The following is a 72,089-nucleotide window of genomic DNA, read 5'->3' as shown; positions in this document are numbered from 1 at the left end:
CTCCAGAGGAACAGAGTTTTGAAATAAATCAAGAGGCAAAACTTCTGGGACTTCCCTGGCAGTCCAGTGGTTAAGAATCCGTGCTTCCGGGCTTCCCCAGTGGCGCAGTGGTTAAGAATCCACCTGCCAAGGCAGGGGTCATGGCCTTGAGCCCTGGTCCAGGAAGATTCCACATGCTGTGGAGCAACTAAGCCCGTGCATCACAACTACTGAGCCTGCACTCTAGAGCCCCGCGAGCCACTACTACTGAGCCCGCGTGCTGCAACTACTGAATCCCGTGCACCTACAGCCCGTGCTCTGCAACGAGAAGCCACCGCAATGAGAAGCCCATGCACTGCAATGAAGAGTAGCCACCGCTCACTACAACTAGAGAAAGCCCGCGCACAGCAACAAAGACCCAACACAGCCGAAAATAAAATAAATTAAAAAAAAAACCAAAAACCACCATTCACTTTATAGCAGTACACCATATATACTCAATAAATATTTGTTAATCAATAAATATTAAAAAAAAAAAAAGAATCCGTGCTTCCACTGCAAGGGTTGCGGGTTTGATCCCTGGTTGGGGAATTGAGATCCTGCAAGCCGTGCAGCCTGGCTAAAAAAATTTTTTTTTAATTAAAAAAAAAAGAGGCAAAACTTCTGTCCAACCTGGTAGAGTCAGATGGCGCCTAGAAGCTGGAAATCAGTGGTGTCCAACACCACACCCACCCCTTCCTCAGCCAGTACATGAAAGGTCAAGAAACTTTCCATTTTCAACCAAATTTCCTACTTTTCTTACTTGAAAACTCACTTTCTCCATGAAGCCCTGAGGAAAAACAGGTACAGGTTGTCATTCAATCCCTGACATACCTTTTGTAACTTTCGAAAGAGAGGATAAGGACTTAAAATAAAGGAGGGGGCTTCCCTGGTGGCACAGTGGTTGAGAGTCCACCTGCCGATGCAGGGGACACAGGTTTTTGTGCCCCGGTCCGGGAAGATCCCACATGCCGTGGAGCGGCTGGGCCCGTGAGCCATGGCCGCTGAGCCTGCGCGTCCAGAGCCTGTGCTCCGCAACGGGAGAGGCCACAACAGTGAGAGGCCGCGTACCGCAAAAAAAAAAAATAACGCAATAAATAAATAAATAAATAAAGGAGGGACTTCCCTGGCGGTCCAGTGGTTAAGACTCTGCGCTACCAATGCAGGAGGCATGGGTTCGATCCCTGGCCAGGGAGCTAAGATCCTGCATGCCGCACCTCGTGGCCAAAAATAAATTAAAAAGTTTTTTTTTTTTTTTTTTAAATGTGAAAGTAGAGTAATTTGGTAATTTTTCCACCCTTTTCAGAAAAGAACCTAGACTACTGGCAAGTGCACATTATTTATAAATGCTTGAGAAATATTATTTGTGCCCTTCTCTATTCCAAAAAAGGATATGAAGTGGCTGCTTATAATACAAATTGATGGGACTGCTGGTACATGGGGCAGACAGAGAAAAAAATTAGGAAATCTATTAACAGCAACAACTGTACTATCCTCCCCAAATTTCTACCAGGACTGCCCTACCTGTCAGGCATACAGGCAGCCAACTACTAAGATAAGAAACGCAAGGTACTTACCCACAGTTGTTGACAGCCATAAGATTAGAGACAAGCACAAAGGGATACGTCAGCATACTGGCAAAAAACTGTAAAAGAGTAAAAAGACAGCTAAGTTACTAAGTCATTCCTAGTCTCCTTTATTCTTCTCCCTTAGTCTTAGTGCCACTGTGGTCAAACACTCCAACATTGGTCTTGCTTTCTCAGTATCCCAGGAGAGACTAAATTACATGCTTTTGAGCCTGCAGATGTCTCCTCCTCTTACCATACCACTACGTGCAACCTTTTAACCAAAGACCAGAAGGCTTCGCTTATTCTGTGATTGAGCCCACATTCAAACAAAACTGAACTTCATCATTTAAAAGTAAATACAACTAAATACAATAAGCATTTCAAAACAGCCCTGAAGAAAACAAGACAACATGAATATCCTTCCACAGACAATGGAAACTACTTCCAAAGTCAACTACTGGAAGACTCCACATGATTCAAGAGGGTGCAGTTTCCAATATAGGTTCAGCACGACACAGTGAGAAGCAGGGGCAGATCTGTGATGAGAAGCGCCCACTTACCCCCTCTGAAAGCTGAACAGCACCAAACTATGTAGGCTTATTATTACTGCTACTATGATGCAGGGATTCTTGGTTATTCTTACCTCTGAAAAATGTTAATAAATTTGAAAGACTTTCCTGTGAGACAGCTGGTTGCTTTAAAGCAGTGACGACAAAGAAATTGAAAAGAAAAGAAAAGAGAAGGGAAGAGAAGAAAAGAAAACTACTCCTAAAAACGGACTTCCCTGGTGGTCCAGTGGCTAAGACTCCACGCTCCCAACACAAGGGGCCTGGATTTGATCCCTGGTTAGGGAACTAGATCCCACATGCCACAACTAAAGATCCTGCATGCCGCAACAAAGATCCCACGTGCCACAAATAAGACTCGGCACAGCCAAATAAATAAATATTAAACAAACAAACAAACCAACCTACTCCTAAAAGGCTAAAAGGATTTTTAAAAACTTACTCCTGTGACAGCTTGGGAATAACTCTTCATTTCATTCATGGTGGAAACCTAGAACAGGAAGAAAGCCTTTATTAGAACGAGTAAGAAAATTAAGCTGATATAACAGCTAATTGTCCCCAACCATATCAATATATTCTATCTCTGCATTATTAGTTTCTTTGACAGCTTGAAAATTAATTTAGAGGATGAGAACATAAAACATTATGAGCATAAAAAGGCAGTGATCAAAATGATCAACTTGATTCAACATTAACAGACAAGTTCATATCAGGCTAGGATGGCTCGGAACAAATATAATAGCCTCAGGATTTCAAAAACAACAGAAATGAGATTGGTAACCTTTTCCGACGTCCTAGAAATATTGATACAATCCCTGGAAACAACACTGACGGTATACTGAGGGACAAGTCACTCCCTCCGTATACACCTAGCTGTGTACCAGATGCTGTAGGGAAGATCAGTCTCAGTACTCAAGAAACCAAGCACATGGATTTTTAGTCCTACCCCTGGCCTGGGTGTGTCCTAGCTCCCACCATGCTTTGGGGCTAACTGTGTTCAAAGAGGTACACAACTGCTGAGACTGGAGAAACACTGCTTTTAGGGAAGGCTGATTCTCACCCCCCACCCTGCCCCCAGGCTAAGGTTTCTAGAAAGCCCAATATAGGAGTCCCCTTAACACTTCAGATTAGATGAAACACCTGCATACACTATAAAACTATCCTGCTTCATGGTGTCCTCTAACATTAGGCTTCAATAAAGAAGTGATCTCCTTGCAGCATGGAGAAAGGTAGACTCTTAGGCTCACTCTGCCACACCTTAGGGACTTTCTAGGTGCCTCTCTCTATAGTAAACACTATAGGGCACTACATTAGCCTTTAAAATTTTGACTATTAATATATAGCTATATAATGATGAGTCTGGCACACCAACTGCCATCTTACTTTAAAGCTAACCTAGCTGCCAGGTGGATACAATGAAGTCCGCACCAGCACATCTCAAGGGCACAACCTACCCCACTGTCCAGTGCGTAAGTATTGACGAGGTAGGCCAGTGAGTTACAGAGCCACAAAGAAATGATGTCACCTAGGAGGCGAGGAATAAGACCCCTACATGAAGAAAAAATAAAAGTAAGCACCAAGAAATGTGATCAGCAAAAAGACAATTCACTCAATATAAACACTTCTCAAAGAATTAATTTCAAAACATTCTAGAGAACTGAAAAGACACTGAACACAAGAACTTAACCAATTCATTCTAGTTAATATAACTGTTCTTGAGGCTAATCTCTAATGACTTTTATTCTCATTTAAAAAATGCAGGTCAGCTGTACCCCTCTAAGATATGGCCAATGGTTCAGCTTACTATTAATAACTATAAGCAAGGAGGCAAAAAATGTGCCTATTTCGGAGAAGAGACTTAAATATGATTATTGCTAAACTACTTGATATTCAAATTTGGCAGGGCAAAAGATGAGAAAAATTACAAAATGAGAATGGCCCAAACACAGATACAGGTGAAGGGCATCAAAAAACATGTTTCCAGGGCTTCCCTGGTGGCACAGTGGTTGAGAGTCCACCTGCCGATGCAGGGGACACGGGTTCGTGCCCCGGTCTGAGAAGATCCCACATGCTGCGGAGTGGCCAGGCCCGTGAGCCATGGCCGCTGAGCCTGTGCGTCCGGAGCCTGTGCTCCGCAACGGGAGAGGCCACAACAGTGAGAGGCCCGCGTACCGCAAAACAAAAAAAAACACACAAAAAAAATATGTTTCCAGGGCCTAGTTAACCAAGGTGAGGCAGTGTGGAAGAGTGGGACAAACATTACCTCACAGACTGAAGACCAGCGTTTAAATGCCACTTCTACCACTTATCAGCTATGTGATGGGCAGCAAATGAACTTCCCAGAGCATCACTTTTTTTTAAATCTCTAAAATGAGAATAATAATAGCTGTCTTGCCTATTTCCCAGAGTATTTATGATACTCAAACATAAAATCAAGTATGTGGAAACACTGAAAATTAAAAAGGACCATTTAGTTAATAATGCGGTTTTTGTTGTTAACAGAAGAACAAGGGTAGTAGCCTAAGTTCTTCCAAAGTAAATTCAAGGGAATGAATATAGTGCAAAAACGTATTCCCTCAGGATAAAGAAGATACATGTTAGATAATTTTCCATTTTTCAAAAACTAACTTTCCTCATTTTATCAACTATATAGTAATTGAGAACTCACTGTAAGGGTAGAAAGAAACTTCAATGAATTTATTTAAAAAAAAAAACAACCCTCATTTCACACATTTTAGATGTGCAGAGCAAAAGTTTGGGATCTCTACAAGAGAATTTAAGTCAGATGGGCCTACATGGAGTTTAACCTGAATTAAACCCAGAGAGTACATTTTCTCTGAGGTTCAAACAAGGAGTTATGTCCTCGTTCTCATCAAAGCTTTCTACTCACACAAAAATCACATGCACAAATCGGTAATTTACTCACGCAAAAAATCCTAGGATGCCCTCTTCCCGATAGATAGTTGCTATGGAGTCACAAAGTCCACTAGGTTCAGAAGAAAGAAACATAAAATACATTAAGATTATTTTGGAGCTATTAAAAAAAATATTCAATTACCACTTCTGACAAGGTGAAACTTATACCTCCACCCCTGCTCCCTTTTCTACCACCCTCACTCTGCAAAGACGGTTGCATTTAGAGATAGAAGTGGAGATATTAATACCTAAGGGTGTGGTCACAGGCAGTCAGGGTGAATTCTGGCTTCAGTGGTCCTGCAATTTACCCTGAGGTCCTGGGAGGCTCCTAAACCTGTCTGGGCCTTTTTCTTCGATTTTACTGTTTTTTTTGTGTGTAGATCAAATGATATAAGATACATGAATTTGTTTTATAAGCTCTAAGGCATCATAAAAATGTAAAGTATTATTATTCTAATACTTTGGCTTCAACAGATCTCCCTGAATACTTGAAAACAGAAACACTTACCAGTACTTCGATTCTCTGCCAATGAACTGTACCATAGATCTCAGAGTGATCACTATAGAACACAGAGAAAAGATTTTTAAGCTACATCGAGATAAATTTTAATAGCCCTGGGGAAAAAAAAAAAAAAAAGGTTTTCCCACCTAAAGACACTTTGCTGTCTGGATAAATTGGATAAAAGCCAAAACAAGCAAACAGAAAACACACAGGCAAGGTACTTTAGTGAACTCTCATGTCAACCTATCTAAGTAGTCAGGAGAGACGGTGATATAAAAGATAAAAATTCAGATTTCAGTCATCAACTGCAAACATACCATGGAAGGGATGTGTGATGAGAGTAGCAGCAGAACGAGCCATCATCTCTCGAGTTGTCTAGAAAGAACCAACATACACTTGTGAAATCTAAATAGACGACACTCAAATTCCTGAGAGAAGTCATGTGGTGGACACTGTAGAGTAAGAGAGTGAGTGCCAGAGCACGCCTGCCCTTGCCGGAGTCAGGAAGAGCAGGCTGAATGGGATGCAATGTGAAACACTATCATTCTAGCACAGCTCTCACTCATGGATTTCAATACTGTTATAGTTACTTCTCAAAATTTCTCTGCAAAGCAGGTTTCTGTTATCTTCTCAGATTTACAGATGAGAAAAACAAAAGCAAAGAAACAGGGAAAAGGACTTCCCTGGAGGTCCAGTGGTTAAGACTCCGCGCTTCCAATGCATGGGGTGCAGGTTCGATCCCTGGTCGGGAACTAAGATCCCACATGCTGCATGGTGTGGCCAAAAAAAAAAAAAGAAACAGGGAAAGTCACCAGCAAACAGTAACCTAGCTGGAATAAAACTAAGAGGCTTGGGGTTTCCCTGGTGGCGCAGTGGTTAAGAATCCACCTGCCAATGCAGGGGACACGGGTTCGAGCCCTGGTCTGTGAAGATCCCACATGCTGTGGAGCAACTAAACCCGCACACCACAACTACTGAGCCTGCGCTCTACAGCCTGCAAGCCACAACTACAGAGCCCATATGCCACAACTACTGAAGCCTGAGCGCCTAGAGCCCGTGCTCCACAACAAGGGAAGCCACGGCAATGAGAAGCCTGTGCACAACGAAGAGTAGCCCCTGCTCGCTGCAACTAGAAAGCCCACGCACAGCAACGAAGACCCAATGCAGCCAAAAATAAATAAATAAATATATAAATTCAAACAGACAAACAAACAAACAACTATGAGGCCGGTATTTAGACTATTAAGTTGCTCTCTCATTGTGAGTGATTTTAGAGACTCTGATACTCTGATATCTACACTAGACAAATGTCAGGCTCTATTTAATCTATACCAACGTCTCAAGGAGAACACAATGACATTCATCTGTTTTTCGACCACAGCCCCGTAACTCTGCAGTATCTTAGAGCTCTATATTTACCCTAGCTTATCTTTCTTGTCCAGAACTCTGTAAAGAGGTTAGTAAAAAATTCAATCACAATACTTGGAGGTAGGCTGTAAATATAGCAGGTCCGTCGTTCGTTTTTGCATTTAAACATTACCTTCATTTAGTTAAGAGATCTCACCCCTACTCTAATGGTAGTTCTAAGAGCCTTACGATGAACTAAATAAAAGTTAAGAAAATATAAAACACATATTAATACATGCATCTCTACTTTTAAATAAAATCACTTCATGAAAATTTACAAAAAACAAAGTTGACTCATCTGACATCTTGGCCTATAGTGATGTTTGTTCAGTGATATATACTTTAGAAGGCAGCTTTCAATGAAAAATTGTGACGTCTCTATAGACAATTAGATAATGTAAAGACTAGAAATAAAAGAGTATTATTAAGTCAGGCATGCAACAAACTCCAATGGCAGAAGACAGGAGTGGGAAATGGACGATAAGGACATCTCAAAGTCCGAATAATGTTGTAAAAGCATTTCTGGATATATAATATCCAACACACGAAGGCCCTGGCCACTATTTTAATACTTTTGGGCCAGAGATTTCCAACTCTATTATAAGAGGTTTCAGTACCTCTTCAGTTTTAAAGATGAGTGGGCAAATTATGTTGCCTTGAAATTCCAAACAGCAAGCAATGCTTTTTTCTCCCTTTATGTTCTACATGCAGTAAAGCCCATATTAAATTGAAAGTTTAACTTTGTTTGGAAGAGACACTGAACATACAGGCCTGATGATCCTGATTCCACAACTGCCAGCTTGCTCTGATTTAGAGAAATCATAATCACCTTACCTCCTTGATAACTCGGTCAAAGGAAGATGAAACTTCTTTCAGTACATTTCCAGATCCTGGCTCCTGGAAATTGAAATGAAAGTAGATAGATATGTTGATGGTTTTAAATAGAACTGTTCAAACTGGTGGCCATCCTGTACACCAACACTCTCTATGATGAAAGGAAAGCTGACTGCTTGTCCCTTTTCCTAAAGAGGACCAGAGAGCAACAGTAGCTCGCAGGGAAAATGGACTCACGCATAGAAATTGGTTCCAACATACCTCAGCCTTGTCACACTCCTGGTAATGCTACAAAGGAAGAGAAAAGAAAAGAAAGGATGATTAAGGCTATCATAGTGTTATTGAGACAGAACATAAAATGAAAACTCTACCGATTGGCAGAAATTAAAAGAGTTGATTTTTTTGGCTGTATATCTCCAATTAATTTCTACTTCTAATTAACACTTGGAAATAAGTGTCTCTAAGATGATTTTGTTGCTAAATTTAACATACTGATTGGTCAGCTCATAAAAGTGCTTATCTAAAAGAAAAAGGAAAACAAAGCAAAGCAAAAATCCAAGAACATTATTTTTATTTATTTATTTGAATTTCATTTATTTATTTTTATACAGCAGCTTCTTTAGTTATCCATTTTATACATACTAGTATATATATATGTCAATCCCAATCTCCCAATTCATCACACCACCACACCCCCGGTCCCACTTCATGCCCTCCTTGGTGTCCATACGTTTGTTCTCTACATCTGTGTCTCAAATTCTGCCCTGCAAACCGGTTCATCTATACCGTTTTTCTAGGTTCCACATTTACGCGTTAATATATGATATTTGTTTTCCTCTTTCTGGCTTCACTCTATATGACAGTTTCTAGATTCGTCCATGTCTCTAAAAATGACCCAATTTCGTTCCTTTTTATGGCTGAGTAATATTCCATTGTATATATGTACCACATCATCTTTATCCATTCGTCTATCGATGGGCATTTAGGTTTCTTCCATGACCTGGCTATTGTAAATAGTGCTGCAATGAACATTGGGGTGCATGTGTCTTTTTGAATTATGGTTTTCTCTGGGTATATGCCCAGTACTGGGATTGCTGGGTCATATGGTAATTCTATTTTTAGTTTTTTTAAAGGAAGCTCCATACTGTTCTCCCTAGTGGCTGTATCACTTTACATTCCCACCAACAGTGCAAGAGAGTTCCCTTTTCTCCACACCCTCTCCAGCATTTGTTCTTTGTAGATTTTTCTCATGATGCCCATTCTAACCGGTGTGAGGTGATACCTCATTGTAGTTTTGATTTGCATTTCTCTAATAATTAGTGATGTTGAGTTTTTCCTGTGCTTCTTGGCCATCTGTATGTCTTCTTTGGAGAAATGGCTATTTAGGTCTTCTGCCAATTTTTGGATTGGGTTGTTTTTTTAAAATTGAGCTGCATGAGCTGTTTATATATTTTGGAGATTAATCCTTTGTACGTTGCTTCGTTTGCAAATATTTTCTCCCATTCTGAGGGATGTCTTTTCTTTGTTTGTAGTTTCCTTTGCTTTGCAAAAGATTTTAAGTTTCATTAGGTCCCATTTGTTTATTTCTGTTTTTATTTCCATTACTCCAGGAGGTGGATCAAGAAAGATCTTGCTGTGATTTATGTCAAAGAGTGTTCTGCCTATGTTTTCCTTTAAGAGTTCTATAGTGTCCTGTCTTACATTTAGGTCTCGAATCCATTTTATTTATTTTTGTGTATGGTGTTAGGGAGTATTCTAATTTCATTATTTTACATGTATCTGTCCAGTTTTCCCAGCATCACTTATTGAAGAGACAGTCTTTTCTCCATTGTATATCCTTGCCTCCTTTGTCATAGATTAGTTGACCATAAGTGCGTGGGTTTATCTCTGGGCTTTCTATCTTGTTTCATTGATCTATTTCTGTTTTTGTGCCAATAGAGACAAGGAAGGACACTACATAATGATCAAGGGATCAATCTAAGAAGAAGATATAACAATTACAAATATATATGCACCCAACACAGGAGCAACTCAATACATAAGGCAACTGCTAACACCTATAAAAGAGGAAACCGACAGTTAACACAATAATAGTGGGGGACTTCAACACCTCACTTACACCAATGGACAAATCATCCAAATAGAAAATTAATAAGGAAACAGAAGCTTTAAATGACACAACAGACCAGATAGATTTAATTGATATTTATAGGACATTCCATCCAAAAACAGCAGATTACACTTTCTTCTCAAGTGCGCACAGAACATTCTCCAGGATAGATCACATCTTGGGTCACAAATTAAGCCTCAGTAAATTTAATTGAAATCATATCAAGTATCTTTTCTGACCACAACGCTATGAGGTTAGAAATCAATTACAGGGAAAAAAATCGTAAAAAACACAAACACATGGAGGCTAAACAATACATTACTAAATAACCAAGAGATCACTGAAGAAATCAAAAAATACCTAGAGACAAATGACAATGAAAACACGATGATCCAAATCCAAGAACATTATTTACTAAACACACACATATAACAGAAAATAAATTGATAAAAACATAGCTTAGGGGCTTCCCTGGTGGCGCAATGGTTAAGAATCTGCCTGCCAATGCAGGGGACACACGTTCAAGCCCCAGTGCAGGAAGATCCCACACGCTGCGGAGCAACTAAGCCCATGCACCACAACTACTGAGCCTGTGCTCTACGGCCCCCGAGCCACAACTACTGAGCCCATGCGCCACAACTACTGAGCCCGCATATCACAACTACTGAAGCCTGCACACCTCAGCTACTGAAGCCTGCGCACCTAGAGCTGGTGCTCTGCAACAAGAGAAGCCACCACGATGAGAAGCCTGCGCACCACAACGAAGAGTAGCCCCTGCTCGCCGCAACGAGAGAAAGCCCGCGTGCAGCCAAAAGACCCAACGCAGACAAAAGTAAAATAAATAAATTTTAAAAAACCAAAAAAACACAAAACATAGCTTAGGACTAAGGCTCTGGAAAAAGCCTCAGGGCTTTTTCACGGAAAAAGCAGGTCTAATACCAAATTAGGGCAAGATGCTTTTCTTCACTGTACAAAGAACAGAGAATTGGTGCTAAGTCTGATAGCTGAAACCACCTCACTTTTCCTTTTGTATCTGACTGTTTCCAAACCAAGCAAGAGAGAAGATGCTTTATTCTTTTGGAGAAGAGAACATGAAACTGCCAGAGCTCAGACTGCACTGGAAGAGGAAACATTATTTGTGGGATATTTCAGAAATAGAAGATGGGCTAGGTGAAATACAAGAACCAGACAACTGACCTCCTAGTCCTAACCAGATTTAAAAAAGAGAGAACACTGTCTTTTACGAAAAGAATTACATTTTTAAAATAAAATCAGAGGAAAGAGAACAAACAACATGATTAAGCGAAATGATGGTTTTTGGTCAAATTCCAGGTCTTTGGCCAGAATTAATTCTAACAGTTTCAGGAGTTTTTAAAAATCCTCACTCATTTCTAGACTTTGGTTTTCACTCCATTAATAAAATTTTCAACCTGTCTCTCCTACATTATTCTAAACAGATTTCAATTTAATTCTTGTTCAGATATACAGAACTCTTTCTTGTTCAGAAAGACCTGAATTGGTCTTTCTTCTTGATTGTATTAGTTGCTTTTGATACTAACTATAGTACCAATACCCTGTTCTATTTCATCGGGCTACATGTGAAACACATATTCCAGGTACTTGGTTACCTCAAGTTTGTCTTACTTTTCCTTAACTTGATCTCAAGCAGTAATTTCACTCTTGGTCTATACATAAACCTCTTTGAACTAGATGACAACTACTTTCCCACATGAAAATCTAAACCTCATTTAGGTAACAGGAACGCTTCCACTGAGCCAAAGTACAGTGTGGCTGGAAAAGAGCAGTAATCAATCCACCAAAAACACCGGCCCATTAAAGCTCCATCACTCTGACCCACGGGCCACCCAAAACGCTGCTTCTAACATTCAGTCCACAGGCATGACGACAAGAGCAAGTACAATGAATAACAAAACTGCTTCCACGTGAGGAACTAACTGGAAAACCTCTCCAACTCAATTCAACAAAGTCTGAAAAGAATTTAAAACCTAAGCCAATCAGATCATGAAACTGATTAACACCACCACGATTTGCTCATCAAATGATAAAAAAGCAGAATTGGGCCAACATTAAAGCCTTAAAATATACATGGAGGATTGTACCAATTACTATTGGCAGTGGTCTTTTTTTTTTTTTTTTTGGCCGAGCCTTGCAGACTGTGGGATCTCAGTACCCTGACCAGGGATCGAACCCATGCCCTCTGCAGTGGAAGTGTGGAATCCTAACCACTGCACCGCCAGGGAATTCCCCGTACTGAGTACTACTGAAATAAACAGTCACAAATAAACACTATCCTACTTTAACGTTTATCTTGTTAAGTTAAAAAAAAAATAAATTTGTAACAGAAAACATTTACTAGGAGTAACACTAGGAATAAGAGGAAAATAACATGAGAAAGAAATGTATGTTTTAACCAGCTTCCTTCCTCCTTCAAAGAAATAATATGAGCTACACAGGAGCTCAAATGAGTGTACTTAATTTCTGCTCAGAACAACTGGTCCAGAGGAAGAAGCTTGTGTAGATCAAAATCAATTACTTCATTTTATACAAATTCTCCTTGCTTTCCAGGAAAGAATTAAGAATGGGTATTTCAAGTAAATGTTTTTCAAGAGGAAGAAAGGCCATGGATGTAAAGACGTATATCTTTGAAACTGCTCTTGATCAAATTGTACGTAAAAGGTTATCTAGGGCTTCTCTGGTGGCGCAGTGGTTGAGAATCCCCCTGCCAACGCAGGGGACACGGGTTCGAGCCCTGGTCCGGGAAGGTCCCACGTGCCGTGGATCAACTAAGTCCATGCGCCACAACTACTGAGCCTGCACTCTAGAGCCTGCAAGCCACAACTACTGAAACCCGTGCGCCTAGAGCCCGTGCTCCACAAGAGAAGCCATGGCAATGAGAAGCCCGCGCACCACAATGAAGACTAGTCCCCACTCGCCGCAGCTAGAGAAAAGCCCACGCGCAGCAACTAAGACCCAATGCAGCCAAAAATAAATAAATAAAAAAAATTTTTAAAAAAAGGTTATCTAGCTCAATGCTTTGTGACCACCTAGAGGGGTGGGACAGGGAGGATGGAAGGGAGACCCAAGAGGGAGGAGATATGGGAACATATGTATATGTATAGCTGATTCACTCTGTTATAAAGCAGAAACTAACACACCATTGTAAAGCAATTATACTCCAATAAAGATGTTAAAAGAAAAAGAAAAGGTTATCTAAATCTATGGGAAGATGGATTGATTTTCTTCTTACCTGTAAAACTTTACCATGGACCACAGTTCCAAGGACCCCTGAACACAGTCTTGGAGTTAAGCCTGTGAACAACCCACGCTTCCCATCGATGCTCGCAATGTGCTGAGCTAAGAACACAAGTAGGAGATTTACATTCTAGTTGAAAGTAATGGTTACGTAGAAATTTCAAGGAAACATGCTTACTATATATTCTTTCAGTAACTCCTATCACACCCTTCAAAGTCCTCCAATTCCAAATAAATCAAAGACACTTACCATAACAAAAAAGACCTGGAAGCTGACAAACTTGCCGCCCAAAAATATTTCGTCCTATTGTTGGAGGAAGAGGCTCATATCCCACCTTTAAAAACAAGAGACTAAATCAATACTAAGCAACATTCCCGGGAATGCCTGAGTTGCAAGGTCTTGAATAAAGAACAAATTTAGAGTTATATATATATACATATTTTTTAGAGTTATAATTTTTAACACAAGTTAAAATGCAGTGTATATTTTCCAAGACAGTGATGAAGTATCATCCTTGTCAGTTCTGGTGTGTTCTTTTGTTTTGTTTTTAATTTTGTCACTTGTTTAAGACTGGTTACAGGCTCCCCTGGTAGCGCAGTGGTTGAGAGTCCGCCTGCTGATGTGGGGGATGAAAAAAAAAAAAAGAAAAGAAAAAAAAAAAAAAGACTGCTTTCAATAAACTCCAAGTTTTCTTTTGGTTCAAATTCTACAAAGTAAACCATGTAGCTGAGATAGACTGGCATCAATCTAAAAATAGAATAAGGGAATTTTTGTGTTAACAAAGCTACAGTTTACTGAGGACGCTCAAAAATATTTTCTAAAGAAAATCAAGCACATTTTTAATATCCGGACAAAGTGAGAAGACTAAGCCAGCAACAACTTCATATTTGGCTAGCAAAACAAACCACTCAAAAGGCAAATGCAGATACAGCTGGGGATAATTCATTTGGGAAATAATTACAAGCTAAGTCCATGTTAAAGGAGCAGACTGTCATGAACAATCTAACGAGTCATTTTAGAATTAATGTCATCATTTTATTTCTACAATATATTCAGACTCTTTAGTGCCAAAGGGATACTTGAGAGAATGAACGTTGTCGGACATGGTTTTGACTCTCCTGCTGTGATTCTCAACCTGTTCAATTAAAGAACTCCTGAAAGTGTCACTGTGCAACTATTTTTAAAACTGAGTATTTGGGAATTTCACCAAAACCCCTGAGACACTTGGCAACACAAGAATGTTGTGCAATAAGGATTAAGGAGTTTTTGAGGCAAGAGCTCTCTGAATGTCATTAGAAAATCTTGTCTCCTGGATAAGGACTGAGTAATGGGCTTATATCAGATTTACTGAAAAATGCTTTTACCTCAGATATTATCTAGCTACAAATGTGCCAATTCTGTTTTAGATGTCACAATACATTTCAAAGATTTTGTTCTTTCTTTCTTTTATTTTTTGGCCGCCTCTAGTGGCTTGCGGGGATCTTAGTTCCCAGATGAGGGATTAAACCTGGGCCTTCAGCAGTGAAAGCGTGGAGTCCTACCTAACCACTGAACCTCAAGGGAATTCCCTTCGTTCTTACTTTAAACAACTTATTTTACAATAGTTTTTTACATATACGTTCTGAATCCACAAGGGTCAACTCAGCAACACATAATATGGATTAGTATCATTAACTCAAAAATAAGAAATGAGGCCTTCCCTAGTGTCTTGCATATTTCTGACAGAAAGGCAGATGGTGAGGACAGGGGTTCTGTCCTTGGTACTATGCATGATGTAATTACGTCAACTCTCAACAAAAGTTAAAAAAATGAATGACCTGCCCGTGACAGGGAAATTCAGAAAGGCAACTGAACAATACTACCTAATGGTCTACAGTCAGCTAAAACCGGGCAAACTTGCCTGTGAATATAAAATGCCATTTAAGAATTATTTCACAGTATATTAGAAACTAACATATATACTTAAACTCGATAAAACTTTCAACTGAACTGATTTCACATCACTCTGACATGTGATTTCTCACTGTCATGAGCCACATGGGCTGCTGCTGAAGAGGGTTCAGTGGATCCTTCCGAAATTTGACTCATCAACCGCTTGATGATCACTTCTGAATGAACTCCTTGTGTTTCTCTGGGTATCTGGTGCTAAATCTCAGAACAGAAGCGCAGTAGTAACAGCAACCAAAAAAGAGAAAACAAAAGCTAATAAAGTGTTGGCTCCCCTCGAATTTCAAATTTGTCTTCAACAGATTTCACGTCTTGCGTTTGGGGCCGGGGCGGAGAGAAGGATGCTCATTTCAGAGCAGCGGAGAAAGAAAGGTTGGTAAGCCCTTGGCGGCGCCCAGCCAGGATCAACCTCAGGGAAGAGAAAACAAAGTTCAGGGGAGCCATCAGGCAGGGCAGGGCAGGGCAGGGCGGCAGCCGGATACCAGGAAAGGAGCGGGCCTCACGGCTTGGCTGGGAGGCGAGACCTCGGGAAGGCCCACGGGCAGTGGGAGCTCAGCGGACGGTGGAAGTCGTCCCTGCCGGGAAGGAAGGGGCGGGCAGCAAAGAAGGAGCAGCATCTCAGGAGACTGAAGGCCCTGAAGGTTGGAGCCGGTTCTCAGGCGCCTTGGGCAGCGGCGACCGAACAGGGCGCCGGGCGAGGAAGGGAAAGGCGACGACTCATACCTGGATGAGCACCTTCACGTACATGAGCGGCTGGGACAGGATGGTGAGACCGGAGCCCAGGAGCACCTGACTGGCCGCGTCCGCCATGATGGCACCCGCGGACGGACAGACAGACGGAGCCACCAAGCTACCACGCCGATCCGGGATCACGTGCCAGGGCCGCCAGCTTCACTGGCCCGCCCGCGGCCCGGGAGCACGCACGCACCGGCGCGCGTCTCCCCGCGCAGTCCCCGCCCCGCGAATTGGCAAGGGCTCGCGAGCGGGCACAGAGGTCGGGGCGGGGCTTGCGAGCCCGGGGCGCATGCGTTTTGGGGTGGAATCCGCGCCCTCCACTAGGAACAGCAGTTTCTCCTGCGCTTGCGCAGGCTGGAAGCATCCGGGGGCAGAAGAATGGGCGTGGCGGTGGGGAGTGACCCTGACGGCAAAGGCAAGGTCACAGGAGTGAAATGAATTGGAAAGGGTTCGTCCATGTTCTTCGCTTCTGCCCTTGCGCTTTTGGCATCAGCAACATAAGCTCCAAAGAGTATTCAGCATCAGAATCATAAACAATCTAATGGCCAGCAAAACTAGATAAGTTTGAAAAATGAATCCATCGGGGGTTGCTATACATGTACTCATTCGTTCAGTTAATGTTAACTTCTCAGAAACGCCTTCTCTGACGTCTATTTAAACTTACCTCCCCTTTATTTCCTACTCCATAGTCTTGCAACACTTATAATTGTCTGAAATTTATTTATCTTTTTGTTTCCTCCACCAGAATGTAAACCCCGTGAATCCAGGAGCCGGGACAGCCTTTGTTCCTTGTATGTTCAGTGCCTGGCACATACTAAGTGCTCAATAAATATTTATTGCATAAATGAACAATTACTTCAGTGATTACCAGGCTACAGGTTATTAGAGGCAAAAAGAAAATGGCGTTGTCTTCAACCCTTCAGTCCCAGCTCACACATTCTATATCAACGCTTAGGCAGAGCCTGGTGCAGAGAATAAACTGAGAGTGGAGACTTGCAGTTCAATCTTGGCTCTCTTTTGTATCAAAATGATTCAGAAGTCATTTTATCTTCTTCAGTTTTCAATTTTTGTATCTAAATCTAAGGATTACACTACTACCTGCCTCTCAGGGTTATTATTGAGCGTTAAGTGAAATTGATAAATTGATAAGATTTTTAAAAACTGTATATTGAAATACCAATGTTAGTTTTAATTAATATTGTCCTGGACTCAGCATGGTGCTAGAGAGGCAGTTTACAGAGCAGGAGGGAGCCTGGACTTTGGAGTCTAATTGACCTGGTCCAGATTTCACCTCTACCAATTATTAACTGTGTGACCTTTGGCAGGTCACACGACTTCTTTGAACCTTAAACAAATGAGTATAGTAATGTCTACTTCATACTGTTGTTGTGAGAATTGAATGAAATGATATGCCTACCCAGCTTGGCACATGGAAATATAATACCAAATTGTAGCTTTTAGAGTTAAAAGAAACTTAAAAGTTGATTCTAACTAAATCCAGAAATTTTGATATTTAACCATAGAGACCATTTAGCAAGGGGACATTTTTTTCTGATTTTTAAAAAATTAATTAATTTTTGGCTGCATTGGGTCTTGATTGCTGTGCGCGGGCTTTCTCTAGTTGCGGAGAGTGGCAGCTACTCTTCATGGTGGTGCATGTGCTTCTCATTGCGTTGGCTTCCCTTGTTGCGGAGCACGGGATCCAGGGTGCGCGGGCTTCAGTAGTTGTGGCTTGTGGGCTCTAGAGCGCAGGCTCAGTAGTTGTGGCACACAGGCTTTGTTGCTCTGAGGCATGTGGAATCTTCCCAGACCAGGTATCAAACCCGTGTCCCCTGCCTTGGCAGGCGGATTCTTAATCACTGTGCCACCAGGGAAGTCCCTGATTTTTCTTTTTGAAGTGTAGTTTATGTACAATATTATATGTTACAAGTGTACAACACAGTGATTCACAATTTTTAAAGGTTATACTCTATAGTTATTATAAAATATTGACTATATTCCCTGTGTTGTACAATATATCCTTGTAGCTTATTTATTTATTTATTTATTTTTTGCGGTACGCGGGCCTCTCACTGTTGTGGCCTCTCCCGTTGCGGAGCACAGGCTCCCGACGCGCTGGCTCAGCGGCCATGGCTCACGGGCCCAGCCGCTCCGCGGCATGTGGGATCTTCCCGGACCGGGTCACGAACCCGTGTCCCCCGCATTGGCAGGCAGACTCTCAACCACTGCGCCACCAGGGAAGCCCCTAACTTCTTTTTTTTTAATTAATTTTTATTGGAGTATAGTTGATTTACAATGTTGTTAGTTTCTGCTGTACAGCAAAGTGAATCAGTTATACATATACCTATATCTACTCTTTGTAGATTCTATCCCCATATAGGTCATTACAGAGTATTGAGTAGAGTTCCCTGTGCTATACAGTAGGTTCTTATCTATTTGAAATTTATTTTATTTATTTATTTTTGGCAGCGTTGGGTCTTCATTGTTGCGTGTGGGCTTTCTCTAGGTGCGGCGAGCGGGGGCTACTGTTGCGGTGTGCATGCTTCTTATTGTCGTGGCTTCTCTTGTTGCAGAGCACGGGCTCTAGGCACGCGGACTTCAGTAGCTGTGGCATGAGGGCTCAATAGTCGTGGCTCTTGGGCTGTAGAGCGCGGGCTCAGTAGCTGAGGCGCATGGGTGTAGTTGCTCCGCGGCACGTGTGATCTTCCTGGACCAGGGATTGAATCCGTGTCCCCTGCTTTGGCAGGAGGGTTCTTAACCACTGCACCACCAGGGAATTCCCTAGGTTCTTATCTATTTTATATATAGTAGTGTGTATATGTCAATCCCAATCTCCCAATTTATCCTTCCTCGCCTTTCCCCCTTGGTAACCATAAGTTTGTTTTCTACGTCTGTGACTCTATTTCTGTTTTGTAAATAAGTTCATTTGTACCATATTTTTAGATTCCACATATAAGCGATATCATATGATATTTGTCTTTGTCTGACTTACTTCACTCATGTTCTAACTTCTTAAGTTAGATGCTGTGTTCGTTTTCTATTGCTGCCATAACAAATTGCCACAAACTTAGTGGCTTAAAAAGATACAAGTTCATTATCTGACAGTTCTGCAGGTCAGAAGTCCAGTAGGAGTGGCTGATATCCAGCTCTGGGTCCCACAAGGTTGAAATCAAGGCATTGGCCCACTGGGTTCTTATCTAGAAGCTTTGGGCGAGAAGTTACTTCCAGGCTCATTCAGGTTGTTGGCAGAATTCAAGTTCAGTTCCACATAGTCATAGGACTGAGGTTCACATTTCCTTGTTGTCTGCTGGCCAGTTTTCTCAGCTTCTGGAGACTCTGCTAACAGTTCCCTGACTTCATCTTCATAAGCTGGCAGTGGTGGGTCCAGTCTTTCTCATGCTTCAAATTTCTCTGATCTCCTGCCTACTAATCTCTCCTGCCTCTTCTTCTACCCCATCTCTCTGATGAAGTCTTCTACTTCCCTCTTCTGCTTTTAAGATTTCATGTCATTACACCTGACCTACCTGGATAATCCAGAATAATCTCCGTATTTTACTGTCAGCTGATTAATAACCTTAATTCCATCTGCAAAACCCTTTCATAGCAGTACCTAGATTAGTGTTTTGATTAAATAAGCAGCCGACAGGAATCTTGGGGGAGACCTTTAGAATTCCGCCTACTATAGAGGCTTACTTCTTTCATTGTTACCCTTTTGTATTCATTACCATAAGCATTGGACATCATCCTTTTTTTTTTTGGCTGCACTGGGCAACATGCAGGATCTTAGTTCCCCGACGAAGGGATCAAATCCGTGCTGCCTGCAAGAGTCCCCCCGTCCCCACCAAGCATTTAAGTATGAATTTCCTTTTGAGCACTGCTTTAGCTCATAGCTTCTAATATGTTCTTCAATAGTTAGGAATTTTGGGTTTGATTTCTTCTTTGACCAAAGATTCGTTTGAGAGAACTTTTTGTTATCTTAGTGGCAGTTTTCGTTTTACCTCCCGGATAATATTCATTACTAGTTTTATTGTTTTGTGTTCAGAGAATGTTGACTTTTCTATTTATACTTTTTGAAATTTTATTTATAAATTGATTTATTTGCTTTGTGACTTAATATATGAGTGATTTTTGGGTGTTCCATGAGCATTAACAAAAGACATTTTTCTTTTCAGGTTTAAATGTTCTGTGTGTGTATGTGTGTGTGTATTTTAGTTTTTGTCCGCTTGATCAAAGAAAACTGAAATAAAATCTGCAATATTAATGTGTATCTGTCTAGTTCTTCTTGCATTTCCAGTAGTCTTCTCTTTATAATTGTTGACACCGTGTTATTTGGTGTAGAGAATTGGTTAACTGCTAGAGCATCATTGTATATTGTACCCTTTCGGATAGTTTGTCTTGTTAAATGCTTTTGGCCTTGAATTCTACCTTATCTCATGCTTAGACTATGGTCCTTTATATCCTTCTGTGTGCATTTACTTAGTGCTTGTCTGCCCTTTCTATCTTTCTCTTTTTTTTTTGTCCGCACCCGCCGAGTCCTAACCACCGGACTGTCAGGGAATTCCCCCTTTCTTTCACTTTTACTCTTCCTTGGTTACTTCATTTTCGGTGTCTGTTTTATATGCCATATACTTGGTGGGTCTTGTTTTGTGATCCAACCTGAAACTCTAGTCATCCCGCTGTGTCCATGGGGTCCGCATCCGTGGATTCAACCAACTGCAGATCAGATTCAGGGATTGAAATTTTCTTTTAATAGATGAATTCAGCCAATCTACATTTCTTGATATGACAAATACTTTTGGTCATAGTTTTGTTATTATGCTTTAAAATTTTTTTCCAACATTAAAAAACGTGTTTACAACTTTAAAAATAGTTTTTTGTTGACAGCTTAAAAATAAGATTTTATGGTATGAACTATTTCTTTTTGAGTGTGTGTAGGTATATTTGAAAGGTCTCTGTTGTATACATAGTGGCTATTTTGGTGACCACAACTTATATACTATACCTTATTCTCTCTTTATTAGGCAGTATCTATTCAGTCCATACTCTGAGCGCTGTTGAAATAAATTTCTATTCACTTCTTTCCCGTCCCTATCTCCATCATCTTCCTGCCTTCCAGGTTCCAGTCAATGGTATTCGTGTATTTCACAGTGCTCACACATGGTATGTCTAAGTGTTCATATTTATAACTTTAAATATACTTATTACTTGATTGATCAACTTTACATATCTCTTTATGAAATCAGCATCATCACACTAGTTTTCACCTTGACTCCTCTTTCTCTCTCAACTATTATTATAAGTGTAATTAACATATCGCAGGTTTGGGAATTCCTTGGCAGTCCAGTGGTTAGGACTCTGCACTTTCACTGCGGAGGGTGTGGGTTCAGTCCCTGGTTGGGGAACTAAGATCCTACAAGCCACCTGGCCAAAAAACATATTGCTAGGTTAATATTTTCATTCCATTTTATAATAAAAGACATTCACTTTTTTTTTTTGTGATACGCGGGCCTCTCACTGCTGTGGCCCCTCCCGCTGCTGAGCACAGGCTCCAGACGCGCAGGCTCAGCGGCCATGGTTCACGGGCCCAGCCGCTCCGCGGCATGTGGGATCTTCCCGGACCGGGGCACGAACCCGCGTCCTCCGCATTGGCAGGCGGACCCCCAACCCCTGCGCCACCAGGGAAGCCCAAGACAGTCACATTTTTAAAAGTCCTAAGACTAGAATAAAATAAAATGGCTTTCATATTCTCTACGAGTCCTTTTGGTGAGGTTGTCTCCATTCATCCCTCGGTTGACTAAAGTTCATTTTCTAGTAGATTTTTTTAAAAAGGATCATGGGGTACTTCCCTGGTGGTGCAGTGGTTAAGAATCCGCCTGCTGGGCGTCCCTGGTGGCTCAGTGGTTAAGAATCTGCCTGCCAATGCAGGGGACATGGGTTCGAGCCCTGGCCCGGGAAGATCCCACATGCCGCGGAGCAACTGAGACCGTGCACCACAACTGCTGAGGCCCGCGCGCCTAGAGCCCGTGCTCTGCAACAAGAGAAGCCACGACAATGGGAAGTCCGCGCACTGCAGCGAAGGGTGGCCCCCGCTCGCCACAATTAGAGGGGGCCCGCGCAGAGCAACAGAGACCCAACACAGCCAAAAATAAAAACAAATAAATAAATTTATTTTTTTAAAAAAAGAAAAAAAAAGAATCTGCCTGCCAATGCAGGGGACACGGGTTCCTGGTCCGGGAAGATCCCACATGCCATGGAGCAACTAAGCCCAAGAGCCACAACTACTGAGCCTGTGCTCTAGAGCCTGTGAGCCACAACTACTGAAGCCCGTGCGCCTAGAGCCGGTGCTCCGCAACAAGAGAAGCCACCGCAGTGAGAAGCCCACGCACCACAACAAAGAGTAGCCCCTGCAACTAGAGAAAGCCCGCGCACAGCAACAAAGACCCAACACAGCCAAAAATTAATAACTAACTAATTTTTTTTAAAAAAAAGGAACATGGAAAATACATTCCTTCACTATATGCATGTTAAAGGTTTTAATCTTTTTGCCTGGATGCCTTAATTTCACCTTGAATTTCAATACCTTTATGAAGGCATGTCTTAGTGCACTTTATTTTTGTTATTGTTAATTTTTCTGAGAGAAGGTGTGATCTTTTAATATGCAGATTTTTAAATGCTGGTAGATTGAATTATGTCTTTTTTTTTACAATTTAATACTATGTTTTGAATATTCTATTTATATAATTCAAAAATAAAAACTTATATGAAAGGTGAGGACTGTTAATTAAAGTAGGTTGTAAAGCAATGTATACAATATGACCTCATTTAACGAAAATTCATTTTTTAAAAAAGAAAAAGATCTGAAAAGATTAAAAGTAATTTGTTAACTATGATCATCTCTGGTGATAGCAATATTGTGTTTTTATTTCCTTATTTTTGCTTAGCGGATTCTCTCATTTTCTATAATAAACCTGTATTGTTTTACAATAGTAAAAGGTATGAGGGGAAATCCTTTCCAGGGCTTTTGGAAAGGCTTTCCTAGCCATCACCGGTGATGTCATGCAGACAACAAGTGCTCCTGATATAATGCGATGAGAAGGGCATTTGGCCTCTGTGACATTCTTTCCAAAAACCCATAACACCAATCAAATCATAAGCCCAATTTGAGGACTATTCTACAAAATACCTAACCGGTGCTCTTCAAAACTGTCAAAATCATGAAAAATAAGGAAAGACTGGGAAATCATCACAGACCAGAGGATACCAAAGAGACATGACAGCGAAAAGCAATGTGATGTCTGGATTGGATCCTGGTATAGAAAAAAGACATTAAAGGGAAAACTGGTGAAATTCCAATGAAGTCTGGAGTTCAGTTCATAGCAATGTACCAATGTTTTGTTGGTTGTGATGTATGATAGCATTAGGGGAAACCGAAACTGAGCGAGGGGTATATGGGAACTCTGTCGTATTAAGTTTTCTGTAAATGAAAATTTATTCCAAAATAAAAAGGTTATTTTTAAAAAGAAGAATAATAATAAAAGACACACAGGAACAGATGTTCTTTCACTGGGTGTTGTTGGATCTGGTGGTTGCCTGGGTCTGCTACAGCCGTACAACTAACAGAGCAGAGTTCACTTTGAGGACAAAGTTGGCACCGAAGGTGACAGAGATGGAAGATGATAAGGCCTGAATCTTTGATGATGCCAGTGAGCTTCTAAATAAATTAAGCAGTCTTGGAGCTGCCCTACATCTGGACTTCTTATTTGTATGAAGCAGTAACTGTGTTTTGTTTGAATTTTGTTTTTCCTCCTGTGGACTGTAGTTGAAATCATTCTAGTTAGGAAAGGCAGTTGGGGGACTTCCCTGGTGGTCCAGTGGGTAAGACTCCGAGCTCCCAATGCAGGGGGCCTGGGTTCGATCCCTGGTCGGGGAAATAGATCCCACATGCATGCTGCAACTAAGAGTTCGCATGCCACAACTAAGAGACCGCAGGCAGCTGAGTAAACAAATTGGTGCACTGAAGTGTTTCAGGTGCTGAGGTCAAAGTCTCCAGGAGGCAAAGGAAGGACTGGTGAGCCCTGCCCGGGAAATGGCACCAAGAACAGTTTTGCAGAGTGGGCTACTATTTGGGCTGAGTCTTGAAAGGTGGCAGGTGTTTGCTAAGTAATGAGGTGGGGGGTGTGGGAGGGAGCTGGGAGGGGCAGTTAGTGTTCCAGATTCACAGGGAGTCAGAGCTGGAGGCTGAGGCAGCAACAGGGCCCTATCAGAGATGGGCCCCTGCAAGGTGACCAACGTGATCAGATTGGCCTTGTAATGGGCTCATCTTGGCCGCTCTGCCAAAGAAAGGTCAGCTGGGAGACCAAATCTAACAGTTTAGGAGGACGATGACAACTTGAACTAAGTGGGTAGAGAGAAGTCTATGGATTTACTTAGGAGGTAGAGTCACTGGTACCTGATGAGTGTGGAGGTACAGAGTTACATGGTAACGACAGTGGCACTTCTATCGAGAGAGAGAAGACGAGGGAGGCTCCTGTTTAAGGAAAAGATAATTGAATAATTCCATTTGGGACATGTTGCCTTTGAGGTGCAGAGGGAAACTAAGTGGAGGTGGAGGGGAGACAGCTGGATCTAGGGGTCGGGGGTGTAGGAGGGGCTGATGCAGTGTCATCATGGCTTACAGGCATCAGGGATGGGTGGAGATCACCCATGTAGGGTATGTAAAGGAAGAAGCCCTGGGACACATTCAGGGAACTAAGATAAGTGGCGTCTCAGGAGACAAGAGGCCATGTTGAGTTGTGAGATGAATATTCTAGAACCGGGCTGTCCAAAAGAGAGATAATGCTGGCCACAATACATAATTTCAATATTTTTAGTAGCTACATTAAAAAAGTGAAAAGAGGGAATTCCCTGGTGGTCCAGTGGTTAGGACTCTTTGCTTTCAGCGCTTTCACTGCTGAGGGCTTGGGTTCAGTCCCTGGTTGGGGAACTAAGATCCTGCAAGCCACATAGCGCAGCCAATAAAAAATTAAAAAGAAACAGGTAAAATTAATTAATAATATATTTCACCCAAAATATTATTTCAACGTGTAATCAATATAAAAATATTAATGAGATTTTTACAAGTCTTTTTTTGGTACTAAGTCCTTGAAATCTGATACGTATTCACATCTCAGTCTGGACCAGCCCCATTTCAAATGCTCCATGGCCACCTGTGGTTTGTGGCTGCCAATCGGACAATTCGAGACTGAGGCAGATCTAGGTTCAAATCCTTGGGGAGAACAACTTTTCTCATCTGTGAAATAGGGGCATAGTATATATCTCCCATGTAAAGGTAAAGCTCTTGACACATCGTGGGCCTACAAAAAATGGGAGGTGAGAACTTTTAGAAGGTGGGGGAGTGGAGACAGCAAGGAATGGAAACTTTGCAGGACGTGACAGAAGGTTTTGTCTTTTCTTTAAAGATGGGAAGGGCTTGGCATGTTTTTGGGCTACAAGGAAGTTGCCGGTAGAGAGAGAGAAATACAGAAGAGGGAATAAAGCAAAGCAGAAAGTTTGAGAAAAGTTGGGGAGATGGAATTGAAACATAGGTGGAGAGGTTAACCTTAAACCTGAAACTGGGCACTTTTTTCTCTAAAAACAAAGGAAAGGAAGGCAGGGTGGACAGGAGTAACGGCCGCTAACCATTCCTGAGAGCCTTTTGCGTGTAGGGCACTCTGATAAGTGCCTTATATGCATTCTCTCATCCAGCACCCCCAGCAACGCTGAAAGGTGGGTCCTGCTAGTGTTCCCATTTCACAGATGAGGAAGTTGAGTCTCTGAGAGAGTAACTTGCCTAAGGTCATAAAACCAGTAAAGCCAGCATTTGAACCCAGACATTCTGATGCCAGAGTCAAGATTTTTGTTTTGGGTAGAATGCTCCTTATTTTGCCTTCGTCTCATGTTTCATGATTAGATTCAGGGTATGCGTTTCCAGCCAGAATACTACATATGTGATGTGTTCTCAGGTGTCGCATCAGAATTACGTGATGTCAATCCACCCCTCAGTGGTCACTCAGTCAAGATGTCGTCCAATTTCTTCATCACAGAGTTAACTACTTTTTCCTTTACAGCTAGTAAGCAATCTGAGTGGAGACACTTTGAACCCACGCAAATATCCCGCTCCTCATATTTCCTTCTAAATTTAGCCTCCATTGGTGATTCTTGCCTGATCCATTTTACTATGGTGGTTGCAAAATGTTGATCCCAACTCCAGCACTCCCTCTGCATTCACCATTTGACACTCAGCGTTCATTCTACTTTCTTTCTCTTCTCTCCCTCTCTCCCTTTCTCATTAATATGAACTCACTGATTCCTAACTTTTTCAATGGGTTATAATTTATGAATGTCGTTAATCATTTTGGTACCTAATATCCCAGCTTTGGCTGGTGGCAGCTCCTTCAAGCTGGCTCCTTTGTCCTATGAAATGCCTACTACTAATTTTTTTTTTAAAGTACTTTCTTACTTTTTGGCATAACAAAATGTTCCAGGCCGCTCATCGCATATTTGCAGTGTACCAGCCCTGGGAGCAGCCATTTCTCTAATGAACCCTGATTCCTTTCAGAGGGGAACGGTATGAGAGTACAAGATCTCAGTGCAAAATATGCTTATTGCTAACGGGGTGTGTTGGATTTTAGGCCCTCTTAGCAGACAGAGCTGAATATATATACATGTGAATATACATACCTATACATATTTTAGAAATCATGAGTGCACACTGATATCTCCAATTCCAATCCACTTCCAAGGGTTTTTTCTTGTTTCCCTCCATTAAATATTTGTATGTTTCTTTTTCCAGAGTGAGAATCCTGGCTCTTAACAACATCAATACATTTACTCATTTGCCCGATCATGTAATACACCTAAAATAGTTTCAGAATCATTTTGCCAATACGAGTACATAAACAAACCTACTAAAAAGAGTTCAGAATTTGTTTGTAGTTTTCTCCCTACCCCATCCCACCAGAGCCTAGCTTCTTAACCACTTCGTCCTAACGAGGTTGTTTGCTGGGAGGGAAGCAGGGGACTTGAGCAAAGGGAGGAGGTGTAAAATAGCCACGGAGAAGGAAGGGTGAGAGAACTTCCATTTCAGGAGCAGAGGATACATTTCTGAGGCTGGAGGAGACACGTGAGCGGTGGCCCCCGTTTGCTCAAGGACAGGTTTTCCTGCAGCCATCTTGGCAGGCTGGGTGTAGGAGTGGAGAAGACAGATGGTCGGGATGGCTGGAAGGAGCCAAAGTTGGGGAACTACCAGGTGGATGTGGCAGAAGCAGAGGGTGAGGAGTCCGGGGTGCTGGCAGGGAAGGGGTTGATGTAATGCACCCTGGAGTCTGGGCTGAATGGGGGAGGAAGTGAAGCCAAGAGAAAGGGGAGTGGCTGGAGTTTGAGCTCAGCTGAGAAGGGGTTTACTGAAGTGATTTCTGGTCACTGAATCCAACGGTTCAGGGGGCGGGGGGGAGAGATGGCTTGTGCCAAGCTTGGAGGGGCCGAGAGGGGAGGGGACTGTACTTAGAGCCACCAAAGTGGCTTTGTTTCCCCGAGGACCAGAGGCTGGGTGACAGGACCTAGCTGGTTCAGGCCCAAGAGGGAAGCTGTTCTAGGCACCTTACTGCAATCCATGATCAACAGCTGGGGGAAGTATTCAAACCAATGTGATTTTGTAAAAATGAAGGGGCCTTAGAGATCACTTCACCTGGACAGTCACTTCACTTTTCAGGTCAGAGAACTAAGGTCCAGAGCTGTTAAGCAACTGCACCCACCACCCCCGAGTCTGGGTGGGATTCAAACTCAGGTATTTCACATTTCGGTGGGTGGCTCTCTTTAACCCACGACAACGTTCTAAAGCTATAGCAGAGTGTCTTACTGACAGGCTTGCTTTGGTTCACTAGTCTGTTCCCACCTGGGCTTTAAGCACAGGAATGGAGTCTGACACATCACTGCATTCTCCTTAGTTCCTAAGTCACTGCTGAGTGCACTCTTTCTGACTGATGAATTTGGGGGAAGAGCCCATGTCTTAGGGCAGGAGTGCCAGCAGGAAGTTGGAATTTTCACACAGCATAATTTCTCTCTACAGTTGTGCACCACAACTACTGAGCCTGCGCTCTAGAGCCTGCGAGCCACAACTACTGAGCCCATGTCCACAGCTACTGAAGCCCGTGCGCCTAGAGCCCATGCTCCACAACAAGAGAAGCCACCGCAATGAGAAGCCCGCGCACCACGACGAAGACCACTCGCCGCAACTAGATAAAGCCGGCGCACAGCAACGAAGACCCAGCGCAGCCAAAAATAAATAAATAAGTAAATAAATTTATTTTAAAAAGATATGTTTTTAAAAAAAAAAGCACAATGAGAAATGATAGGCATATTGGCTTAGATGCTGTAGCACGTAAATGCCCTGCAGGGCACTTTCTCTTAGTCTAAGCAGGCAAACTTGCCCCTCTTTTCTAAAGAAAACAAATAGCTACTGCTTTACGGGACTGACTGTGAGCTGGGCAGGGCCCGACACTGAACTGCCATGGCCTTTCGGCAATTACTGGATGTGGAGGCTGTGCCTGGGTTGCATAGGATCCTCTCCTTTCTGCCCCTTTGATATCTTAGCAGCCAAACCACAGCTCTCAGGAAGCTTTTCACTCTCAAAAAGCACTTAAAAAAAATCTGATCATGTATTCTAGTTTTTTATTCCAAAAATATCATACTGGGGTGCTTTCAATAAACTTCTTCCAAAATTATTTGGAGCAAAAACCAAGTATTTCTGAACAACTTTCAAACAAGGCTTGCTCTCAGTGGTTTGTTTTGGGACTTGTCCTTTAAAGATATCCTTTTAGGAATAAAAAGTGGGGTTTTGGCTGGGTGATTTCTAGATACTTAAAATGTTGACTAATAGTTTTAGGGTGTAAGATGTGGAATAGAAGAAGGCCATTTGCAAACTCCTACGTAAAGAGCATGGGCAGATATTCCCTTTAAAAACACATACACAGAGCTTCCCTGGTGGCGCAGTGGTTAAGAATCCACCTGCCAATGCAGGGGACACGTGTTCAAGCCCTGGTCTGGGAGGATCCCACATGCTGCGGAGCAACTAAGCCTGTGTGCCACAACTACTGAGCCTGCGCTCTAGAGCCCGTGAGCCACAACTACTAAGCCCACGTGCCACAGCTACTGAAGCCCGCGCGCCTAGAGCCCATGCTCCGCAACAAGAGAAGGCACCACAGTGAGAAGCCCGCTCACCGCATGAAGAGGAGCCCCTGCTTGCCGCAACTAAAGAAAGCCCTCGTGCAGCAACGAAGACCCAACACAGCCAAAAATAAATAGATAAATAAAAACAAAAACAAAAAAACCCCACGCACACAATGTGTGTGGGGAGAGATGGGCAGTATATGGGAACTCTCTGTACTATTTCCTCAATTTCTTTGTAAATCTAGAACTGTTCTCAAAATAAAGTCTATTAATTAAAAAAAAAAAAGACACAGACACTGGGATTATAATAAAATGTGTTGCCATTTGGTTCTAATCTCTAGTCATCTAGGTAGTGGTGGTGGCTGAAAGAGTTTAAAAGTGATGAAAAACGTACTAGGAAACTTTCAATCCAATGTGAAAGGAAGCAGGTAAAGTCAAAACAGGAGGCCTGGCATGAACTGGAGTGACCCTTGTTTAACGTGACTCCTGCACGTTGACATGCAGGCTGTAGCCAGCAGATGGTGCTTGGTGCTTGCGAGGGATAGAATATCTAAAATATCTATTCACATAAGATTATGCAGTTAACCAATCAAAGGGAACAATTTGTGGGAGAGAAAGAATTTTAATCGGTGGGTTAAAAAATTTACATAACCATGCTGAACATAATATATGCAACATTGACTTCCAGGTAGTACATGAGTTGTTTTCTCTATGTGGGAACACCTCACCCTGAGCAAACCTGATATACCCCAGTCAGACTAAGAATTGAACACTAGAAAGCTCTGACACAAGACTTTTAACACAGTAAACTCCCAGAATACGTTTAAAACAGAGTTTGCACTTTTAAAATTGATTTGCACATAATTTTAGAGAGAATATCTATTGGTTAAACTGAGGTATATCTGTGTTGTAGTTTCACGAGCACACACTTCAATTTCTGATAAGGGAAGCTTTTGGATACATCACAATAAAATTTCATTTTATGAAAAAATAATTTCGTTCGTGAGGTATGCATCTGGAGCGCACGAACACAGTGTAAGCACCTGGGGTGAGGACAGCGCATGATGAACACACAACACAGAATACCACAAATGAACGTAATTCCCTAGCATACAAATCCCTTCGTTACAAGATGTGTCTAACCCAAAACACAGCAAGGAAGCGCCTGTGTGGCATGGCCCAGGCACCCTATGGGTAGGTGTATATGTGCAAGGATGGGTATACCACCGCGGTCGTACGGCCTCCCTTTGTGGCAGGATATCTGTTCCTGGACCAGTTTGGCTTCGTATCTGGAGCTCGCTCTTGGCTGGGGTTTGTGTTTCTCTTTGGAGAGCATGATACTGTAAATCCTGGCTTCTCTCTCTGTGCAAACAAGACATAAAAGGTGAACCACTTGATGCTGCAATTCCTGAAGTTATAGTTAGGGTTGGTGCTGGTTTTGCAGGAGTCAGTGAGAAGTATTTGCATTTCCCCTCAAATACCAAAGTAGCTGGCGTTGGTACAGGGCAGGCATCAATCAAGCACTTGTCCTAGTCCCTCTGATAGCCAAAGGAAGGTCCATGGGCAATATTTTAATTGCCCTGAGAAGTTTAGGGACTGCATTTTATAAGCTGTCTAGAAACATTACGCAAAGGAAGAGAAGAGCTTAATTTACAGGCTGGGAGACTGTCTCCTTTTTTAGACTCTGCTTATCTGACCTGCCACAGAATTTAAATGCCTACATCTGTTACAGAAACATTAAATTAGAAATTTAAAGAAAATGAAGTAAAAGTAAAGGTTTGGATGGCATTCGTCTACTACATTGTGTTTAACTGAATCCCTGGTTACATGTTACAGCCTAGCTTGCATGTTTCAGTGGTAGGATATGGTTTTAGCCACCCACAGACATCCTGCAGTGGATGCTGTATGAGGAAAGAGGACAGTCATCACTTATCAGCGTGTCAGGACAGAATCCTCTTTGATTTGACTTTATCTACATCTCTCTTGTCACTGCTCTGTTTCTGTTATATCATGGTGATTGGACTATCTACCTTGTTACCCCTCCTAGAGGATCACGGCCTTAAGGGAGGGCTCATGTCATACAGTCTTCAAAGGGCCCCACACATAGTAGATCCTCCATAAAATACTGACGGGTAAATGAGAGCATCATCCTGAGAACTGCCAAGCAGCAGACTTGGGAAGACGGCAGGGACTTCACCTTGAGAGAATCATCCGTTCTATACCTAGTGCACCTACAGTAATCCAGTGGTCCTCAATCTTTGCCCCACCCGGACACAGGTGAACAGCACTTTGCCACAGACACAATCAGGGCTATTTGAAACCGCAGCTCACCAGCTGTTTCTTTACTTCTTTTTCCTCCCTCTCAGGAAAGAATATGCAAGTTCAAAGGAGCAAGAGAGATGTTATTATAGGGATAAATAGGAATTCATTCTAACTTATTATTTTAAAAAAGCAAATCGTTCACAAACCTCGGTACCGAATGATCACTGTAACAGTGGATGTGAAACACCCCTCACAACTGATGGTGACACCCCGGTTTGTTAACACCTCCTAGGGTTCAGAACCACTGCGTTCACCATCACTTTTTACCTGAAATGTTGCCATGGATTTACAAAATAATAGCTACCTAACAAATGTTCATTGAAATGAAACTAAATTCTCCATGGCAAGCTTTCAGCCCTGGGTGGGCTTCCTCCATCCTGCAGTACTTTGTGGGCAATGCCCCTGGCTGGTCAGGTGTTTTGTAGCCTGAGACTACATCTAACTACGTTAGATGTTCACCTCAGCAGAACAAATCCAAGGAGGTGATACTGTGTGGATTGCAGATCACCACCTCTCCAAATCACATAATACATTTGAAAAATAAATTAATTGCTGGCATATATATATACATATATCAGGTGAAATACCTGCATTCTCTCTTTATTCTTAGTCAAAATCAAGGTGGTCATTTTTGATGGGCCCAGGGAGGTGCCTTTGTCTCTTCCATTTAACTAAAATAAATGAACACATTTTCACTAAATTTTCCACTTGGACAAGTGTGATTATATAAAACACACAGAGTAATTTTTATACATGCATGTTGGTTCATTATGATACTCTAACATGGAAAGAGAGGCAGAACACAAACAAATAGTAGTTTGAAGAAAAGAAGGAAACTAATACTTATTGAATGCCTACCATATGCCAGGCATTTCACACACGGTTTCGCATTGAATATTCTCAACAACCTTGTGTGTAGATATTATTACCCCAACATTTTAGATGCAGCAACTGAGCCCCTGGGTGGTTAAGTAACTCACGGAAAACTACATAGTGGGGATGGAATTTGAACTCAAGACAGACCCCATAGCTTGTGCTCTTGCCATTATTACACTAGACACCGAATGGCCCTCAATGCTGAACAGAGATGGCTGTGCTTTGGGCGGGCTCCTCCGTGTAATGCTGTGGGACCTTATTCTATCATCCCTAACCACAGGGCAGCATTCCACACGAGGAGGGCCTCATGCACCCTATTTGGCTACTATTGTACCCAAACCTATTTTTTTTTTTTTTTTGGTGGTATGTGGGCCTCTCACTGTTGTGGCCTCTCCCTTTGCGGAGCACAGGCTCCGGACGCGCAGGCTCAGCGGCCATGGCTCATGGGCCCAGCCGCTCCGCGGCATGTGGGATCTTCCCGGACCGGGTCACGAACCCGTGTCCCCCGCATTGGCAGGCGGACTCTCAACCACTGCGCCACCAGGGAAGCCCCAAACCTATTTTTATACATAAAAGAATCAAGGATTTTATAGCCACACTCCAGAGTACTAAAAGTTGGGTGAATTTGTCTCCTCTGTTTCCTACTGCATCCTACTCTGTATGTAGCTTCCTGCTTACTTGTTAAAATACCCAGCAGACCCTAAGGTCCCTGAGGCAGGGATAGTGTTCTGTTCAATGTTGCACTCCCAGCATCCAGCAGACAGCCTGGCGCATAGTAGTTACACAATACAATTTGCTGAATGGATGGATGGATGGTTAAAGCAGCCAGCTCTTATGTTTTGGGTATAAAATCACAATTCACCAATATGTGATATCAGACTTCAGTGGTGTCTAATCCAAAGCAGTGTCAGTGTCCCCACCAATTTTAATGTTCCTCTGCTCCCAGTGGTACTGACAGTAAGAGTGACACAGGGCTATTGCACTCTTCACCCTCTGAGAGAGACGTACTAATTGGAAAAATCAGAGAATCTGTGTGACAAAAAGTCAAGAATGGAACAGAATAGAGAGCCCAGAAATAAACTCATGCATATATAGTCAATTAATTTTCAACACAGGAGCCAAAAATAACCAGTGGGGGAAAAGACTGTATCCTTAATAAATGGTGCTAGGAAAACTAGATATCCACATGCGCAAAAGAATTCAACTGTACCCCGTCTTATACCATACACAAAAGTCAACACAAAATGGATTAAAAATTTAAATTCAAGATCCCAAACTGTACAACTTTTAGAAGAAAACATAGGGGGTAAAGTCCTTGACATTGGCAATGATTTTTTGGATTTGACATCAAAAGCAAAGACAATAAAAGCAAAATTTTTTACAAGTGAGACTAAAACTGAAAAGCTTCTGCACAACAAAGGAAACAATCAATAAAATGAAAAGATAACCTATCGAATGGGAGAAAATACTTGCAAACAATATAATCCAGCCTTAAAAAGGAAGGAAATCCTGCCATTTGCAACAAAACATATGCACATGGGTGGAGGGCATTATGCTAAGTGAAATGAGCCAAAGACAAATGCTGCACGGTATCACTTATATGTGGAATCTAAAAAAAAAATTCAAACTCATAGAAACAGAGAGTAGAATGGTGGTTGCCAGGTGCTTGGGATTGGGGAAAATAGGGAGAGGGTGGTAAAAGGATACAAACTTTCAGTTATAAAATGAATGAGGTGTGAAGATTACCATGTATAGAATGGTGCCTATAGCTGACAGTACTGTGTTGTATAATTTAAATTTGCTAACAGAGTAGGACTTAAAGAGTTCTCAGCAAAAAAAAAAAAAAAAAGTGAATATTTCTTTGAGGGGAAGGATGTGTTAATTAACTAAACAGTGACAATCCTTTCTCAATGTGTATATATATATATATCAAATCATCATGTTGTAGGGCTTCCCTGATGGCGCAGTGGTTGAGAGTCCGCCTGCCGATGCAGGGGACACGGGTTCGTGCCCCGGTCCGGGAAGATCCCACATGCCGCGGAGCGGCTGGGCCCGTGAGCCATGGCCGCTGAGCCTGCGCGTCCGGAGCCTGTGCTCCGCAAAGGGAGAGGCCACAACAGTGAGAGGCCCGCGTACCGCAAAAAAAAAAAAAAAATCATCATGTTGTACACTTTAACCATATTACCAAAAAAAAGGTTTTTAATAAATTTTCCATGAGTGAGTGAAAAAAAAAAAAAGTCAAGCAAAAATACTACCTCATTCAACCTTGGTTTTTCATTTTTCATCATTGAAGAACTGGTATTCTCTGAATTTTTGAAAAAAGCAGGCTGCTTTTGCAGAGTGGAAGCAAACCCTGCCCCTTCCTAGAAGGATTGCAAAGAGAATATTTTTCAGTTGCTCTATTACAATTAATCAACTCATAATTGACCCAATTCACCCAAGAGTAAAACTCCCACCTCTGAAAGCATTTTCATCTTTAGAAAGCAGGGGGTATGGTGTGGGCGTGGCAGGCAGGAAGGAGGTATCCAAGTGTCCTTAGCCTGGACCAGGCCTGAATTCTCAGCCACCCGGAATCTCTGGTCTAGTTCTAGCCACCACTTTTCCATTACCATCTCCTTCCTCTGGAAATCCAGACTTGGTGGAAACCCAGACTTGCTATGCTAGAGTGTAGTGGAGGATTAGTGCGCTAAGCTGAAATCTGCTTAGGGATATCCAGAGGACCCATGGGAGAGTTCTGAAATCCAAATAGAAAACTTCCCCCTGCCCTATTTCCCATTCCCTTTCTGGTTTAGAGTAAGCCTTAACTCTTTGTCCTGCTCCCTCTGTAGAAAACTCTAACTGGACAGTAGAAGTAGGCAACAGAGCTTTCTTACTGGGGCATCTTCTGTTAACTTTGACTCCTGCATCAAATTACTTTTCTGATGCTGTTTATTTCGCTGTTTCCTAGACTGAAGTGGCTTCCTTTTTTTCTTCTTATACATCTTCTTCTTCTGATTCAACTATTCCAGAAAGTACAGAGAAATTAGCCGTTGATGATTCCAGCGGTACGCCTACCCACATGTAGCACTCTTTTCACACAACACTCAAGACACAATGGCTAACCCAGTATGTGTGCCCTCACAGTTTTGAACTGCTGTTGGTTTGGAGAATCAAAAAACAGTTCAGTTACCTCATTACCAGAGACCCCTCCCCACTTAACACCATCCAAATCCCCCTATTATAGATATACTGCCAAAGGGGCACCTATACCAATAAACACATATCTGTGATATAAAATTTGAAAGCACATTACTTATGGCAATATTGGCAGGTACAGATAATACTGGTTATTAGATGTGTGCTTAATAGATACAGTTTGGTTGTTACCATAGGGTGGCTTTAATAATTAAGCAAATGAAGCTCAGGACTAATTTTCCAGGTACCTATGGTGTGGTGAAGCTTATACTGATGCTGCTGTAAATCCAGCTGAAGAAACCGTAGGGTCCAGTCTGATATGGCTGGTTCCTTCTGACACAGCCTTAAACTCACCCTATGATGAAGACACTTCTTAATGCAACTAGGAAATCAGGTGCACAGTGAACCACAACAAACATTTTGCTGTTTCTAAAGCTCTTACACCATCTATGTGAAAAACAAGTCTGTTCATTGATGGGGCAGAAGAAAAATTACTTAATATATGGAAATATAAAAAAACTACCTAAGACCATGTAAACAAACAAATTTTTTTAAAAGTATGGCTCATTTGTGGGACTCCCCTGGTGGCGCAGTGGTTAGCAATTTGCCTCCCAGTGCAGGGGACACAGGTTTGAGCCCTGGTCTGGGAAGATCCTACATGCCGTGGAACAACTCAGCCCGTGTGCCACGACTACTGTGCTCTAGAGCCCGTGAGCCACAACTACTGAGCCTGCGTGCCACAACTACTGAAGCCCGCGTGCCTAGAGCCCGTGCTGTACAATTCTTGTTGCGGAGCACAGGCTCCAGACACGCAGGCTCAGTAATTGTGGCTCATGGGGCCAGCTGCTCCGCGGCATGTGGGATCTTCCCAGACCAGGGCTCGAACCCATGTCCCCTGCATTGGCAGGCAGATTCTCAACCACTGCGCCACCAGGGAAGCCCGGCAGGTAGATTCTTAACCACGGCGCCACCAGGGAAATTCTGGGTCATTTCTAACAACCTCTATCTCTTAACATGGGTTTCACTTTTAGTTAAACTTTTTTTCCCCACTTTTAATTAATTTTGGAATAAATATGGAGTTCTCACATGTTTCCCCCCTAGATTTACAAAATAAAGTTATAAAGGACAAAATGAAAGACTCCAGGGCAGGGTAACCAGTTAGGATGTTACTGCTGTATTTTCTGCAGATCTTGGGATAGTTGAAAATTCTTCCAAATTATCCAGTAGTGTCATGCTTTCTTTAGGCTGCTACTTTCTGGGTGCAAGAGTCTCTATAATCTTACCTCATCTGTTGTGTTCAGTAGGTGAACAGGGAGACCATCTGAGAAGGAGCTGTCAGAACCACTGGTGCTGTTGCCAAAAGGAAAGGAAAAAGGGAAATACCTGTTATTAATGTCTAGGATGTAAAACGCCTAGCAGACCAGCAGCATGGGATTAGGACACCTAGTCTGCTATTTGCCCTCATTGTCTGTGTTTCAATTACTAAGAATTCTTGATAAGCATATCCATTCATTCATTCTGAACACCTACTGCATGCCAGGCAGTGCACAGGAAACAGAGATGAACCAAGTGGCAAAATAAACACTGGCCGGATGGGCAAAGCTGCCCTTGGCAGTGATTGTGAGAGACTGTAGGATTCTTAATGAGCGGCCCTGGAGAACGGCAGGGGACTGGGATTTGTCTGCAAGCAGGGGCTTTGTCTCGTTCATACCTGTCTAGGCACTACCAGTTCAGAGAGCAAGGATCTGACTGGGTACTCTTCAAACATGTGTTGAATATGCAAATAGATATATTTAATAACAAAGAATCTGTAGGTCAGAGATTAGGAGTATTACTTTTATCACCCCAATTCCCCCTTCAAAAGTTTTGGAGCACATCTAGATTGGTCTAAAGTTCTCCCCACAAACTGTCCCTTCCCCTTTTCTTCAAAGGCTAGGAGGAATGAAGACACAGATAATCCATCCTTTCTTCCTTCATCATGTCCTTTGCTTCTGTGTCACATTATATTTTCCCCTTTCCTGGGGTGTGGTTGGCTAGAACTGAAAGCTGTGCTCTATGACACGTCCTCCATATATAAAAAAACGTCTTAGGCACAAAACTCAAATCTCCTGGGAAAAGACAGCACTTCAAACCACCCTTGCTCAGCACGTTCATTCTGCTCAGGCCCCCCCGCCCTCCCATCAGTGCACAATGAGGAGCCCCACAGCAAGGCAGCAGGAAGAAAGCCCTCTCTTCTCTGATCTAATTCCCAACTCCCTGTTCTCACAAGGCTTTTCCAGTCTGAGGAGTAGCCTTTGAGGCCACTAGATAATAGCCTCTGAAGTCCCTTTCGGAGGTAATAGAAAACTTTAACAAATGGGATAAAAAACATTAGATGCAGTATACCCCAGATGATGTCGAAAATCATGTATGTGCACACAGACCAAGCAAACTCAAACTGGGCTTGCACACAAGTCTGCTTTTCTGTGTAACCGTGTGAATGGATAGGAGGAGCCCCATGGAGGCTGGTGCAGAGGTTGGCAGATTGGTTTCAGTAACTCTTAACTAAATGCCTCAGAGTATCCCTGCTGAGCCTGTCAGAATGCAGTCAGGATGCTTCTGAGTTGGTCCCCCTGGGCCCTATATGTATGACTTGATATGCGGGAGGCATTTTGTTTTTGAGGCTGAAAGTGAAGAGGGTTTGATGCAGTGGTCCTGGAGAGTTAGGCAAAGGATTCTGGGAGAGTGGAAGAGGCGACGTGGTGAATGGGACACCCTACCTGGGCTGCTGGTCTGGTTTAAGGTTCCTAAAGAGACATTTGGGAGACTCAGCCAGCAGAACTACTTTAGGACCCAGAATCAACGTGCTACATAGAGTGGGTGGGCGAGCCATCCCCTTCCCACTTTCTACCACAGACTACAGTGCAGTCTCTAGCAGAAGGCCGCCATGCCCTGACCAGAACCTTCTGACTGGGGACAGCTGGGGCGGTAAGCTTGAGTAGCAGGTGTTCTGGTATACCTGTGAAATAACCACCCCCTACCTGGGGGCTTCTTAAAATAACTGTGGAGACTATTAGAGTGGGCCCGAGATCCTACATACTGAATGAACTCAACAAATATTTATTGAGCTCTCCCTATGTGCCAGGTACTGTTCTAAGTAAATGAGATACAGAGATGAACAAAACAAAGATCTCTGACCTTGTGGAACGTACACCCTAGTAGGGGGAGACGGGCAATAAATAACAGACACAACAAAGACATAAGTGATATAGAATGACAAATGATACAGAAGGTGGTAAAATGCTATGGAAAAAAGCAGAGCATGTAAAGGGGTTGAGGAACGGCAGGAGGGTGAAGGCAGGGGAGCAAGCTGCAATATTAGAGTAATGAGGGTAGAGGCCACACTGAAAAAGCTGGCGCTTAAGCAAAGACTTGAAGGGGGTGAAGGAATTAGCATTGTGAATATCTGGGGGAGAGCAGTTGGAACTGCCAGTGCAAGGGCCCTGAGGTAGAGCGGGGAGGCCAGTGTAGCTGTAGCAGTGTGTGAGAGGTGAGGGTGGAGGTCACAGAGGTAGCAGATGGCTAGATCCTATAGCCTTGTAGGCCACTGTAGGGTCCTTGACTTTGTATCTGAGTGAAGTGGTGGAGCCACTGAGGTGTTTTTAAACAGAGGAACGACACGATCTGATTTACTTTAAAAGAATCACTCTCCTGGTTTTCTTTTGGCCGTGCTGGTCCCTTCCTAGTCTTATTCGCTGGCTCTTCACGGTCTCTTTAACCTCTTACAGCTATGGTACCCAGCTCAGACTCAGCCCTCTTCTCTACTCTATCTGCACTTACTCCCTTGGGATATCTGTCACACTTAAGGTTTAAATATCATCTATCCATGATGACTCTCTCCATCAGACCTCTCTACACTGAACTCCAGACTCATATATCCAACTGCTTATTCCATATCTCCATTTAGACATCTACTAGACACCTCAAACTCAACATACCCAACACCAGATTCCTGATCTTCATCACCCCCCTAACCTTCTCCCCCCACTTCATCTTCCCCAGCTCAGTTAAAGGCAACTCCATCCAACCAATTATAGAGTCATTCTCTCTTTCTCTCATGCCCGATATCCAATCCATAAGCAAATCTTAATGTGTGAAACTTCAAAATATATCTAGAATCCAACCAATTCCCACAGCCCCAAACACTGCTACACCCCTAAGCACCATCACCCTTCTTCTGTATTATTGCAAGAGCCTCCCAATGAGTGTCCTGCTTAGACCTTTCCTCTTTACAATCTCTTTTCCACATAGCAGCCCCAGTAAAACCTAAGTCAGGTCACGATACTTGTGTACCTAAAACCTTCCGAAGGCTTTCCATCTCCCTTGAAGTAAAAGACAAAGGCTTCACAATTGCCTATGAGGCCCTACACAAACTGCCTGCCCATCTCCCTAACGCTTTCTAGAGCCTAGAAGAGAGGCTGTCAAAGATCAGGCACTCAATACAGAGTTGTTGAAGGAATGAAGTGCATTCAAGGGTGCCGTGATTTATTCAATATTTTGCACCTGAGGTTCAAAACCGACAAAACAACAGAGCAGGCAAGACAATTAAAAAAAAAATATATAGAACCCCTATGTTTTTTCTTTGAAATGAAGTTTGTTACCTGGATTCAATGTCAGTCAAAGAGATGTCACTCCAGCTTCCTTCTAAATCCATATCTTGTCCAAGTTCTTTGAATTTTTTATGGATCTCCTGTTGTAAGAGCTCTTTAAGCTCTGCTAGACACTGCATGAACTATGGAAGTGAAAAAAAGAACTATTTTTGATTATTCATTTAGTTATTCATCAGATATTTACTAAGTATACGCTGAAAGGCACTTTATTTATTGCTGGGGACATAAAGATGAGTAAGCTGTAACCTCTGCTACTAAGGACGTGTTAACAATAAGTTACATGAGCTGTAAGAACAGACAGAAGCATTTTTAGGGCAGAATATCAGTGAACACTGCTTTAGTCACTTTTCCCTGGCTAAAGCCAATAATACACTTCTTGAACAATGCAAAGGTCAGATTTATTTTATTTTATTGAGTAGGGAAAGTTAGAATGGGGTTGTTCAGAATTTGGCCTACGGCAAATCTGATTTAACAGGCCCTATGTTGAGGTCAAAGTGTCTTTTAAGTATTTTTTAATTAAACAGTTGCATCCAGAGTGGTGCATGTCATGTGTTCCCAGGGCCGACATTTCAGAGGGGGTATGAGAGACGAGTTAGAGACCATGAGTACAGGCTCCCTTTTAAGAAGGCGAGTGGTGATGCGAAATAGAAATAATCTCCTGGAGCAACAAGGCTAAAGGAAGCCTTTGTTTGTATTTAGGATGGGGGCAGCTTGAGAACATCTGCAGTCGAGGGGAAGAAGAAAAGGAAAAAACTGAGGGCACAGAAAAGAGAGGAGGTAACTGAGGCAAGACCTCAGGGAGGCCACAGGGGAGGTGGGCAAGTGCTTGAAGGACAGGGATAGTTCTGGAGAAGGGAAAGGACACCTGATTTTCTGAAATAGGAGGAAGGGAAGTAAGAATTGGTGCTGCCACAGCTAAGCCTAGAAGTGAGGGAGAGGTGTGCTGAAGGGAAGCTGGCACCATGGCCTCTGTTCTTGGGGAAGTATGAGGTCTTATTGTTTGCTGAGACTGCAGGCTGGGGGCTTTCTTATTTTCTTTGATTAGAAAAACTTCAGAAAAATATTAAGAGGAAAATAAAGATTGCCTGTAATCCCACTGGGCTGACTTCGGACCCATGTGAAAACGATCACAGTAACATCACCATATTTCCTGAAACCCCATTTTTACCTTGGTTCTGTCAGGATCACAGAAATCCAGAAGGGTGTCACAGACATGATAACCCAGGGATGTTAGATCCTCAGGGGTAAAGTGAGTGTCTCTTCTATTGCCTGCGGAAAAAATCCATAACACTTCTTATTAAATCTTAATGAGCAAATGCAAATCTAATTTATGAATATCTCGTTAGAAACACCACCTATGATTCTAGAATATTACGCTTCTGGACAGGGTCTCTCTCCTTCTAGTTTAGTTTGATTCAGGAGAACCTCTGACAATGAACAAGTTTACAATCATGATGGCTACAGTTACTGAGGCTTTACTCTGTGGTAGGCACTATGTCAAGTGCTTTATATGCACTTCCTCATTAAGTAGTGCCTGTAATGCAGGTACTATTATTATTGCCAGTAAACGGAAATTCAAACCCAGAGCTGCCTGATTTCCAGGGCCTGAGCAACGACTATGCCATACTGCCCCATCAGGTATTACGTTTCACACTCATATTTTGGGTTCTCAAATTTAACATTAAGGCACAGACAAGAAAATCTTCTACGTCAATTATTTCCCCAACATTCAAGGAGATTTCATCTCCCCAGTGCTTTGCTTGGCATCCCCTTGCCATGCTGGCTTATGATATACAAAAGAGAGCTTACCCAGTGTGGACCCACCAAAGGTAGACTCCATGGTATAGCTGTTTAGGATTCCCATCCGCCACATCACGACTCGTCCTGTTCCTTCTTTGCACTTTTGGACTTTAAAATTACAACTATGGAAAGAGAACTAAAGAGAAATCCAAGCCCTCTGTTAATTATAAATTGGCAAACGTTAAGATGTCTAAAATTCACTAATATGAATTAAAAAAATGGTTCCCTTGGGTTCTATATGTTACTTCCTAACGTATGTTCCATAACGTACTAATTCTAAGAGATGTTACTAGATGTAAAAGAGGAAAAAAATGAGTTCTGTTGGTCAGGGGGAAGAAGGTTTAACAAGACCAAACAGGCCTCCTCTGCGGGACTTCTCAGAGCATTTAATATGTTGTTGTGAACGCTGACCCTCCAAAGGGGAGAGAGTATATTCTGATTTTCATTGCTCATGAACCCTTCCTTTCCTTCGCCACCTTCCCCAGGGACATTTTGCAGGACTAGGGTTCCTTGAGGGCCTGTTTGGGAACGCTGGCTTACTTTAGCATTCAAGGCACTAGCCAGCCTTTCTAAGGGTTATTTTCTACCCCTCCCCAACTTGAACCCTTGGGTCTAGCTGCATTTGCCCTCTTTCTATGAGCTGTGTGTGCCCCGCCCCTACAGCCTCTGCCTAGAGCTCTTCTGCTGCTCATCACTAACGTTTCTGGCTTGGAGTTCAATATCCTCCACTGTCTTTCATGACCGCCCCAATTCTCTTTCCTCACTTGGAGTCTGTAAACATATACTTTGCAACTATCCCAACCTATCCTGTCCTGCTGAAAATGCTTTAGAGTTGGAAGGCGTCTCACTACCAGTGATTTCTGAATTGTGCTCTCTGAAATCCAGAGGTTCTACCGAGGAGCCCCAGGGCGCTCCTGTTGCACAAGAACTGAGGAGGACACAGGACGGCAGGGTGCTGAGCCCTCCCTCCGCCCACTTCAACTAGCCCAGCGCTGCTTTTCATTGTTTTAAATGCTAGGTTCCCGATGGGATTTCATGTGAAGAAAAGAGATTCCTGGAAAAAACAGGAAGATTGAAAAAAGAAAAGGAAAAAGAAAGGAAAGAAGGGAGGGAGGGATAAAGGGCAGAAGGAAAAAAGGCTTCCTTTTTCTTTCTTCTCTGTTTTTACAGATAAGAGTAGCAGAGACAAAACATTTGTCCTGTATCTTTATGTGAGAAAATTTACACTGTCATTTAAATACTTTTCTGAATCCAGCCTTCTTCTTTCTTCTTTCCAATGACAGTTACATTTTGTGAATTTATTTATGATGTTGAAAACCAGCTTCTAAATCAATGCAGATACAACTGTCACAGAGCTGTTACTCAGCCAACTATTAAAGACTTTTAAGTTGTTTTTATTAGCCCTTTAATATCTTGCAGTTATTTGTGATCTTGTATTACATAAACGTTTCTGTGGAGGCTCATATAATATTAGCATTTTGCTATTAGCAATATTAGCATTTGTCCTTCAGTCCCTTCTTCCACTGCCAAACACAGGATGAAAGATGATAGAGAATTCTACCTACTAACAGTTTGAACCTGTGCCTAGAGCAATTAAAAAAATCATCTTTATTGAGATATAATTCACATACCATAAAATCCACACATTTAAAGCACACAATTCAGTGATTTAAAGATATTCAGAGTTGTGCGACCATTACCACAACCTAAGTTTAGAACATTTTCATCACCCCGAAAAGAAACCCAGTACCCCTCATTAGCAGTCACTCCCCATGCCATCCTCCCCACATCAGCCCTAGGCAATCATTAACCCACTTTCTGTCTCTATATATTTGCCTCTTCTGAACATTTCATAGAATGGAATCATATATGTGGCTTTTTGTGTCTAGCTTCTTTTACTTAGCATAATGTTTTCAAGGTTCATCCGTGTCCTAGCATACCAGTACTTAATTCTTCTTACTGCCAAATAACATTCCATTGTGTGGATATACTACATTTTACTTATCTTTTCATCGGACACAGAGTGATTCTTAAAGCCACACGTTTCTAAATTCTTGAAGTCCAGGTAGCTGGGATTTACCCAAGATAATGGAGAGATAAAAGTGGCAAATCAAACACTGCATATAGGAAGCAATGAGTTATCCTTCCCCCTTAGTCAATGGACAGAAAATTACCTTACATGCTTACCTTATCTGGTGCATTTTTGCTTAACATTAAAGGAAAGACTCGCTCGTGAAGCCAGAACTTGTGATCATTGTTATTACAGCCGTACAGGAAGATATTACTCTTACGGCTGTGGCCGTGGAAATCACAATACAAGAGAACCTCCCTTTCTTCAAGAAGTCTGTTGGGGGTGGGGGAGGCAAACAAAGAACTCAGTGGATATACAGGGCATGAGCATGATCAAGGATCCTTTGGAGTCTCTTCCTTAAGGATGTCTGTTGATACTTTCCCCCCTAAGAAAATTTCAGCCCCTAATGACCTTCAAAGGACCCTATGCCAAACCTCAGCCCCTGCTGGAAACATGTCACCAGCACTCCTTGCCTCTGCCAGCCAGAGGAACTTGATGGAAAAGGGGATGTGGAAAGGGGAGATGGGTAGGCCTTGCATAAGCTGACAAGAAAGAGGAGAAAATCTACCAAAGGAAAGCCCACTCTGGTGCAGAACTGTGGAAAAGAGAGAGAGGTAGAGAGGGGAAAGAACCAAAGAAAGCCTTGGTTTCTGACATTCCAGGGCTAGTTCCTTTAAGACTCAGCTCTTCTTTGTTTCCTGATTACCAGGACACCTCCAAACATCTTCTCCATGATGAAGGTGGTGGTAACAATAATGCCCCACATTTACAGTGTGCAGGGTACTGTGCTATTAGATTACATGGATTATCTCATTGAATCCTCACAGTCACCACCCAGCACAGGTACTATTATCCCCATTCTACAGATAAGAAAGCGGAAGCACAGAGAGGTTAAATCACTTCCATGGTCCCAGAACCAGCCAGTAGTAAAACCAGGTCTCAAACCCAGGCCTGCCTGACTCCAATATATGCTCTTAGCCATTTTGCCTACCAACCCAACACAACTCTCAGCCATTCACACAGATATGGTGAGAAGGTGCGTGCGTTCACATATTCGTATCTGCTGCAGTTGCATGCCCAGCGAAATGGAAGCTCCCTTAAGGCGGGTGCTATTCTATCATAGGCTTCAACTGCTTTTATATATGCTTGGAAAATGCAGATTGATTTATTATTCTTTTTTTTTTTAAAAAAATAAATTTATTTATTTATTTTTGGCTGCATTGGGTCTTTGTTGCTGCACGCGGGCTTTTCTAGTTGTGGCGAGCGGGGGCTGCTCTTTGTTGCGGTGATCAGGCTTCTCACTGCAGTGGCTTCTCTTGTTGTGGAGTACGGGCTCTAGGCACATGGGCTTCAGTAGTTGTGGCTCACGGGCTCTAGAGTGCAGGCTCAGTAGTTGTGCCCCACGGCATGTGGGATCTTCCCGGACCAGGGCTCGAACCCGTGTCCCCTGCATTGGCAGGCGGACTCCCAACCACTGAGCCACCAGGGAAGTCCCATTATTATTCATTCTTCATAAGAGGCAATATAAGATGGTAATAAGGCATTCAGACTCTGCAACCAGAGAACTAGCTCTATGACTTTGGGCAAGTTTCTTAAACTTTCTGGGCCTTAATTTCCTCATCATATACAAGATGGGGATATTGATTGCGCCTACCTCACAGGGTGAATGTGAAGATTAAACGGGTCATGTGTAATACTGCCTGTCGTACATAAGCACTCACTAATTGTTAGGTACTACTATTATTATTACTGTTACACAAGTCCCATCATGAAGACCTATGAACTCCTTGACTTTTGACCTTTTCCATTCAATCATTTCACTTACAAGTGAAATGCTTCTAGCTGAAATCTCGCATGTTCAGTTTCAACCCAAAGCTAAGACATGATTTAAAGTTTGAAAATGAACAAACCCAAGTGGCTGCAAAGAGAACGTTGAAGACTGTCCACAAAGCTATACCCGATTCCTGTGCCATGAGAAGAGATCTCATGCCATCAGATAGTGCTGACAGCGTTCAGAGTAAGACTAATAGATAAAAGCCTCACCTCTTGATCATGTTCCTGGTGTGCCAGATACAAGGAAAAGACTCCTTCAGAATAGTTTTATAATGCCTGTTCAAGTCCCTTCCAGCCAATGAACAACGATAATTCCCCACGATCACTCCGTCTGGATTTAACATGGGAACCACTTTGAAGATAAAGATATCTCTGAGGAGCTGGGCATCTGGGGAGTTGCTAAGGATGAAGTCCAAAAAGCCTTTCATAATCCAAGAGCCATTACTTTCCCCAGGGTGCACTCTGGCAGTCAAGACCACAGCTTTCTTTGCAGCTGCCTCTTGAGGGGTCCGGGCTGGGTTGGTGATGGTGAGCAGGTAGACGATGTTTCCTGCAAGGCTCCTACATAAAGTTCGGAGTTTGCAGAACTGAGATTGGACGGGGCTGTTTGCCACTGACAGGAGGAAGCACTGCAAGTCAGTATACGTATATGGGTAGAAGTGTGCAAAGAAGCAAGTGTCCTGGTCATGTGGAAACTGAATGGTCCATGTGAGACAGTAAAAGGGCTGCTGCCCATCATCCGTGTTGCTCCTATAGTACCTGATTTCATTTCCTTCTCTCCTCCAGCCAATGCTGTGGGTGCTGGCATCCAATTGGGAATACATGAGTGGCTTCATCCCTATAGTATAAAGGCTCTTGGGTTTCAGGAGGTTGACGATGGTGAAGCGATAGGTGACATCTTTTCTGGTGTTCTGAATTCGAAAATAAAACCACTGAGTGTGCTTATTCGTGTAGAGGTCAGTTCGCAAGGTGAGTTCATACTCATAGGTGTTTCTGTAATAGAGAACACAGAAGAATATCTCTATAACTCCACACGCCCCTCAAAAAACAAACATTGTTTCCCTCTGGTAAAAACAGATCTTATTACAACAGAAAAGCCTGCTACATCACATATTTATTTTCTTATTTCCCTAGTTTTCCAACTCACATATTAGGCTAGCAGGAACTTGGGAAAAGAAAGTTTATTCGGACTGGGACAGGAAGAATCTCAAAACTTCCACTGCTGCACAGCATTTCTGGGAGCACTGTGAGCTTTTTGGTATCTTTTGAGAGTATCCAATAGCAGTTTCTAACCACTTCAACACATTTCTCTTCAACACACTGAACAGCAGTGAAGCCATCACTGTAGAGGAGACCTGTAAGCCCTCTGTGCTATTTTTATATCTGATCCTCACTTATTTGAAGATGAGGGGGCATCTCTGGAATGCTTTCACCTTGTTGAACTTGCAGAAGACAAAATACAAATGCCAAAAAGCATGGAAAGATATTCACCCACATGCATAATTAATGAAGTACCAATTAAAATAGGATGCCCTTTCCCCCTCCACCTCATCAACATTCCAGTGCTGCGAACCAGGCACTCTCACACACAGTTGATGGGGACTGAAATCACACTGGGAGGGCAAATGGGCAAAAACTAGCAGTACTGAAGTGATCAAACCCTGAACCAACAATTTTATTTCTAGAGTTTATCTCATAAAACCACAAATACTTAAAAATATAAATGCAGGGAATTCCCTGGTGGTCCAGTGGTTAGGACTCTGCGCTTCCACTGCAGGGAGCATGAATTCGATCCCTGGTCGGGGAGCTAAGATCCCGCAAGCTGCACAGTGCGACCAAAAAAAAAAATGCCTAAGGGTATTAATTCATTAAGCAAAATATTGTAAACATCTTAATTTCCCATCAGTTGGGGACAAGGTAAATAAGGTATGGAGTATCCATACAATAGGACAATAGGAATATCTGTGATATGGCCATAGAAAAATATTTAAATTTTATTAAGTGGAAAAAAGCAACATGTAAAACAGTATGTATACCACTTTCCTATTTTAAAAAATATATAATTTGTGTATATTACATATTATAGAGAGAGAAAGAAAATTAATGCATATACACAAAACTATAAACAGTTGCTGCATCCAGGAGGTATGATTATAGAACTGCAACTTTTTTTTTTTTTTTTTTTTTTTTTTTAGAACTGCAACTTTTATGGTATTTTTATTGAGACTGTAAAAAATTAATAACCAGAAACCCAATTAAATAGAGTTGGGAGACCAGAAGAGGGAGCTCTCATGCCCTGCAATGATAGCAGAGCCCAACAGGAAGAAAAAAAGACTCCTTTTCCTTCCTGGCAAGGACTCAGCCAATGAAAAGCCACGGACCCTTTGTTTACTGGAGCCCTCCCAACTTCCTTCTCCTCTCAGTGAAAATGTTCTCCCTCTCTTGTAGTGTGGGACTTGCATGTGGCGTCCCCCGTGGTTGCAGACCCTGAATTGCAGTTCTCTGCCAATCCTGAATAAACGCATCTTTGCTGGAGAAATATCTGACAGTCTGTTTATTTCAGGTCAACGATGCAAATTTCAAACGTGCACTAATTTCTTTTAGAAGTAGAAAAAATAATTTAGATAAATTTTCATTCTGAAAAGTATGAGTCACAATGATTCCATTCTTCTTCATCGTCCTCACAATTACCTCTCATCACTTTTCTCTTTCACAAAAACACTCCTGATCGCTAACATGATTCCTGAAGACACTTCTCAGTCACTTCAGTCATCATCCCTTTGGGAAATTCCTCTGTTACTCACACTCTAGTAGCTTTCTGCAGGTTCCCACTCTCAAACCTTGATTCAAACAGTAGAGTATCATCTTCTGGTCCTTGCAATGTGACTGCCAGTTCCTTGATAATCCCTGGTTTGCCTCCCACTCTGGAACTGGTGAAATAGGAATCTTCGGTGGGCACTGCAGAAGAGACAGACATACTCAGTCCAAGTTTCACTCAGAATCCATCTATCCAGCAAACATTAATTGAACCCTTCTGTGTTCAGCACTATTCTAGCTTAAGAACAATGAGTATTTAAATTTTCCATTGTCCTTGCTGAGACTTTTAATTTTTAAAAATGTATATATTTGAAGACCTTTAAGTAGTTTAGAGGACTTCCTTTTGCTACCTGGTTACCCTTGGCAACTCAAATACTGCTTCTACCCATTTAAACTCTAATTTAAAAGGATGTTGGCAAAAAATTACATTCTAAGTGGAGCACCGGAAAACATTTGCAATCTTATTCTACAAGAACAAACAAAAAGCCAAATAGCACCTATTTATTAATTTAAAAAGAAGATAAAGGGGGAAAAAAAGAGAGAAAATAAAGTACACTCCATGTCATTGTTTGGTATATCATTCCAGATTTAAATATAACAAAAATAGAAGCATGAGAAGAACTGGCACAAGTGCAATTTGTCTAAGAGGGGAAACAAAATATCATAGTAATTAGTGAAAAGAAAAGGTTATGATTGAAACTTTTTCTTTAACATTAAGCTAAAACAAGAAACATTACACAATTTATATTATTTTATTTAGGAAAATTTAGATTATAATCACAACCTCTTTCTAATCTTTGGAATAACAAAGAATCAATTGTTAATTTTTTTTTATTTTGGTGGGCTTACAATTTTTCAGACAAATTCAGTGAGAATGCCATGTGACATCTTTGATTTTTTGCAGTTACTTTTGCAAAACTCTTTTAGTCCCCACGGTTCTCCCAAGGATTCTCTTTGTACCACACTGTTCTTAACAGTTGTGTCCAGAAGAATCTATTTTGTCATCTTTTGTTGATGTTCTCTTTAACTGTTAACTGATAAAAAATTTCTAGATTCTCAGTTGTCAATGGCTTTGCAGTGGTGCAAGCAATTCTTTAACATTCATCAACTTCATACAATCCTGCATCTCTTCTAAGGATAATTTTACTATTAAAAATATTTATTTATTTATTTGGTTGCACTGGGTCTTAGTTGTGGCAGGCGGATTCCTTAGTTGCAGCTTGTGGGCTCCTTAGTTGTGGCTCACTGGCTCCATAGTTGAGGCACACAGGCTCCTTAGTTGTGGCATGCGAACTCTCAGTTGCAGCATGCACGTGGGATCTAGTTCCCTGACCAGGGATCGAACTCAGCCCCCCTGCACTGGGAGCACGGAGTCTTAACTACTATGCCACCAGGGAAGTCCCAGGATAATTTCAGTTTGCAATTAATTTTTTACTGTACTTGCATTATGTTGTCAGATGCTAACAATATCCACCATCAACAAGTGACTGATACCAGCAAAGATGCTGACCATCGGGCAGGACAGATACGAGAATTAAACAAATAGAAACATGTAGGGGTCTGATTTTATAAGTAGTCAGTTCATTAGTAAGTATATTCACATTATGATGACTTTTGCTTCTATACGCAACCTTGCCACTGTGGAGACTTAGAGAATAAATATTTGGATAATAAATGAAAGCAAAGGAGAAAGCGAGCATAAAAAGGAAGTAAAAACAGAAGCAGCAGCAGGAGTACAAGTAAATCCATTTAAGAGTTGGGGACCCATGTTATTCGATCTCTTCATGGAACCACAATCAAAGTACAGATCGGCAACCAGATGTCATTAATATAGGAATTTCAATATTTTCTTTAGTCTTTAAGGTAACTTAAAAACGATCCAGGGGCTTCCCTGATGGTGCAGTGGTTGGGAATCCACCTGCTAATGCAGGGGATACGGGTTCGAGCCCTGGTCAGGGAGGATCCCGCATGCCGTGGAGCAACTAAGCCCATGCGCCACATCTACTGAGCCCGCGAGCCACAGCGACTGAAGCCTGCATGTCTAGGGCTTGTGCTCCGCAACGGGAGAGGCCACCGCAATAAGAAGCCTGCGCACCGCAACAAAGAGTAGCCTCTGCTCACCGCAACTAGAGAAAGCCTGCGCACAGCAACGAAGACCCAACACAGCCAAAAGTAAATAAAATAAAATAAATTAAAAAAAACAAAACAAAACAAATGATCCAACTCATAGCCCACAGTAACATTTTTCAATAACAAAACCTCTTTCTTATTTTCCCCTCAATATCCTTACAGCAAGTGGTTGCTCTAGGTCTCCTAAGCTAACAAACTCCCAGATTCTCCCCGGAGCCCCATCTTCTCAGTTTTCTGTTTCTTCATTCCTCCAACAGTGTGGGCTCAACTCTCCTTGATGAATCCAAAGGACAAGAAGATCAAGACAGCTGCCACAAATGTGTAGTAACAGGACAATAAGGACAATTCACAAAAGCTGCCATATCAGGAGAATGATCTCTCAATCCCAGGGTTTCCTCCTTTGTAGAAATATGTCTGGATAGAACAGATGAAGCGGTGGCGATTCATGGTCATCTGATTTATTGAAAATGACTACAGCAAAGTCAACGAGAGGTGAGACAGGCTTATAATATCCAAGAATTTCTTGAGGTTGCAGGAGCAGTATATCCCCTACTATTTATAACCCAAGTCTACTGACTTATGATCTGAGTTTAAAGTCTCCCAAGCTCCTCCTCAGACATTCCATAAGGTGGAGCTAGGTAGACTATGAGTTGCTTCACCTTTTCTACCTCACCAGCTTTTGCCAAAATAGTAACGAGAGCTCAAAATCAAGGCAACTGGGAGCGGAGCACGTGTAACCACATCTCAGATGGGTCCTCTCTGCTAAAACTGGCTCATTTTATTTTTCTAGTTGTAGGAATGTAAACATATTGCAGTCCCTCCTTCCTATTACAGTTTTTTTCTGTAAAAACCTCCCCTGATTTCACTGACTTAACACATCTCATTTCTACTAATTATACTTGGTACATGTTCCTCCTCCAATAAAATAGATTTCTTTTCTGATCATTACTATCTATTAGCTTACTTCTCTTTAACATGATATATCTTTTCTGCCTTAAAGGTTACTATTACCATCTGTTTCACATCCTCCCCAGCACTTGTTATTGTCTGTATTGCTGTTATAGCTGTTTTAGTGGGTTTGAAGTTGATTCATCCTTTCCATAAATATCCTTTACTAAACGGAGGAAATTCTCTCCTATTTCTAGTTTTCAGAATGTTCTTATCATGAAAGGCCTGATTTTGTCAAATGCTTTTTCTGCATTGATTGAGATGACTGTGTTTTTTTTCCCCTTTGTTCTATTAATGTGGTGTGTCACATCAATTTTCTTATGTTGAACCACCCTTGGATTCCTGGAACAAATCTCCCTTGGTCATGGTATATAATCCTTTCCATATGCTGTTGAATTTGGTTTGCTGGTATTTGGTTGAGGATTTTTGCATTTATGTTCATGAGGAACACCAATCTATAGTTTTCTTGTGATGTCTTTGTCTGGCTTTGAATACTGGCTTCATAAGAAGAGCTGGGAAGTGTTTCCTCCTCCTCCTCTGTTTTCAAAGTTTTGAAGCATTAGTGCTATTTCATCTTTAAATGTTTGGTACAATTCAAACAAATCCTGTTAAGCCATCTGGCCCAGGGATTTCTTTGCAGGAAGATTTAAAATTACTAATTCAATTTCTTTGTCATAATCTGAATTTCTTCCTCAATCAGTTTTGATATGTTTTTCTAGCAATTTCTCCTGTTCATCTATGTTGTTTAATTTGCTGACATAAAGTCATTAATAGCATTACCTTGTAATTGTTTTGATTTCTGTAGAGTTGATGCTTGTGTCCCCTTGCATTCCAGATTTCTATAATTTGTGTCTCCTCTCCTTTTTTCTTGGTTGATCCGGCTAAAGTTCTGTCAATTTTGTTAATGTTTCCAAAGGACCAACTTTTGGTTTGATTTTCTGTATTACTTTTCTATTTCACTGATTTCTGTTTTTGTTTTATTTTGTTTTGTTTTTGCGGTACACAGGCCTCTCACTGCTGTGGCCTCTCCCATTGCGGAGCACAGGCTCCGGACGCACAGGCTCAGCGGCCATGGCCCATGGGCCCAGCCACTCTGCGGCACGTGGGATCCTCCCGGACCGGGGCACGAACCCGTGTCCCCTGCATCGGTAGGCGGACTCTCAACCACTGCGCCACCAGGGAAGCCCTGATCTCTGTTTTTATCTTTATTATTTCCTTCCTTCTGCTCACTTTGGATGTAGTTTGCTCTTATTTTTCTAACTTATTAAGGTGGAAGCTTATGTAATTGATTTGAGATCTTTCTTCCTTTTAAATACAGGCATTTAAAGCCATAAATTTACCTCGCAGTGCTTTGGCTGCATCTCATAAATTTTGATATGTTGTTTTATTTTCACTCAGTTCAAAATATTTTTGAACTCTTATGATTTCTTTAACCCATGGGTTACTTAGGAATGTGTTGTTCAATTTGCAAATATTTGTAGATTTCCCAGATTTCATTCTGTTGTTGATTTCTAATTTAATTTTACTGTGATCAGACAATATATTTTGTACGACTTCAATCCTTTTAAATGTATTAAGACTTGCTTTACAACCTAGTATATGGTATATTCTGGGGAATTTACCATGTTCCCTTGAAAAGAATGTGTATTTTGTTGTTGGGTACAGTGTCCTGAACGTTTTTATAAAAGACAGAAATTCTACCACTAGGATGCCTGCAAATTAATGCAGGAAACCACAGAGTAAATGACAGTCATATGCACATACTACAAAATACTCACTATGGTTCAGGAGGTAGAGAAAAGAAGAGCAAACTCCCCAAAGATCCAACATCTGATTTTCAGGAAGGGGAATAACAAGGAAGAAGCTATAAAAAGGACTCAGAACTATTAAGAAAACATAATAACATTTTAAAAAAATGATTGAAAATTTAAAACTGATTGGTCATGAATTTCAGGGCTCCCACTCAGGTTGGTCTGGAAAAGACAGTTTCTTTATCACTAAAATATGACTTTTTGAAAATCACTTTTATTATAGAAAATATGTTATTGTAATTTGGTCATGATTAATCACTCACTGTTCAGTGTGATGACAATACCTGAATCTAACTGATAGACAACTGTGCCTTTTTCTTCTCCTACAATTTCTGGTGCCTTTTCATTTCCTGTAGGTTGATAGTAATATTCTGGTTGAGGTGGAACCCACTCTGAAAGGAGACATTAAAAAGTACAAAATAAGAAATAATACAAAAAAAAAAAGAAATAATACAAAAGGCACTTTATTAGAACTGACATGAAATCATAATAATGATTATTCAAATGGCTAGTAGGGTGGAATCAAACCAAATTCCCACCCTAAGTTTCCAGTGTGTTTGTAAATTAATTATGTCTTTCTTCTTTCTATAAAGACTATGGAGAAATTTTTAACAAAAAGCATATACAACAGAAGTATCAACTTTACTGTTTTAGATTTTTTTGATGTGGACCATTTTAAAAGTCTTTATTGAATTTGTTACAATATTGCTTCTGTTTTATGTTTTTTGGGTTTTTTTGCCACTAGGCATGTGGGATATTAGCTCTCCGACCAGGGATCAAATCCACACCCCCAGCATTGGAAGGTGAGGTCTTAACCACTGGACCGTCAGGGAAGCCCCAGAAGTATAAACTTTAAATAGAAGACCTAAAAATAAGGCAGAAAGGTCAATATAGTTGTTCCATCAACTCTTCAAAATTTGTCCCTGAGCTCCTGGTCAGGAAAATATGCTCAGCTACATATTTTTTATTAATATAGAGGAATAAGTATATCAGTTTCTTCAGAGGAAACAAGGTTTCTTCATTAACACTCAATTTTGAAAGATTTCTCATATGACACTTGGGTGACTTCTCAATATCATTTTAAGTACAGTAGCCAGTGATGAAAGCCAAGGGCATATATAAAGACACAACTTAAATTCAACAGTACATCAAAAGAATCACACACCATGATCAGTGGGATTTACTCCAGGGATGCAAGGATGGTTCAACATTTGCAAATCAGTCAATGTGATATATCACATTAACAAAAGGAAGGATAAAAATCATATGATTATTTCCATACATGAAGAAAAAGCATCTGACAAAATTCAACATCCATTTATGACAAAAAATCTCAACAAAATGGGTATAGAGGGACTACCTCAACATAATAAAAGCCACATATGTCAAGCCCACAGCTAACACCATACTCAACAGTGAAAAGCTGAAAGCTTTTCCTCTAAGATCAGGAACACGACAAGGATGCCTACTCCCACCACTTTATTCAACATAGTACTGGAAGTCCTAGCCAGAGCAATTAGGCAAGAAAAAGAAATAAAAGGTATTCAAATTGGAAAGGAAGAACTAAAACTGCGACTGACATATATTATATACAGAAAACCCTAAAGACTCTATCAAAAAACTGTTGGACCTAATAACAAATTCAGTAAAGTTGCAAAATACAAAATCAATACACAAAAATTGGTGCATTTCTATACACTAATAATGAACTCTCAGAGAGAAATTAAGAAAACATTCCCATTTACCATTGCATCAAAAAGAGTAAAATACCTAGGAATAAATTTAAACAAGAACTATAAGACATTAATGAATGATATTGAAGAAGACACAAATAAATGGAAAGATACTCTGTGCTCAAGGTTGGAAGAACCAATATTATTAAAATGTCCATACCACCCAAAGCAATTTACAGATTCAATGCAGTCCCTATCAAAATTCCAGTGGCATTTTTCACAAAAGTAAAACAAACAATCCCAAATTTTATATGGAACCATTAACGATCCCCAATAGCCAAAGCAACCTTGACAAAGAAGAACAAAGTTAGAGTCACCATGCTCCCTGATTTCAAACTCTATTACAAAGCTATAGTTATTAAAGCAATATGATATCTGCATAAAAAGATACATAGATCAATGGAACAGAACAGAGAGCCCAGGGAATTCCCTGGTGGTCCAGTGGTTAGGATTCTGTGCTTCCACTGCAGGGGGCACTGGTTTGATCCCTGGTCAGGGAACTAAGATCCCGCATGCCATGTGGCACGGCAAAAATAAAATAAAATAAAATAAAGAATAGAGAACCCAGAAATAAACCCATGCATCTATGGTCAATTAATTTATGACAAAGAAGGCAAGAATATACAATGGGGAAAGGACAGTCTCGCCAATAAATGGTGTTGGGAAAACTGGACAGCCATATGCAAAAGAATAAAACTGGGCCACTATCTTATACCACACACAAAAATTAATTCAAAATGAATTAATGACTTGAATGTAAGACCTGAAACCATAATACTTCTAGAAGAAAACACAGGCAGTAAGCTCCGTGACACAGGTCTTGGTGATGAGTTTTTGAATCTGACTACAAAAGCAAAAGCAACAAAAGTGTAAAAAAGTGGAACTAAATCAAACTAAAAAGCTTCTGCACAGCAAAGTAAACCATCAGCAAAATGAAAAGGCAGCCCTTTATTTTTTTAATTTGGCCATACCACATGGCATGCAGGATCCTAGTTCCCCAACTAGGCATCGAACCCAGGCCCTGGCAGTGAAAGTGCAGAGTCCTAACCACTACACCACCAGGAAATTCCCAAAACGCAACTTTCTGAATGAGAGAAAATATTTGCAAATCATATATCTGATAAGGGGCTAACATCCAAAATACATAAAGAACTCATACAACTTAACAGCAAAAAAACAATCCAATTGAAAAATGGGGGCTTCCCTGGTGGTGCAGTGGTTAAGAATCTGCCTGCCAATGCAGGGGACACAGGTTTGAGCCCTGGTCCAGGAAGATCCCACATGCTGTGGAGCAACTAAGCCTGTGTGTCACAACTACTGAGCCTGCGCTCCAGAGCCTATGAGCCACAACTACTGAGCCCGCGTGCCTAGAGCCTGTGCTCCGCAACAAGAGAAGTCACTGCAATGAGAAGCCCGCACACCACAACAAAGAGTAGCCCCCCACTCACCGCAACTAGAGAAAGCCCACACACAGCAATGAAGCCCCAATGCAGCCAAACAAACAAACAACCCAAAAAACCCCACTTCTACAGGGTAGGAACAGACGACCTTAAGACTTCTCAGCTATTGTGCCAACTCATAATGTGCCCCCCAACAATTTCCAAACACCCTAAGGGCAGTTCTGTCCCCAGTTAAGACACTGAGCCAATCCTTGTATCTTCAGTTTCATCTCTTTTCTTTCATGTTGAAGGCTTCATGGTTACCCAAACATGTCTTGTTCTTTTTGTTTCCTCTAACTGGAATATTTTGCTTTGATCCTTTCAATTGGATCACTTCTAACTCATCCTTCAGATTTCAGCTTCCGTGTCAACTTCTCTTGGAAACCCTCACTGAACTTCCAGGTTGGGGTTAAGTGTTCCCAGAGGGACCAAGTGCTATGCAATTGCCTGGTTCTATCTTTAACTTCCTCACTAGTCTGTGAGCTCTGAGTGTCTCCATTTGCTCATCACTATATCTCTAATACCAAGCACTACACTTAGCATATGGTAGATGCTTAATGAATATACAATGAATGAATATTGTAAGAGGAAAGTGAGAAAATAAGAAACACCCAGTTGTTTATCAGCAGTCTTAAGCAGAGACATGAGCGTTCCAGCAATCATAAAAGTCCCCACTTCTGAAAATCCTTCATAAAATGAAGGCTAAAGATTGTACTTGCATCAAAAACTCAAAGATATGGCCAATAATGTCATAAAAGAAAGTCTCCACCATTCCCACAAGAAACTCCAATCAACTCAAAATATGATTAAAAAATAGTAGGGCTGGGCTCCCCTGGTGGCGCAGTTATATATAAAACACAATCACTGGGCTATACATTTGAAACATGACTTTATAAGTCAATTAAACTTCAATAAAATTTTTTAAAAAATGTTTTCTTCTTAGGACCTGCGCAGAAGGGGAGAGGCAGCACATCGAAAGGAGGGCCTCTGGAGTGTGGAGTTCCAGAGTTTCGAGGGAAAATAAATCTTCAGCTCAGAGAGGTCTAGCACTTTCCCCAGTGACTCATGATCAGCAAGTGGCAGATGGAACCAGGTTTCCTGACTTTCACTGTAGTGGGTCACCGTGCCTGAGAGTGATTAGAAGAAATTAAGCAAGTGAACAAAGAAAATTACCTACTGGGTCAATGAAAACCAACTTCTTTCCTCAAAGGAGTGGTTTATGTTTTGAAAAGTACCTTAGTGGGGAGACCTTCAAGATGGCAGAGGAGTAAGACGTGGAGATCACCTTCCTCCCCACAAACACATAAGAAATATATCTACATGTGGAACAGCTCCTAGAGAACTCCTACTGAAGGTTGGCAGAAGACCTCAGACTTACCAAAAGCCGTGTGACTGAGAGGGTCTTGGTGCTCTGGCCGGGTGTCAGGCCTGTGCCCCTGAGGTGGGAGAGCCAACTTCAGGACATTGGTCCAGCAGAGACCTCCCAGCTCCATGTAACATCAAACGGCGAAACCTCTCCCAGAGATCTCCATCTCAATACTAAGATCCAGCTCCACTCAATAACCAGCAAGCTACAGTGCTGGACACCCTATGCCAAACAACTAGCAAGACAGGAACACAACCCCACCCATTACCAGAGAGGCTGCCTAAAATCATAATAAGGTCACAGACACCTCAAAACACACCACCGGATGCAGTCCTGCCCACTAGAAAGACTCAACTGACATTTATAGGACATTCCATCCAAAAATAACAGAATACACTTTCTTCTCAAGTGGTCACGGAACACTCTCCAAGCTACATCACATCTTGGGTCACAAATGAAACCTAGGTAAATTTAAGAAAACTGAAATCGTGGGCTTCCCTGGTGGCGCAGTGGTTGAGAGTCCACCTGCTGATGCAGGGGACACGGGCTCGAGCCCCGGTCTGGGGAGATCCCATGTGCCGCAGAGCGGCTGGGCCCGTGAGCCATGGCCGCTGAGCCTGTGCGTCCGGAGCATGTGCTCCATGACGGGAGAGGCCACAACAGTGAGAGGCCCACGTACTGCAAAAAAAAAAACAACAAAAAAACTGAAATCGTATCAAGTATCTCTTCCAACCACAATGCTATGAGACTCGATATCAATTACAGGAAAAAAATCTGTAAAACATATAAACACATGGAGGCTAAACAATACACTACTTAATAACCAAGAGATCACTGAAGAAATCAAAGAGGAAATAAAAAAATACCTAGAAACAAATGACAATGAAAACACGACCACTCCAAATCTATGGGATGCAGCAAAAGCAGTTCTAAGAGGGAAGTTTATAGCAATATAATTCTACCTCAAGAAACAAGAAACATCTCAAATAAACAACCTAACCTTACACCTAAAGCAATTAGAGAAAGAAGAACAAAAAACCCCCAAAGTTAGCAGAAGGAAAGAAATCATAAAGTTCAGATCAGAAATAAATGAAAAAGAAATGAAGGAAACGACAGCAAAGATCAATAAAACTAAAAGCTGGTTCTTTGAAAAGATAAACAAAACTGATAAACCATTAGCCAGACTCATCAAGAAAAAACGGGTGAAGGGTCAAATCAATAGAATTAGAAATGAAAAAGGAGAAGTAACAACTGACACTGCAGAAATACAAAGGATCATGAGAGATTACTACAAGCAACTATATGCCATAAAATGGACAACCTGGAAGAAATGGACAAATTCTTAGAAAAGCAAAACCTTCTGAGACTGAACCAGGAAGAAATAGAAAATATAAACAGACCAATCACAAGCACTGAAATTGAGACTGTGATTAAAAATCTTCCAACAAACAAAAGCCCAGGACCAGATGGCTTCACAGGCAAATTCTATCAAACATTTAGAGAAGAGTTAACACCTATCCTTCCCAAACTCTTCCAAAATATAGCAGAGGGCGGAGCGCTCCCAAACTCGTTCTATGAGGCCACCATCACCCTGATACCAAAACCAGACAAAGATGTCACGAAGAAAGAAAACTACAGGTCAATATCACTGATGAACGTAGATGCAAAAATCCTCAATGAAATACTAGCAAACAGAATCCAACAGCACATTAAAAGGATCATATATGATAATCAAGTGGGGTATATCCCAGGAATGCAAGGATTCTTCAATATACGCAAATCAATCAATGTGATACACCATATTAATAAATTGAAGGAGAAAAACCGTATGATCATCTCAATAGATGCAGAAAAAGCTTTTGACAAAATTCAACACCCATTTATGATAAAAACCCTCCAGAAAGTAGGCATAGAGGGAACTTATCTCAACATAATCAAGGCCATATATGACATACCCACAGCCAATATCATTCTCAATGGTGAAAAACTGAAACCATTTCCTTTAAGATTAGGAACAAGACAAGGTTGTCCACTCTCACCACTATTATTCAACATAGTTTTGGACACTGTTTGCAGATGATATGATATTATACATACAGAATCCTAAAGATGCTACCAGAAAACTACTAGAGCTAATCAATGAATTTGGTAAAGTACTAGGATACAAAATTAATGCGCAGAAATCTCTTGCATTCCTATACACTAATGATGAAAAATCTGAAAGAGAAATTCAGGAAACACTCCCATTTACCATTGCAACGAAAAGAATAAAATACCTAGGAAGAATCCTACCTAAGGAGACAAAAGATCTGTATGAGGAAAATCATAAGACACTGATGAAAGAACTTAAAGATGATACAAACAGATGGAAAGATACACCATGATCTTGGAATGGAAGAATCCAAGATTGTGAAAATGACTCTGCTACCCAAAACAATCCACAGATTCAATGCAATCCCTATCAAACTACCACTGGCATTTTTCACAGAACTAGAACAAAAAATTTCACAATTTGTATGGAAACACAGAAGACCCCAAAGAGCCAAAGCAATCCTGAGAACGAAAAACAGAGCTGGAGGAATCAGGCTCCCTTACTTCAGACTATACTACAAAGCTACAGTAATCAAGACAGTATGGTACTGGCACAAAAACAGAAGGATAGATCAATGAAACAGGATAGAAAGCCCAGAGATAAACCCACGCACATATGGTCACCTTATCTTTGATAAAGGAGGCAGGAAAACTACAGTGAGGTATCACCTCACACCAGTCAGAATGGCCATCATCAAAAAATCTACAAACAGTATAGAGAGGGTGTGGAGAAAAGGGAACCCTCCTACATTGTTGCTGGGAATGTCAGTTGGTACAGCCACTATGGAGAACAGTATGGAGGCTCCTTATAAATTAACAATAGAACTACCATATGACCCAGCAATCTCACTCTTGGGCATATACCTGGAGAAAACCTTAATTTGAAATGATACATGCACCCCAATGTTCACTGCAGCACTATTTACAATAGCCAGGACATGGAAGCAACCTAAAGTCCATCAACAGAGGAATGGATAAAGAAGATGTGGTATATATATACAATGGAATATTACTCAGCCATAAAAAAGAATATTACTCAGCCATAAAAATAATGCCATTTGCAGCAACATGGATGGACCATCATATTGAATGACGTCAGACCCAGAATGACAAATATCATATGATATCGCTTATATGTGGAATAAAAAAAAAAGGGGTACAAATGAACTTATTTACAAAACAGAAGTAGAGTCACGGATGTAGAAAACAAACTTATGGTTACCAGAGGATAAGTGAGGGAAGGGACAAATTGGCAGATTTGGACTGACATCATAATACACACATATCATACATAAAATAGGTAACTAATAAGGACCTGCTGTATAGCACGGGGAACTCTACTCAATACTCTGTAATGGCCTATATGGGAAAAGACTCTAAAAAGAAAAGAGTGGATATATGTATATGTATAACTGATTCACTTTGCTGTACACCTGAAACTAATACAACATTGTAAATCAACCATATTCCAATAAAATTTTTTTAAAAATTTGGTTGATAGAGTTAGTTGGAAACTCTTCTGTCGCTATGAAGGTAAATCTTAAAAGTTCTCATCACAAGAAAAAAATGTAACCATGTGAGTTGGTGGATGTTAACTACACTTACTATGAAAGTCATTTTGCAATATATATTGTACACCTTAAACTAATACGATGTTTTATGTCAATTATATCTCAATAAAACCGTGGGGAAAAAAACAGTAAAAACTACATTCTGGTATTATATACATGGTGTTCATCAATTTTACCAAAGCTGGTAAAAATACAACTTTTATAAAACTCAACCAAACATACTGAAATGGGAATAATCTAGAAAACAGATTTAAGTATTGATATATTTTGGCCTCTAGAAAGGTATCCTCCCATTCCAATAAACTCAGAAGCATTCTAGTTTATACATTAGTGTAACTTTTGACTTTGGTGAGTGTATACCAGTTTCCCAGAGCTTAAACATGTTAAGGGTGAGCTAACAGATGGTGACTCTGTCCCGTCTTGTACTTTGGTATGTAGAACTTAAAACTGTAATATAGTCTGTCAGAACGGCAAGACCATGACACGTAAGTCACATTACCAATATGATGAATGTTCTCCTTGATGACTTCACATTCTATTGGCCATCTTGGAGCCTGCAGTGGCCCACTGGTGGAGAAAAAAGCAAAGAGATCTCGGGGTTCTCGAAGACGTGGGTTTACTTCACCAAGGTCATCATGAAGAAGCTGTCTGCTCTTAAGAAGTGGTGAACTCAGCATAAGGGAATCTGCCAAAGGGAAAGGGAATGAGTGAACAGTTTCCTTTTCTTCCTTGGGAACTTTACTGCTCAACTGTAACAAATATGTAAGTTTAAGCACTGTGTTAATATATTAGCACAGATACGCAATCCTATGACATGTTTCTCCTTCAAAGAGATTTAGTACGGGATGACAGCATCAAAACTATAAAATGTTAAGTTAAAGTTCTGCCTTAGTCTGTTAAACATTTAAATGTAAAGCTTTAGAGTAAGTTAGAAGAAACTTTTTTCTTTTTTTTAAATCAACGTTAATGGGTCAAAGACATTTCAACAGTGGGTTACAAATAAAAGTTACTTAACGTGTGTTATTATTTTTGTCTAGAGAGAGGCAAAAAAGAAAACTTTCAATTCAACTACTAGCGTTTTAGAAAAAAAGGACATAAAACTTTATTAACTACAGTGAAACAATCTACAAATTAAATTTCAAGTTCATAATATAACCATTCAAAGGACAGAGAGACTTACAAAACAGGGAGGTGGATAGGGGCAGAGGAGTGAGCAGGGGCAGAAGAGAGAGAAGAGTTCTTGGGAAATAAAGAATGGGGAAAAAAATAAAAAAGAATGGGAAAAAAGGGAGGAAAACAAGGGCATTCAAGGACAAAGGGGGAAAAAAAGGAAATGAGAGGAAGAATGAAAAGAAAGGGAAAGAGGAAGGAAAGGCTGAAGGCCCCTAGGGTGGTAACTCCCAGCTCTGGTGGGGAGAGCAGGAGGGAGAGACATTTCCTTACAGGAGTTTCCGTTTTCTGGTCTGGAAGGACATGAAATACCTCTGCTCACAGCTTCTATCTGTCTGTGCACAGTTGAAGATAGACAGGTAGGCCCTAGAAAGAGGAAGGAAGAGGTATGGTTGGTCCAATGGATCTTTCTTTTTCCTGCCCATGTTCCCTATACCTTTCCATCCCCCGCTCCCACTTTGGGCCCCTGCATTTCTGTGTCTAAAATATTTCCCCCACTGTTTAATGCAGGGGGAAAAGGCAACAAACATTTGAAAAGATGGTAAAGCTGCTCAATCTCGCTCATAAAGAAATGTAAATCAAAATGACAAGGAGATAACAGTTTTTTACCTAACAGACAGGAAAAACATTTATGTGTGTTCACACTCACCCTGGCAAAGGTGTAAGTAAACAAGTACTCTTGCTGACAAAAAGGCAAATTGGTGCAAACTTTCTGGAAAGCAATTTGGCAGTGTCTAGTAAGATCTAAAACACCCAAACCCTTGATTCGGCAATCCCATTGCTAGAAATTACTTTATAGATTTTCTTAACAAAAGCTCATCAAGATACATATACGAAGATCCTCACTGCAGTAATGTTCAAGTAATAAAAATGTGCAAACAACCAAAGCATCCAACAAAAGGGAAGTTAAAATAATTATGACATGTTAATGAGATGGAATACTGTAGGCGCTCTAAAAAGAATGAGGTAGATGTTTCTTGTGCTCATATGAAAAGGCTCTATTTTTAAACAAAAAAATCGAAGATTATGTATAGGATCCCTATGAGAATTAAGAAGAAAAAATATATAGACACTTGAGGATATATTTTCTTTTTCCTGAAAAAAATGATTACAATAGTGGCTATATTAAGGGTGGGGCAGGGAGAGCTCTTAATTTCCTTTTGTGTTTTTCTCCTACCATTTGAATTTTCTAACCTTATACATATATTTCCTTTTCTTTCTTTTTTGGTTTCTTTCCTCCGTTCCTTTGTTCCTTCCTTTCCTTCTCTTCTCTTTTTTTTTTGAAACAAGCACATTATAACTCATTCCTTTTTTACCTCCTTTGTACTTTTCTGGTTTAAAAAAACAACAATAACAACATAATAAATGCTTTGCTACAAAGATGAAGAAAAATATCTTCCTCACTCCAGTGATCAAAACGGGGGTGGGGGAAGGTGTCAGGTTATCAGTTATACTCTAACTAAAATTCATCTACATTGCTGTGTCACCTCTAGCAGCTGTCTTTGCATTTTACGTTTTTTTATTATATTAAGACTGGCAATTGTTTCTTATCAATGTTATTTCAAGTGTCAGCAAATGGGGCAGGAGGAAGCTGAAGGGGGGTGGTCGGCTGGCTCCTGAGCCATTCCATCTTAACAGTCTCCTTTGCTCAACCCTTGCCTTTCTATTCCCTGCCAGGAGCTCTGGGACACAGAATGGAAAAGCCTTCTGGGCACTGGGATGAGCAAAAATATAAGATACATATTTGAAAATGAAAATGGAATTGCTACATCAAAGGTTAAGTACCATTTTACATTTTCCACCTATTGCCAAACTGCCTTTCTAAAAAATCTTATCTATTCACATTCCTAACAGCAGTGTGGGAGAGTGTTCTCCCACCTCCTGACCGAAAAAAAAATATTTTTTGCCCAAATCTCATAATTTAAAAATGGTACCTTGACATATTGATTCGTATCTTTAATTAGAGGTGAAATTGAGCATCTTTTCATAAAGCCTGTTGACTGTGTTTTCTTTTCTATGAACTCCTTGCTCATGTCCTTTGTCCATTATTCTATTTGGTCATCTTTTACATATTGATTTGTAAGAGTTGTTATGTTAAGGAAATTAACCCTTTGACATATTTGTCACAAAATTTTTTTCCAATTATTTTCCGTGACTAATGGTATTTTTTCTATACAGAAATTAAAATTTTTGCTGTAAAAATTATCAGTGTTATATTTTATGGCTTTTGGGTCTTATGTCATTCATAGATTTTTAACTAGAAAAGGGACACAATCAGATTTGCACATAAAAAAGAACACTGCTGTGTGGAAAATGGATTGGAAGGGGGCACGATGGAACAAGAGAAGCCAAGAGACCAATTATGAAGCTGTTTCAATAGTGAGATGATGGTAGCTGGGGGAGGGTTGGGGTGGGGGAAGGATGTGCAGTAAAGAGAAGTGAACTGATGTTTGGTTGGATATGTACTGAGGGAGAAATTCAACTGCATTCCTACCCTTGGATTCCAGAAGAAACTTGTGGAATCCCTGTAAAAAATTATTTTTGCTTAAGCTGGCTGGAATTGGTTTCCACCACTCTTATGCAAAGAGCCTTAACAAATATATCCACCAAAACTGCATGAAAAACAATCAATGTGTTACTCTTGACCAAGGCGTTTTAACAAATTTTCTAATAATTTGGAGGAAGATCATCCAGAATGCACAGTATTTTAATTTAAACCTACAAAATCCAAAGCAGATCTAGAGAGAATATTTTTTTGTTTTATTTTTCTTTTCATTTAAAATTTTTTTCTTTGTTTTTTAAGAGAGAACATTTTTTAAAAATTTTATTTATTTATTTTGGCTGTGTTGGGTCTTTGCTGCTGCACATGGGCTTTCTTTAGTTGTGGCGAGCGGGGGCTACTTTTCATTGCAGTGCATGGGCTTCTCACTGCGGTGGCTTCTCTTGTTGCAGGGCATGGGCTCTAGGCGTGCGGGCTCAGTAGTTGTGGCTCGCGGGCTCTAGAGTGCGGGCTTCAGTAGTTGTGGTGCACGGGCTCAGTTGCTCCGTGGCATGTGGGATCTTCCTGGACCAGGCCTCGAACCCGTGTCCCTTGCATTGGCAGGCGGACTCTTAACCACTGCGCCACCAGGGAAGCCCCAAGAGAGAACATTTTTCAGTGATACCAGAAACGGTGGCCAAGGCTGCTCCCTTGGCTTCTCCCACGTTAGGCCACGTTCTCCTGAACACCAGGAGCTGTTGCTCAAGGACGTGAGGGTTCTGGGGGTCATACAACACTGATTATTACTCACACAGACGCTTCTCCTTTTGCAAGGGGTCCGGTATCAAATCCTCTGTTTCCCCAAAAGAGCCACTCAACAGGTATCGAGGATTATTCTTCCCAACATGCTGGTGCGTAGCAGTTTGGTAAACTGCCCCTCTCAGCTAAGAATAGGCAGTTTACTGAAACGTGCTGGAAGGCTAGTTCATCACCTCCAACATGCAGGTCAACACCCAAACCACTACTACTAGCAAACCTCCTTCTAGTCACCACCTGCCACCACAGGCCTTTACAATGAGTACAACCCATTTTCCAAAGAGCTTTCACATTCCAATTTATGTGAATTAAACATCATTTTCTCCATTTCATGCTGAGGAGAAGACTTGAGAAGCAGTATGGTAAAGTGGAAAATTGGGAGGCAGCTATACGACCAAGTGAAGGCAAGTACTCAGAGTTAAAGTGCAGCACTCAGAGTGGGAGCTGCTTTGTCCTGAGGGCTCTGCTGAATCTGGTGAGCTGGAAATTCAGTTTTCAACAAATTACAAAATGAAATAGTTAATAAGAAAGTCTAACAAGGTTGATAGAAATAAAATCAATATAAAAACCTACATTTTAGGGGCTTCCCTGGTGGCGCAGTGGTTGAGAGTCCGCCTGCCGATGCAGGGGACGTGGGTTCGTGCCCCGGTCCGGGAGGATCCCACATGCCGCGGAGCGGCTGGGCCCATGAGCCATGGCCGCTAAGCCTGCGTGTCCGGAGCCTGCGCTCCGCAACGGGAGAGGCCACAACAGTGAGAGGCCCACGTACCACAAAAAAACAAACAAACAAACAAAAAAAGCCCTACATTTTATTTCTAAATACCAGGAGCAAAGTTAGAAGATCAAAATTTAAAAAGAAATCACTTATAATAGCATACAAATATGCAGTTCTATGAAAAAAATTGTAAATCTTATTGGGAGACATTAAGGAGGACCTAAGTAAATTAGAGAATTAGACTATATTAATAGATGGGAGAACCTGGTATTGGAAAATTCTCATTTCTTGTCAAATTTGATCTATAGATTCAATGTAATCCCATATATTTTTTTAAGCATCACAAGCCAATTCTAAAATTATATAAAAAGGTAAGAACAGCCAAGACACTTTTGAAGAACAACAATATGGGAGGACATGTCTTTCCAGATATCAAGACTGTTTTAATGCCATGTGGTGTCATTAAGAAAGGGTGGTATTGGTGCAAGGACAGACAAACAAACCCTTGTATAAATGGACACGCAACAGAGGTAACACAGCATATCAGTAGGGAAAGGAAGTTCTTTCACTAATGGTGGTGCTGGAAAAATTCATCAGTTTATCCAAGCACAACTCTCTCAGTTGATCAAACAATTTACTTCATGAACCCAGGAAAGGTGATGCTAGATAAGAATGAGATATTACCTTTAAAGTAGCCATAGTACTGGAGGTGATGGTACATAAAGTCTTCATAGGCCTCAGGAAGAGTCTGTGAAACGAGAGGCCATCTCAATCAAGAAAGTGCTTTCATAATTGTAGAGAATTATTATAACAGCCTGTTATAAGAATAATACTGACTCTTAACAAAAATACACAAGCATTGTTGCAGAGAACACTATACCTGAGAACTTCTGTAAACAAACCATGTGAAAGACATTTGTGCAAATTATTCTATCTTTGGGATCAAGATCTCCAGCCAGAAAAAGATGCCACCAGAATATACCTTCGGATCTAGTATTGGATTTCTGTGGAGTGCCTGGAGAGGAGTGTGTACCGACCTGCTGCTTTAGCTCTGTTTCCAAAGCTGGGAACATGTTACTTCTGCATGGTATGCTGAAGACCCGTCAGTGACACCGACATCCAGCAACAATCCCTGACCAATTTCCAAAAGGGCAGTTGATTACATAGGAGAAGCTAAAAAACCAGAGCAGAACAAGTGAAAAACTGTAGAAATTCACCCACGTCCCCTCCCTCCGCTTCGCAGCTCCCACGCTACCTTAGGAAACCCTGCGGCACCGCTCCGTCTTCCCTGCCAACCCAACCTCTCCTCAGATAAACAAGGACCCGCCACGAGGCCCGATGCGCACCTGAAGAATCTGGGAGAGCGCCTTGTCTTCCAGCCTCCTCCTCCGGTAGCGCCAGGACCCCTGCTGGCCCCATGCTTCTTTCCCCCCCAGTGAGGGAGATGCCCCCCACCAGGTCGCCTCAGAAAAGTGAAAGAAAAGGGGATGAGGGGTCCGGTGCAGTCGTCTCGGGGTGGGTGGAAAAGAAAGGTCAAGAGCCCGGAGAGTGGGCTCTGAAAACGTAATTCAGGGATTCAGGGCTTCCTGGTCAGGCAGAAAGTGGCGAAGGGCAGTTTCCCGGAGAGTCGCGGGACGGGGCGTAGAGATGTCCTACGACTGCAGAGGGAAGGTTGCTACCGCCTCCGCGCCCCGGCCCGTCCGGGGCAGCAGGGGTGCGTACAGAGCCTGTGGCGACAGAGGAGCGTGAGCGAGGCGGGGGACACGGTCCGCAGGTAGAGAAGCAGTCGCGCACCGACCACAAAACACTCTCGTCACGCTCACGGGACACTGCTTTCCTCTAAGGGCCCCAGTTGCCTAGCAACCACGAGACGGAAGCGGGAGGGCGAGGCGGATGGGCGCTTCCGGAGAGCGAGGCTCCGCCTCCGAGGAAGGGGTGGGGAACAGGAGAAAAGTCGAAGACTGGCGTTCAGGTACCAAGGATTCACATTCCTCCTTTCCTACAGTATTGCAGCCTGGCTTCTGGGGATTAGAAATTGCATTGATGGGGACTTCCCTGGTGGTCCAGTGTTTGAGACTCCGTGCTTACACTGCAGGAGATACGGATTCGATCGCTGGTTGGGGAACTAAGATCCCGCATCCGTGGCCGGGCCCAAAACAACAAAAAAGCAGCTGTTCCTCAGCTTTAGGAAACTGTTCATTGCTTAAACGGAGCCGCTTCCCCTCTTTCACCTTCTCTCCATCCCATAGCTAGAACTGATAAATTACCTCCTACATTGAAAACCTACTAGTAAATTAAAACCACACATTTTGACTATCAAATTGTCAGATTCTAAAAAACGCTTTCTGGCAGGCGAGGGACAAAGGCACTTCGTCCCTGTACCAATTCCCAGAAGTCTGGAAAACTGTTTGGCACTTAAAGCAAAAGCTTTAATGGCTAGATGACAGCCTCTATTTCCAGAAATATGCTCTATGCAAATTACAAGAAAAACAATTTGATTTTTTAAAATTTTCTGGTACATTTTTAAGAATTTGCTTTTTTAAAATTTATTTTTATCTTGCCTGCATTGGGTCTTCGCTGCAGCGAGCGGGGGCCACTCCCCGTTGCAGTTGCGTGGGCTTCCCATTGCAGTGGCCTCCACCCTGGGAGCATGGGCTCCAAGCACGAGGGCTCAGTAGTTGTGGCTCGCAGGCTCTAAAAGCACAGGCTCAGCAGCTGTGGTGCACGGGCTTAGCTGCTCTGCAGCATGTGGGATCCTCCCAGACCAGGGATCAAACCCGTGTCCCCTGCATTGGGCAGGTGGATTCTTAACCAATGCGCCACCAGGGAAGCCCAGAAAAACAATTTATATACAAAATGGTCACCGAAATACATGACGGTAAAAAACCAACACACAAGCATACATGACACTGATTAGACAATTATATGCATATAAATATACTAGAATAAAATTCTAACTATTGTTGTCTTTGGTTAACTTTACATGACTCTAAGTATACATAACTTTTGTGATTAGTGGAAAAAATATAAAGCACCTTTTTTTCACAATATTAACCACATTACATCATTTCCAGGATTTAAGTAGGCCAAACACTAGCTAATATTACAGACTACAAGCTCCAAAATTTAAGTCACACCCTCTGGTACTAGAGGCTTGTTTTTCTAACCCCGTCCTCGCACCCCGCAACGGGCTCAAGATCCTGATGCTTTTTTTTCCTGGAGCTGTTCTTCAATGTTTGCACATACCTTACACTATAGTTGATTAGAAAAAACAATTGACTTAAAGTAAGTCTTGGTTACATAATCGTGGAGTTAACAGGCAAAACAGGAGCAAAAGAATAATCAATCAGAAGTATAAAAAAAGCTTTATTAGTGCATATATACAAATTTACAAGGTCAGAAACTGGAGAAATACAAACAGCTTTAAAACACAATTTGCTTTTTCTTCAGTTTAAAGTGACTTTTACCTGATTGTGATACAATAGAAAGTACAGAACAGTAAACTGCTTTTTAAATACTGGAATTTTATGGAGAATACATTCACACATAAATGGAAGGTGAATTTTGGACCAAGGTAAGACAATGGAGACACATCAGTACATACAGTGGCTTTTGTTACATTTACTGCCACATACGTGAGGAGGAAATTCTCAAAATCAAAGACGCAAACACCTGCTGCTGCCGCCACCTATACTGTAATTTAAATATGCCACCTAGTATGTGAAATGACTGAGCTATCTTTATCAGTTCTAGAATTTGTGAGAAAGAATACTCTGAAGAGTGTGGCCATCTGTTAGCACAAGGTGAATGACTTGATGTATCTCAGCACTTCAGGGGTGGCAGACTAGAGGAAGAGGTCAGAAAGAGATTCCTATAATCCCAGTTAAGCAAGGCAAAATATAGAGCTGCTTTCTTAATTGCACTTGTTCTGAAGAAGTTAATGAGAGAGAGCGCGCCACACTAGGAACTACAAGAGCCTCTATGAGGCAGGAAAATCCTTCACTGTTCTTTAGTGAGTCCTCTTACAGAGGTGTCATACGCATGAACCACATGTTCCAGACTGATGAGGTTAATGTACCTAACATGCTGAGTTTGCCAGTGTGAGAATAAAGGCAGCCAGGTCAGAGCATTCAGTCACCTCACCTTTCAGCAAAACAGAAAAATTACATTTCATAAACGTGGCAATTTTGTACGTATATACTCTTGCCCAGGAAATTCATATGCTCTCCCTCATGACATTTATAGTTTATTGACAACGGTAAGACTGGTTAAGACTTGGAAATGATTAAAAAAACAAACAAAAAAAAAACAGTAATAAAAATTATAAAAACTATGTGTTTGGAGCCATTTTTCTTCTCTTCAGTCTTGCTCGCCAATCTTCAGGAAGGGCTTCAAAATTAGCATTTCTCTCTGCCATGCCACTGTGAAAACAACGTACAGATTAAATTACTTCACTGGAAAGAAAAAGAACGAAAGTGTTTATTTCCTAGCAAATAAAAGCTAACTGAAACCGAAAATGTGAAATATTTTATCTATGTTCATGAAAATGTTTCAAGTTTCTCAGCTAAGTACCAGCGTTGTTCTTCATCAAATTTCTTAATTGATAGGTCAACCAAACACATACAAAGCACTCTTCTCTATAGTTTTATTTATATGTAAGTGCATATTTGTGTTTATATCTCCCCAGCAACCACTGAAGCCACACAGAAGGAAAATAACACATTCTTGTAAAAGTATTTCTTGGCCCCTAGGAGTTATGATTCTTTATCTTAGATATATTTAACACATAGGAAGATAATATTTAACTCTTAACATACCATCAGGGACCGTTGGACCTAACGTTTTTGAGACTCTCTTTTGATCAGTTCTAATTAGGATTGATCTCTCATGGCTTATTCAATCATTTACAAAACTGATTAAGACTCAGATTCTAGGGAATGCCCTGGTGGTACAGTAGTTAGGACTACATGCTTTCACTGACGAGGGCCTGGCTTCAATCCCACAAGCTTCGCAGCACGGCAAAAACAAGCAAAAACTCAGGTTGTAACTTACAATTACCAGAATGGGTGCCTTAGACCCTTTTATAAATACAAAATGAGCTAAGATTAATTACAGAATCTTTGTGACTTCTGATCATCTTGAAATAGTCTGCTATTTCATCACTGTAGGAATTAATCATTAGTCAATTCCCAGCA

General features: G+C 41.5%; 3 protein-coding genes across 9 annotated transcripts in view; all 3 read right to left on the bottom strand.

Annotated features, from left to right (window-relative positions):
- The window catches only part of MTCH2 (mitochondrial carrier 2), a 20,288-nt gene extending 4,140 nt beyond the window's left edge, over window positions 1-16,148 (bottom strand). The window contains exons 1-11 of the mRNA XM_024749113.1: window positions 15,866-16,148; window positions 13,445-13,529; window positions 13,190-13,296; window positions 8,073-8,099; window positions 7,812-7,874; window positions 5,888-5,945; window positions 5,577-5,628; window positions 5,079-5,138; window positions 3,607-3,700; window positions 2,595-2,642; window positions 1,596-1,663 (exon numbers count right to left, since the gene is read on the bottom strand). Coding sequence (XP_024604881.1) covers window positions 1,596-1,663; window positions 2,595-2,642; window positions 3,607-3,700; window positions 5,079-5,138; window positions 5,577-5,628; window positions 5,888-5,945; window positions 7,812-7,874; window positions 8,073-8,099; window positions 13,190-13,296; window positions 13,445-13,529; window positions 15,866-15,952 — 749 coding nt within the window. The 5' untranslated portion in view covers window positions 15,953-16,148. The remainder of the gene's footprint in view (window positions 1-1,595; window positions 1,664-2,594; window positions 2,643-3,606; window positions 3,701-5,078; window positions 5,139-5,576; window positions 5,629-5,887; window positions 5,946-7,811; window positions 7,875-8,072; window positions 8,100-13,189; window positions 13,297-13,444; window positions 13,530-15,865) is intronic.
- A 13,541-nt stretch (window positions 16,149-29,689) lies between these two features.
- AGBL2 (AGBL carboxypeptidase 2) lies at window positions 29,690-68,711 on the bottom strand. Of its 7 annotated transcripts, none has more exons than XM_024748984.1 (17): window positions 68,241-68,711; window positions 67,932-68,067; window positions 67,579-67,642; window positions 63,158-63,250; window positions 62,214-62,399; window positions 53,799-53,906; window positions 48,613-48,766; window positions 46,019-46,801; window positions 44,092-44,248; window positions 41,914-42,040; window positions 41,273-41,373; window positions 40,096-40,226; window positions 36,739-36,805; window positions 35,155-35,280; window positions 34,537-34,644; window positions 31,993-32,076; window positions 29,690-30,445 (listed from the first exon to the last, which is right to left on the bottom strand). In XM_024748984.1, exons 2-17 carry the CDS (start codon window positions 67,965-67,967, stop codon window positions 30,272-30,274), a joined length of 2,499 nt encoding a protein of 832 aa, XP_024604752.1. In that variant the 5' UTR covers window positions 67,968-68,067; window positions 68,241-68,711; the 3' UTR covers window positions 29,690-30,271. The 7 variants fall into 7 exon arrangements, with proteins under 7 accessions (XP_024604752.1, XP_024604755.1, XP_024604754.1 ...); XM_024748987.1 differs by having other exon boundaries at window positions 63,197-63,250; XM_024748986.1 differs by having other exon boundaries at window positions 67,932-68,026.
- A 1,529-nt stretch (window positions 68,712-70,240) lies between these two features.
- FNBP4 (formin binding protein 4) overlaps window positions 70,241-72,089 on the bottom strand; it is a 38,509-nt gene continuing 36,660 nt past the window's right edge. The window contains exon 17 of the mRNA XM_024749345.1: window positions 70,241-71,315. Coding sequence (XP_024605113.1) covers window positions 71,225-71,315 — 91 coding nt within the window. The 3' untranslated portion in view covers window positions 70,241-71,224. The remainder of the gene's footprint in view (window positions 71,316-72,089) is intronic.

Source organism: Neophocaena asiaeorientalis, unplaced genomic scaffold (genome assembly GCF_003031525.2).
Source record: "Neophocaena asiaeorientalis asiaeorientalis breed wild unplaced genomic scaffold, Neophocaena_asiaeorientalis_V1.1 scaffold43, whole genome shotgun sequence".
NCBI classification, from domain to species: Eukaryota; Metazoa; Chordata; class Mammalia; order Artiodactyla; family Phocoenidae; genus Neophocaena; species Neophocaena asiaeorientalis.
Note: the sequence above shows the minus strand (reverse complement) of the source record. Positions and strands in the feature narration are given on the sequence as shown.

Bases quoted from the DNA above. Each gene is read 5' to 3' on its own strand.
- AGBL2 (XM_024748984.1), bottom strand. From the start codon at position 67,967: ATGTTCCCAGCTTTGGAAACAGAGCTAAAGCAGCAG. The intron at 44,249-46,018 runs GTGAGGCTTTTA...CACCCCCAACAG, and splicing joins ACCAGGAACATGATCAAGAG to ACTTCTTGAAGAAAGGGAGG. The intron at 36,806-40,095 runs GTAACAAACTTC...TTTTGGCAACAG, and splicing joins TTGACTGACATTGAATCCAG to CACCAGTGGTTCTGACAGCT.